Source organism: Lepisosteus platostomus, chromosome 1 (genome assembly GCF_059453375.1).
Source record: "Lepisosteus platostomus isolate fLepPlt1 chromosome 1, fLepPlt1.hap1, whole genome shotgun sequence".
Classification (NCBI taxonomy): Eukaryota; Metazoa; Chordata; class Actinopteri; order Semionotiformes; family Lepisosteidae; genus Lepisosteus; species Lepisosteus platostomus.
The window spans coordinates 70,204,515-70,270,992 of record NC_142611.1 but is presented as its reverse complement, the minus strand read 5'-3'; the positions used below and the strand labels follow the sequence as shown (position 1 = coordinate 70,270,992).

Genomic DNA, 66,478 nt, shown 5'->3' with positions numbered 1-66,478 from the left:
TGGAATGTGTATGCCATTTGTTGGCATAAATAAGGGAACTGCTTAAATGACTGGTGCCCTACAAACCCAAGTGAGGCTGATGATGTTTATCACACTATTTAAGCTGTATCACACTTCAGCTCCCACTAAACATATTAATTGATTCAGCAAGCATGATGTTTGTTAAACACATTTCACAGCTATATCATGATCTATAAGTCCTTTACTATATTTAAATTAATTTATTTATACATTTAAATATACAGTATTTAATATGTAAATACTGTACATATTACACACCTCACACCTGAAGAAGGCTCCACGGCCGAAATGTTGTGTTTTCTTTTTTCTTTTTTTTCAGCATGGAATAAACCTATTACTTATTCCTTTGCAGCCTACGCATGCTGATGCAGCTACCCACCTGAACTACTACAGTATTAATATGCTTTATATGTTTACAGACACATTATTAGAGTACACTACTGATTAACTTAATATTATACACGTCACACCCTCTGCAGCCAGAGGGTGCTCCTTCTCTGTCCTGTCTCTCATTTCCGGTTCTTTGCTGTCCTTCCGGTGTCTCTCTCTCTGGGGCTATATATTTCCGGGTCACTCATTCACCTTCGCTCAACATTGACGTTCGGATGTCCTGAGACCCACCTAGCACCAGGTCGCCCCACGTCCGCTACCTGAGGGCAATGGTTTCTATACGGCATTCCCTGAACAGCTGAGCCCGGGCTAACCCCCGTCTCGCTTCTACGCATAGGCTCTCCTGCCATTCCATAATTATTTAAGAAACTGTTCAAAATCATCATTTGTTCTGATAATTTTTTATGCTTTACCTATTTTCACAGTTTGTTTTATTTCTATTGAATTATTGCACAGACATGCTTCTGAACAATGATAAACCTGTCATGATGAGGACTTCCTTGTTTTCTCCTCATCCATTTATTTAGTTTTTTAATGGAATAATGCATTTTAGAACCTCCAGTCTTTCAAGTGATCTAAAAATCAACCTGTTGTATTTAAGTGATGATTAAAACTTGCAGTTTCAGAATTGTTCGTTATTGTGGGGTCATTAAACTACATGGGTGGGTAGCCTGTTCCAGAAACCATTTCAAGGAGCCTTTTTCAGAGTGACTTGTTTGACAGCATGAAGTCTTGGACTATGAACCAAATATCCAAGTCATTTGAAATCACTTGTGAATTACACTAGATCAGAATCATAAAATAGCAGTCATTTGGAAAGGGAGTATCCGTCAAGATCATTAACTCACCTCAAACCACATCAATGAAGCAAATTGTGAACTTTGTTAAATGATGGACAGGTGGTGAATTACTTCACTCTAATATTCTCATAAAGATTTGCTCTCTCTCATTGTCTGCTTTCACTACAGCTTCACTGTGCCACCTTCTGAAACAACGATATACCTTGGCAAAGAACCACACATTGCCAGTATATACTGAGTTGTACTGCTATCAAACACCAGTTTATATATGCTCTCACCCCTTTGGACTTTCATCTTACTGCACCCACAAATGTTACACCATGGAGTTACTTGCCTCTGTGTGGCGCACTGCCACAATGGCATGGAAAGACTTGTGTCACATGGACTCACAGAGTGCAATAATTCAGTAGGTGACAGAGACGTTTAGGCGTGGGAGCCCTAGCATCCCTACATGGGTGAAGAATTATGTGACTGAGAAATCTTAAGGAGGGGGAATGTTACGTTACAGATTTCCTATGTAGAGTTCAAAATTATAGAAACTGACATGACCCTTCCTGTTGCACCCCATAATGTGAAATTATGAAATAATGGATGCAGTCTTTTAAGTCACAGTAAAAACGTGAAAAAATGAAATTGAAATGTAGTTATACAGTATGTTGATGCGTGATCTTTGAGTTGTTTTGATAGCTTCAAATTCACTACCTCACTGAAGGACCTTACAAACACAGGTGTATTGATTCTGAAATTATACTGATGTAATCATGTGCTGTATATTAAGATGTGTATAGATAACAAATATGAATGGCTGCTTCAAAGTGTAATAACAGAAAGGCTTAAAGCAGCAAAACTGTGAAAACTGTACAAGGATCTGAATACTTCAATTCCCCATGAATGTTTTGAATATTGAACCCTAGGAAAACAGCTTAAGAGATTGAATTAGTAGTTATTACAGGGGCAATGTTTATAAAAAATATAATTTGAGAAAAATAATATTACAATATGTTTACCTTCAGACTGACACCGGCATCTTCAGAAAACCAAGCCTAAATTTACTAATAACCTATAAACCCATTCTCAAAGTCTAATTCAATTTAACTAATATTTATTTTCATGTTTAGCATATATTAAACATTTGATAAACTTTCAAATGAAATCTTATCTATTTTGTATGAATCACATGTAGTTGCATATATTCTGCAATGTCAGCATCACAATATTCTTCTTTGGAAATGAAAGAAAGATCACTGAAGCTAACGATATGATAAACATTCTCATCACTTTGTTATGTTTTAAAGTGTTCTAATTCTTTAGCGCACAGCCCACTCAGGTCTTAGCATGCTAACTAAATAAAATAATTAATATTTGTCTTGATTAAACACTTGACTCTCTTCCTCATATGGGTGTGGAGATGAAACAATAGCTGTTTTATATACTACATACTTTAAAGGCTCTGTGCAATGCAATTCAAATCATTAAGAATAGTATGATATGATCTGCCATGTGGCATAAACCAGACTTTAAAATTGCCAGGAAAACTGCCTTGTGTTCAAGATGACATACAGTAACAGAATGGTATTTTACTTAGGACACATCTTCCTAATTGAGACTACTCCCAGTAGTAAAAAAAACAGGGAATTAATTCATTAGCAAAAGTCTAACTGATACATCCAGTCAGAAGAAACTTAAAAAAAAACAACAACGTTCAGTCCTTTGCTCTGATCTTCAATACTTTAGTGGAAATCAAACAACATCCAAGATATACAAATGAATTACAGGTTTAGATGAGACTTTTTATGTTCCCAAAGAAAAGTAGAGCAGACATATCAGCAATCCAGCAGAAGCCGATCGTTAGTTGTTACATTAAGTCACGCAACAATCGGTAAAATACAATTAATTGGGGAGCAAAATGCAATGAATACAACAAAAAAACTACACAGTGCACGCTACACAGGACAGACCTTATCGTCTATCAGAAACTGACATTTGGCAGCATTGTTCAGGAAATACTGTTGGTGGTTACATTCATGCATTTTGGTGCTGCCCATTAAGCCTGAACTAGTTTTCTGTATCTTTCCATTCTCCCTATCTTTAATTGGTGACCACATGTCATTCACTCTGCCTATTATGGGTGAAATTAAAAACATGAGTTTCAAAGTGGCTGGTATCTCTTTTTTCTTACCTTCACTCCAATGGTCTTTGGTCCCCTCCTTCCTACACTTAAACACTATGTATCTGATACTCCACGTAATAGTTTATGTTTGTGATCAGCTACTCATTGTTCTTTTTATAAAAAAAATATATTCTTATATATTATAGTATTATTCTTATATATTATTATATTCTGTTTTACCTGCTTGATGGGATAAGGCAGTTCCTGCATGCTCCATCTGATATTCTGTTTTATATGACATGTGATATTCTGTGAAAAGGCCTAGGTGAGGGTTGGGCCACAGTGTGTGATGAATCTGATATCTTTTGTTTTGTCTTTGTAAAATTAAAAAACCCCAAGATGAAATAGATGCAATGTGGGTGAAAATTTAAAACATACATATCCAAATAAATTTAGAGTACAGTGGTTTTAAAATAATATAAGGAATTATTACCACCTTTTGAAAATCAACCACTATGCATCAACACTTTCATTTTTCCCTGATGTCTATGACTGTGTTTCTGTTGTAGATGCACACATATGTTGGAGACAACATTTCCTTTAATGGGAATCTTACAGTACAGAATATGGGCATGTCGCTTGTCTGAAGAGAAAGGATCCTTTAAAGCAGACATTATTTTAAAATATGGTGTTAGCCCCCTCTATTGGACATAGATGATTATGAACAAGATATACTGTTATTGTGTTTCAAGAATTGTTCCTTCTAATATGGGAATGATCATATTTTTCATTGTTCTTCCATTGTTCCTTTCTCTTGTTCAATGGCATTTGGTCAGATTCACACATGATTTACACATTTATACAGTAAAATCCTCTTTCTATAATATGTTTTCATTTTCATATCCTGAAATTAGTGGGGCTGTTATGCTGAGACCAGTTTCACACAATTAAAAATAGTATAAAAAGTATTTTACAGCATATTCAACTAGAAATTATTTGATGGTCATGAAAATAACCTTTTCCATATAGATGTTTGACTGTAAAGTTATTTCACACAGGTTTTCTAATGCAGATAACATAACAGATAACTTGGCTTGGATGAGATTTTTACCAGTGCATACTGTACTTTGGAGGTCACATATACTGTACACTATAGTACCAGGTTATCCCATACACTGTTTCAGAGATTTAACAACAACAGTTAAGAAGAGGTACATTGAATTATACCTGACACTACATTTAGTAATATAGAATTTGACTGTCCATTTATGGACTGTGACTAATCACAGATAAGGACATTTTTGCAATTAAATGTGTTCCAACATGTAAGGATCATTTGAAGGCTAACATGATGGCTTTAACATAAATTACTGAAACATTATCATCAGATTTAATAGTCATGTAAACAGAATCTCAATTTGTACATGTCCCATTGACAGTTATTGTTAGTTCTACTGTCCTTTTTGTTTCATACTTGGATCTGTGCATTTTCCTACACAGACCCTCCTCCAGCTCTTAAAGGAAAAGGCAAGGAATCTTTCTGAGACATAGACGCCACCTGAGGCCTTTACAAGAAGAAAAATGACCTAGACTACCTTGCAGAAGTCTGAAATTAGCAAGGGAGAAGAAACAGGAGGACAGTGTGTTTTGGAGCTCATCTGCCATCTGTTTTTATCGGTCTCTCTGAAGTCCTCTTGGCTGTATCAAATAAGCTAGAAACAAGAACATTTGATAGGTATCATCTGACCACTACTCAAATGGTCTTTATTAACTATTAACAATGCAATTAATATGCTTGAAGATGCTTCTAAAATAATTAGTTCACGCAATATTTAACTTCCGGTTATTCTATATTTAAAGCTGTGTAACTAGAAATGTAAATTGTATTTAATAAACGGTAGCCAAGGTAGAGGTTTCAGTGAAGTAAATGAGTTTATCCATAAGATTCTGGTTAGTTTTTATTTCTTTCTTATTTTCATTTATTAGTCTTTAAAAATCTAGAATTAATTTTTATACTTTAAATTGTAAAGGCACACAGTTCTATACTAAATTCACATACCCTTGACTTTAATACAATTTGAGGTGGACATTTCTTTTCTGTGATCTGTTTGGTAAAACACGTAATAACATACTGTAGTTCAGAAATTGGTAAGTAAAAGTATAAGTCATGGAGTCATTGTGGAGCTGATTTTGATGTAAAATCAGGAAGGTAAGCTTAAAGCAACCTGTATCTGTCTAAAATACTATTTTAAATGTGCAATAATCAAATGAAAGGAGTTCCTTAATGTGTTTGTTCATTTCGGTGTTTAATTGATACTAAGATTATAAATAACATAAGATTGATAATAATCATGTGTTTATTTTGGTAACTGCTTTTTGAACACCTCTAAAGCAAACGTCATATAAAACTGCAGCCATTAACAATATTTAGTTTGCAATCCCTCCTCCATCCTGTATGTGGTTATTCTGTAGGTGCTCCAGTTAACTCTCACCTCCAGAAGATATGCTGGTTTGGTCAACTGGCTCTTTATTACAGGCTAATTGATTTCATTTTTCTTTTTGAGGCATATAAGTAAATTTGATTTCAAGTCTTAAAAGGACTAATGGGATTTATAATTGGTATCAACCTTGTACCAATTTCTGAGTTTCAGAACTGCCTTCCTTCAGCTGCGTTGCCTGAAATATAACCAATTGGACCTCTGCACAATAATTAGGGGAGTGTATGATACTATACCAGTTAAGAGCTTTTTAGTCAAAAATAATAGCAAGAAAGTTGAGAAGAGGTCGAACTAAGTTCTGTGTGCTGGAGCTGGACTGTTTGAGTAGAGTATTATTGATACTCAGAACTCACCAAAGAAACAAATTAAATAAAAGTCTCAATAAGCAAGCAGATCAATTAAGTCGTCAAACAGCACTGAAGAATTAGAGCTAGAGAGTGTTCCTCCATAACTGAGACAAGGAACCACAGCTCTTGTGCAGGGTGTTAACTGCACCTTCTTGGACAGACTCTTGGGTGCCATAACCCTTACCAGGATTAAGCAGTTTTAGAGATTATTACAATCGCATAACAAAAATAAATATGAATTTGTTCACACGGTATATTTACATGAAGGTGTTCAAGTGGAGAGTTGCTTCAGCATGCTTTAGCTACAAAGGAACAAGACTTTACAAAGGAAAAACCTTTATTTGTTCTAATGTATTGTTACAGCTGTACAGTAAGTGACAATGGAACTGTCTGAAAAGAATCTAGAAACAATGGGTAATGCTTGTGTCAACATTTCCAGCTTCAAAGCAAAGGGGGTGTTTGCTGAGACTTATGGGGTCCAGATTCGCTGATCAAAACAATATCCTGGTGTACAGTATCTTAATTAATTAAATTCTAGATAAATGATTAAGAGTGTAAAAACAGTATGAAAAAACAGACCATGGAGACAGGAGGAGACAGAACATAAACCAGACGAGAGGTCTTTGTTCTAGATCACCAGGGAAAATACCTTAAGTATTTGAACCTTGTTAAAAGAGCAATTCTGTTTTATGTTTGTGTTGTATGTTTATGTTGTTTTTAGTGTAGTGTGTGTCACTCTTCTTGTTAAATATTTGCTTAACCAAATATGACTGAATTACTACTCTTTTCATCAAAACTGTGGTAGAGGACAGAAAATTCACATGCCTCTAACTATAACAATGGCTCAGGTATATTGTTGGCAAAATCATTTACAAGCTGGGGGTTCTGATAATTTATTTTACTACTTGATTTATCCACTCAGTCATTTTCTGATATTTCTCCAATGTCTTAAACCCCCATTTGTTACAATATATACATAGCATATTATAGCTGTGATCCTAATTCCTGGTCTTGGAGAGCAATAACCCATAAATACCTAAAATTGTAACTGAGACACACTAAGTCAATAACTTAGTTTAATCAAGTCATTAAGCACTGAAGTAAACGAAAACCCAGAGGATGATGTGGTACTGTAGTCTTTTTTTAAAGAAGGCAGTACTTTAAAGGTTTTTAAAATTATGGGATTTTTTTCAACAAACGTATTAAAATATGTTAAGAATAACCCCCATGAACTATTTTGTTATGAAAATATATTACTTTTCTCTAACCTTAGTATTTTGCTTATTTTTAAGCCAATTTTCTCTTATTATAATATCTCCCAAGTCAGCTAAGCAACTGCACATTTTCTTTGTCTCCGAAGTTGTCTTTAACGTCTAATAATGATCTGTTGTTGTAAATCCAGTACAAAGTATCTTTCAGAGCACCATATCTTTTTTACATTTATGTCAAACTCATTCCATTGCACTAAAAGAGGGTGAACATTACATAGAGGAATTTTAATTCCTGTTATTTATCTTTCAGGTTTAAATAGTTTAGGTGAGCTGTCTTGAAGGTTATTGTGTTAGTAGACATACTGTAACATTGACCTACAGGTTGTCTTCCTTGGGGTGCTATATGACAATGAAGAATGGAGTAATTCTCTGCCTTTACAAATTCTTGTCTATTTTAATACTCCTCACATCTACAGTATGTCCTAACAAATAAATTCTTAGACTTTGTTAATATGCGGAACCACAGGCATTACACAGGGGTGCTGGGTAAGTGTGATATGATGTGTATATGAACAAAGAGAAATTATTATACTGTATATGTTTGTATTCGTGCTATCCTTTGCAAAAGTATCTGGCATCTTAATTTCCTTATTTATTTAGACCCTGTGCTAATTTCAATAGATTATGTCTTAATTTAGTTTTAGGGGATTTGTACTTATGAAAATTAGTCTATTCTAATAACATTTCAATTATTCACTTCATACAAAAAATGATAAAATAAGATATGATATGATATTTTACAAGACAGGGATCCGGATTATTGTAATCTAATGATTTGATTCTTGCTGTTTTCTAGTTAAAATTTTTTTTTTACAAAAATTATATTAGTTCTTCCAATATGTATGTGTAAAGAGGCTAGCTATATACAGTAAGTGTTTCTGTGTTGATATACTGGCAATTAATGATTCAATTCAAAAGAATCTGACTACTTTATTATTTGTTACTTACTGAGATTCAGAAAGTTGCTCTCTTCCAGTTTCTTTACAGTTGATTCACTGAGATTTCAAATGTGATTTTTATTAAATTTCAACATAAACAGTTTTAAACAAGTCTAAGTCAGAAAAGTCTAAGTCTCATTATTTCACAAATAAAAATAATTTATGTCAGACCAATACATTTTCCATGTACAAAAATATTTTGGTGTTGCAGGTTGTCCTACGAATGAGAAGAGTGCATTGATGACTACATGTCTGTCACTAGGGGACAAAGAACTGCACCAGTGGACTAGTTTATCAATCATTTGAAATGTTGAATTCTCACATAGGTTTAAACAGCTGGTTTTTGTGTGTAGATGTTGGTTGTCAGGTTGGATTTCAGTTTGTAGTTGTTGTAGTACCAGGTTAGTAGGCAGGCCAGTAGTGGAGGTAGCAGATCTATTGTAGGTCTGTCTTTGTAGTATCTTATCCAGGGAATTCTGTTTTGTTTATTACTGTCAGTCTTTACATAAAGCCAGAAACCTCCAAGACCTTCAATTATTCACCAATATTTGAAGTAGGTCATGTCTGAAGATCTCCTGAGGCAATGATTTTCCACACTAAAAATAAGGATTAGTTCAAATCAAGATGAGATATTGGTTACAGGGACTAAAAAACATATTTCTCTTAAATACAGTATGTGGTAAACTAGTACTCTGAAAAACATACAAATTAATCTTTCCCTTAACTACAGTACTGTATGTGGTATACTACTGTATGGTCATTGGTGAAAAGAATACAAATTAGTAGACTTTATGTCCTTGTCATCTGTAAATCATAATACATCAAATGAATCACAATCACATGTTAAACATTAACATGCTATTTAAAAAAAAGTCCGTTTATATTTTTTATTAATAACCCACTTTTTGGTGTTTCCTGTGGTTAATTAACTTGTCTATCACAATGTTATCCAGTACAGAAGGAAGATGACTGGGGACTTTAACATATTGTTGCTGTCTGCCATTTGTTTTACAATTACAGTCCCTCAGTGCACACAGAAGAGTTAATATTTATTTGATGACTGATCTGAGTATTCTCTACAAACTCGAGGTGCCCATCAAGTCAGAAGTCATTATGGTGCTGCAGAAGAAAGATAACTCAGCAGAGTGGTTCTGTGCCCTGGTCCTGGAGTACCCCTGCTTCTGCTGGTTTTTGATTCAAACTAGGCCTTTAATCATAATGGTGATAATTGGTGACTGCAACTGTTTTGCTTGTTAGTTTAGAGCTTCTGTCTGCACTAAGTTCTCGATTTCAAAAGTACAGTCCCATCTACAGTCCCAGCTTGCACCCTCCTAGATTAAAACTCTGGGAAAACTCCGATCTCCCTGAAACGCTAAGAAAGGAAAAAACATAAACCATTTGTAACGGGAGCCAGTTCAGACTCCTATGTAGTGCGTATTTTGGACCCTTTGCAGACAGTAAAATCCAGAAAAGACTGGAGAAGGGTAACAGGGAAACACAACAGGATCAGAATAGGATGACTGACAGGGGGGAGTGACGGCAGTGTTCTGGTACTCGGGAAGGGGGGGGGGGGGGGGGGGGGGCATAGGCAAACAAAACCAAAACAATCAGAAAGAGGAAACCAGGAAGCAGTCCAAAAGTCCATAACCGGGAGATCCATCCGAACAAAGAGAGGAATAGGGACGAGGAATCAGGAACTAGGAATCAGGAACCAGGAAGTAAAAACATAACGGAACCTGGTGCTCCGAGCCCCGGGCCCAGATGCTCAGGATGCCGGGGAATAAGACCTGCTCTCAGGCTACCCGTGAGCCCAGGGAATAGGCAAGCCTTGTGGCGTCCATCTTCCAATGCTGAGTCCAGAGCTTGGGAGGCACAGGGTTTAAATAATACACATAGAACAAGGGGCAGGTGAATGCAATAATTAAACTAAAATACAAAAGGTGTCGGAGCACCCTCTAGAGGAGGGTTAAGAAAGAGTTTTTTAATCCATTTAAAAATAAAACAATGGAAATGTTTTTTTCTGAAAGGTTATATCACTTACTGCATGAAATGTTCCCTTTTAGTCGGCTTTTAGAAAATGAGACGAGAACCTACTGTAGTGTAAACCTGGTGTGATGAATCTGACAGTTGCCTGGTTCGTTTAAAATGAGGAATCTTAAGGTGGAGGAGAATTTCATAGTGACTGAATAAGAATGACTACAAAGAACATTAGATATAATAAATGTTTATTCACACTCAGCTCTCACAGGTAATACTTCTTTTGTTCCACTAGACAATCATATCTAAATATGAAATATGAATTCTATGATGATGATTTTCATTTCAATTTCATTTTCATTTTTTTTTAATTAAAGCTTAAATTAATTTGTGACAGACCCCAAAAAACAGAATCACATTTTGGCATACAAATATGGATGTATGCATTTCAATACAATAGATAATTCTCTGTTGCTTTCCTGGTCTTCAATAGTCTTCTGCATCCCCAGCCAGAATGGCAAGTAATGCACTTTCATAATGTCCAGAGGCAAAATGCTGAAAAGGTGTAGAACAGTGTTTATAATGCAATAAGAGGAACAGAATGCTTAAAATAGACATAGGCTGAAATGAAATAGTAAATTTGATATACAAATCAAAATTATTAGAAATGAAAAGCACTAGAGAGAATGCCTCTGTCTCCTTCAAAACAGAAGACTGAGATTATTTACTGCGTGGTTTTCAATTATTAGATTGGTCACAATTTTGATTTTTTTATCATTGATTTTGATTTTTCCCACTACTAAAACTGGTCTGCTGTAACTGTAAATTATAAAAGATGTTAAGTATTTTATGCAAAGAAAACTGAAGGGGTTCATTGTGGTCTGTCAAATTAGGTTCAGTCCATGAGAGGAGAAGTGACAGATTAGAGGGACAGGTGCAAATGAAACTCTTGAGAAAATGCTGTCTAAGGTTTGGTTGATAATCCATTGTTTCATTTCTAATGAAGTTATTATACCTGAGAATCAGAAATGAATTTGATCATTTTTACTAAGAAAATATTTGCTTTGTTTACATTATGTAAATACTGTATTTAACAAAGGGGGAAAGCTCTGAATTTTACAATAACAGTAAACATTAAAAGTTAAATCTTACTCTCTAAGGCATATTTGCTATTCTTCATATTTATAACAGAACACATTTTCTGTGCTACAAACTTAGCTAATCTTTCAGTATGGATAACAAACTGATTTAATTTAATGCTTATTCAGCAACATTGATGTTTAATGGGTACTGTTCACTGGTTTAAATCTAGAACTGTACTAATAACTGTACATTAGGAGTGGACCGCAGATCCACCATAAATTAAATTAGTTCCATGTAATGTATTTGACAATTAATGTTTATTACACAAACCTAATAGTGACAGTGCTTTTATTGGCACAATGAAAAGGTCTGGAAGAATATTATAACACTTGTTTTAAAATTTTCATTTGATCCACAAAAGGAATTATATTTATTAAAAGTCATTTGAATGTGTTGTGTGAATCCCAGAAGAAAAAGCACAATGTATTTCTGATAAAATGGATTCAAATGTTTTTAAAATCAAAATCTGTTCATAACAGTTGTACTTTTTCTAACTCATTGTGTGTTATGACACAATTTACATTAGAATTGGGAAAAATATGAACTGATGTAATATCTGATTTTGTAATGCACTAAATAATAAATAATAGATACAATAAATGTTTTTTACCTTAATATCATGGAAAAGTGACTTTCCATATCTTTCCTTGTACTTCCTTCTTATTTCCTTAAGATCCACTTCACTTCTTGACACCAGTATTCTGATAACTGTTTTATTGTGAAAACCATATTCCTAAAAAACAATCCAGGTTTAGAGTAAGAATATCAAAACAGTGTTGTTTAATTTAAACTTAAACTGCAATGTAATCTATTTTAGTTTGTATAGTAGGTTAAACAGTGGTATATTGATAGTTTTTTCTTATGCAACTTGTATGTATATCTGTTAACTTTTTGGGAGATAATTAGTTCAAACTCTTAAAAGATCAAATAAATACATTTTAAGTAGGTAGTCATTTCAGAGGCAGATGTAGGTGTATTTCTAATTATTGAATTGGACATATTAAAGTACAACTTAGATACTGAGGTGAGCAGCAGTAGCTATTGGATCAATTAACTACTGTACAGGGGAGTGAATGGCCTGCTCCTGTTTTTAACTTTTGTTAAGTTCTTAAGTTCATAGAAATCTTAGAAACCACAATATATTTTAAAACAGTGTATTGGGAGTAATGCCTCTTTTTCAAATAGTTTTCTAATAGTTTTCCTCCATCCATCCATATTATAACTGCTTTATCCAATATAGTGACGTGGAAGAGCTGGAGCCTCCCCCAGCAAGCAACGAGACCAAGGCAGGATAGACCCTCCAGTCCATCACATATTTTTATATTTCTTCATTTTAATTCTTATAACTTCAAGTTCCATTCCAGTAAGTTAGCATATGTCTAAGCATATGCAACAGGAAATAGTGTCTCTTACTGACATCCTTTTTTTATTCTTCTTCAATTCTAGTTTATCATTAATTGCAAAGAAAAACTTTTGTATAAACTAAGTGATTGCAGTTTGTATAGTTAACCGCCAGGGGGCAATAGTGTCCATCTATTCCTGTGCTTCAATGTCCTTCATTTTCTCAGTGATGATACAGGGAACAGCCGACTATTTGTCATTATGAGATCAAATCATATTAGTAGATAAGACGTTTGTGCACTTACATGAATGGCATTGTACAGTCTGTAGGTAAAGTATGATGTTCTGTCTCGGACACAGAGAACTTAATCAAGAGAAAACAAAGGAAAACAAACCAAAGAAGCCGTCAATGGAATTGAAATTGCTAAACTATAGCACTTTTTTCATAAAATACTTTATTCTCTGCTTACCAATAGCCACACAAAGCTCCTGGAAGTACCCATCATAACACATACGAAGGGTGTCAATGATGTCTTGCCCAGAGATATTCTGAAATTCTTGAAAAACTTAAATTGTAAAAAAAAAGAAAATAGGTAGGTGCATTTCTTGTGGCACTGATATACAGTAAACAATTAAAAATCTTTCTTTTTCACCTTAACAGACAGTATAAGGTTATTTCCCTCTGGACAGTTGATCCAGTTCCTTATACAATATGGATAAATAAGTGACAGGAGCTATAAATTAGAAAGGTCACTTGTTTTCTTTGCATATTATTATACTTTAACCTTTGTGTAAGTATCTGGAGTCATAAAAGCTCAAGATGAAAGGCAATCTTGTTTTCCCAATTTATACTAGTCATTCCAAAACTCACTTAATCATTCTAAAATCTTAATCTGACCAGGTAATTTTATGCTCTTAAGCCTTATCTTTTCTTGCAGTTTCCTTCTAGCTAATCAAGCACTGATAAACATTTGTTCCCACATTTTTAATGGCCTAGTTTGTCATTACCCATCCACAGCTGCTGATAACTCTTACTGCACAGGATCATTTGCAGCATAGTTTTATGCTCTCCTGTTTTTTGCTGGCATGCTTCCCACAGAACCTGCAATGTAATAAGAAACACTAGTTATACCTCCACTGATGGTATTCTTGAGTGCTAAAAAAGCATAATATTAAGATGGCTCCATTATAAATATTTTATTTACCATAGCATCCTGAGAAGCTGTGCCAGGATCAGCATAAGTTTGATCTCTGACACCCTGTAAAAACAGCATATTTATTAATATTGTTCAAATCAGTATTGCATATGAATGCAGATCATGACATGAATATACTGTATCATACTGTACTAGTGCTTTTTGGGATTTTACTCTTACTGTCTCAAAGATGTAGATGGATTTTTAAAATAAACAGAATTGTAAAGTTCTGCAAAATGCAATATATATATATATCACTCGTAATATAATGGGCTTTCCGTGCAGTTTGGAAAAAACACAGCCCTTTTGTGACCATTCATATTTTAACTGCTTTTTCCAATACAGGTCTATTCCAGGATGGAATGGGAGTAAGGCGAGGTACACTCGGGACAGGATGCCAGCCCATCACAGGGCACAGACACACACACCCTCACACCAGGGCCACTTTTCCCATAAGCCAATTAATCTACACATGTCCTTAGACTGTGGGAGAAAATTGGAGCACACGCCTATCCCCCCTATTTCTAACCACCTTTCAAAAACATTATAGTCACTATGTTTCTTCACTGTGACAAACAGGTTTTTGGAAATGTGCTGTAGTGTGTATGTAATACAAATGTATTGTAACATGAGCAATAAACACACAGAAGAGTGAAAATGGAAGTGCTCTTTCATTAAGCAAAATGGAAGAATTCCACTATCCTTTTTTTTATTTCAAACTAAAAATCTTACAATGAGTGCTGCTGCAACAATCCATGCAATTTCTACTGTATTACAAACATTCTCAAAACAGTGATTGTCTTTTATCAATTCAAACAAGTGGATGCTGGATTTGCATAATAATTTCACCCTTCTTTAAAGGCCTGCTCTCACCAACCCACAGAAGGAAAAAGCTCACCCCCCCACAACATACAGTGAAGGTGGTGAGTCATGACTAACTGAGGCCACAGATTGGGAAAACATGGGACAGTCACACGTGTACACTCAGATACCACGTACAAAAACCCCTGGACTTCCCCAGAGTCAAAGGAGTTAGCAATGTCCCTGATAGTTCCCATCTATCCCAGCATGCTCTCCTGGGGCTGACATTACCGGCCAGCTGCTTGTCTGCTGCTTGTCAGCGTATAGTGCCCCATCACTGCTTGATGAGGGCGCTACAGTCTTTATCTTACACATATTTTAATTGATGTGTCCACCTAATCAATTAGGTTTAATTGGAATAAGTACCTGGGAAAGGTTAATCAGCATATCACGGAAGTGTCCAGATGTTTCACTGTAGATGTCTTCTTGAAGATCAGTGTTGTATTCTATTTGCCCAAAGAAATGCTAGTACAGGTTATTTTCTATTTAACAACTACAGGTAATTTAAGTGTTTTTGATGCAAATTGTGACAGTGAAAAATAAAAACACATAATACCCATGAAGTAAGCTTCTTTGATCCTGAAGATCTCTTCATTTGTTCTGGAAGCAAGAATATCAATGAGGCAGTTTTCCTCTGTTTCTTCACCCTACAAAATCAGTACAATATGAAAGAAAGGCAATCATAACAGTTAAGCAAGAAGAAGCTTAATGCATTTGAAACTCTGTCCAATTAAAACATAAAAGTTGGAACTGTTGGAAAATAGAGTCTACAGTACTTTAATTTCACAGGAAGGACACAGAAATGAGCTTTAACTTTCTTTTCAATACCAGTTCCAATTTATTTTACTCTGTTGGTTACAAGGTTTAAATAATTGTATGAAACTCAGCATTAGCAAACTACTTCCAAAAAAGACATATTAAAATTTTGTACAATTCTTAAAGTGGTTTGTAGGGGGCTGCGCAACATACAGTAGCATATAGATACTGTAGTTGGTACAGTAAATCTTTGGACTTATTAGTGGCAGGTGGCAGGTTCAAGTCCCTGTAGCAGTCACTGCTATTACCCTTAATGTAAGGTACCTTACTTTGGTTTGTCCAGCTCACCCAGTTATATAAGCTGTATTATAACTTTGACATAGCTATAATATAGCGCATATTGCTGTATCCCAGAGTGGGGGGTCAGCTGTTCTCACCAAGTCACTTGTTCTCACTCTGGTATGGACCTTTTTTATCAAGTACTTGTATGTGACAAGGGATAAAGCTCAGAAACAGAAGAAGTGGTTGCAGTTACAGTATAGCTGACCAGCCACTGGAGGTTATTAATGGCTATTTACAAATTAATTACTTTACAAAAGTCACAGGGTGGGTGATTAATTTAATTAATGGTTAACTAGTAAAGTAGAATTTAGAATTTTATTTTCTCACATACGTGTAGGTGCAATTAGGTATTTAAAGATGGGGTGAGGGGGGGTTGCAGATCCTTGGACCACCATCGGTGAGATGGAAGATCTGTCAAATGCCAGTAATAAAAAACTAAAACTAAAATCTTTTCAAAGCTGCAGACCCTCAGCCTCCTAGAAAGGCTAGAGCTTAACAAGGATACAGAGCGTCTTCACATAGCTTTATACTGATAGTCTCCTCTGATTTCCAGATCCAGAGGTACTGTATATTAGATCCTGAGAAAATCACAACCTCATGCAGAGTTCACAGCAAGTACCAATTTTCACAGAAGCATTTTTTTACAATAATACGTTTTTGTTTACAGTATGAAAAAAAATAAAGTTTAACCTTAAACAACAGAGGGTAGTAGTCTCAACTAATAAAAATGCAAACACCGTGCTGGATGAGAACTAGAATCCTTTAAGTCTAAAAGTCTTGATGATTAAAAAGCAGTAGATTTGAATGTTTGGGAGTTGTATATTGTCAAGGATATCAGAAGGGCAAGCCGTGGAATGACAAGGAGAGCAGTAGAGACCCTATGCGTATCGGTAAAAGGGGCAACATGGGGGTTATCCCAGGCTCAGGGGGTCAGACGATGTCGCTAAGAAACCTATGCCTACGGACAGGAGCAACATGGTGCCATGCGGGTCTCAGGACATCCATACCCTCAATGCTGAGCAAGGAGCAGGGCAGACACAGGAAGTAAATAGGCTACACAACCAGACACACCAGAAAGACATGAATAATCACAGGGAACTAGGAACAGGACAGAAGTAGAGCGCCCTCTAGGTGTACAGGGTGTGACATATATCCCATTAAAGCTGAGTATTATCCTATTGTTCCTTGTGTTTATTTTTATTGATTATCGTTGAGCTGTAAAAATCTACCCATATGCCAAAACACTACACCTACAGTAGCTTCAGCAAAGATGGGGAAAATTCACAAGTACCGTCTGGCCAGTTTTGTGAGGTTGGGAAATCTTATTTGTAGTTCTTTATAAAGTAGTCAAAAATACTGTAGGTGTTGCATTGGATTTGCATAAAATCTGAATTATTCCAATTGAGCCTAGCATTTCTTGATAGAGCCTGATATAGCATCCAGCTTGAGGGTATAAAAATGTATACTATATGCAGAGCAGATTCTTAACTATGCCCTTCTTCAAATACCATGTCATATAATTAAAACTGTTTACAATCTTAAACACAATAAATATCTACTGCAAACATTTCTGTTTTGACACACCACATAGCGAATCTTTTTAAAAAATGTATGGAGAACGATACTGGTTAGCAAATTGAGTGCATTTTACATTTTAAAATGTTTTAAGGGGGAGGTGGTAACTAAAGTGCCATTATCTCAGGGGCTTTCAATGTAAATACTTTATATAACAGATGCCCCTGACAACCATACATTCTAGAGGACATGTATACAGCGAGTGTGTCTAATCCTGGTCCCAGAAGGCTTGTGTGTTTGCCATTTTTTTCAAGGTCTCTTTAAAGCAGCAGCACCTGAAGAACTGAGGGAAGCTGTTAAAGTAATCTAGTTATACCACTAATCTGTTAGGAAAGAGACATCATGTTTTGACTGTGGAGCCTTCTTCAGGTGTGACCCACAGGTAATGTCTCTTTCCTCTTCAGCACGGAATAAACTTTTACCTATTCCTTTGAAGCCTATGCATGCTGATGCAGCTCCCTATTTGAACTTCACTATTCAGTTAGTTTAGCTCATTCCAAGCCGGGATGAATTCCTGCTGCCCTCTAGGAGTATACAATGTTGAGTTCACATTGTTGTCTTCTTCTCTTCTGTAAAGGTGAGGTGAGTTGATCAGGGGCTGTTCATCCTGAATTTGTGTCTGTATTAAAAATTAATGTACTGTTTCTTTCAATGACAAGCAAAGATTTGGAGGACAACCAAAATCCAACCAAAAGGGGGCTGGGATGTAGCTGATGTTTGAAAAACCTTTACAATCGTGCAAAAGCTTAAATATGACATCAGTCAAAATGTAACATGTTTTAAAAATATTAGGGAAAAAAGTATGGTTCACTCAGTGGATACAAATCACTTTAAGCTAGCACATGAGATAATGTAACACATTGCAATGACAGGTAAAGTATTCTGGGTCTCACAGACCTTTCATTCATAGTTTTCTGAAGGTCTTAATTTCAGGTTTGCTGTATAGTTTACACCACAGATATGAAAATGATCTGCTTAACATACACTGATCTCGACTATAATGTGGAGAGGACTAATCATCTTCAATAACTGTTAAGTCCAATACAGGGTTGCAGTGAGCCAGAGTCCAACCTTGTAAACATTGGATGAAAAACAGGGTACACACACGTGACAATTTAAAAGTCCCAATTAATCTAGACAGCAAGTCCTTGAAGGATGGAAAGTAACTGGTGAAAACACACAAGGGCAACTGGTATCCAAGCGATGGATTGTACTATCTTGTCATTGCTCAGGTTAACCTTCCAAATGTAGCATCTGAGATAGGAGGGAACTGGCTAGGGATGCCATTGTGAGGTGAAGGACCACTTGGAAACAGAATTTAATGGCTAAGATGGGAGTAAATGAGAAAATTGCCATGAGTGAACAATATCCCAGTCACTCCACGAAGCTGGGCTGAATACCACCAGAGTGGCAGACCTGCCTCAAATCCCGCATGACGTTTGCAAAGCAATGACACTGCAAACATGTGACAAAAGGTTTCGTGAACAGATCAGACAAAAGTGGTCCACATGCAAAGAATTTCATTTGAAATAAACCAAACACAACACATCTCCCTTGTCAATGGTACAGCACGGTGATGGTCACATTATGTTATAGTTCCACTTGTCAAGTAGGAAAATGGATGGAATAAAGTACAGGGAAATTAGAAAGGAACAGCAGCTCCAGTCTGATAAAACTGAAATGAAAATTCACCTTTCAGCAGAACAGTGGTGCAAAGCACAGCGTCATAGATACACTGGAATAGATTAATAAGAAGAAATAGAATATTCCTGTGAGGTCCAGACTTGAATCTGATAGAAAATTTGTAGCAATATTTGTTATCAATGATCTGTAACCAACTTGACAAAGTTGGATGAGTCTGGTAGAAACATATGCAAAAGGATTTGCAGCTGTACTTGTAGTCAAAGATGCTTCCACCAAGTGTTGACTCAGGGTGTGAATACTTATTAACTTAATAAGTATTAACTTATTTCTTTCACTTTATTATTTTCATCCACCCCTCTGGTTTAGCAATCAGGTTTTGATTAAATATAAATCTGGCTTCATTACTCTGTTCTCCTTTCCACTGAGAGCTGGTGTGTAGTGAGCATACTGGTGCACTCTGTCTGCCCTCGCATCATCCCGATGCAGATGGTGGTTGTGGAGGGGAGTCCCCATTACCTGTAAAGCGCTTTGAGTGGAGTGTCCAGAAAAACACTATAAAAGTGTAATGAATTATAAAATGTAAAATCATTGGAAGGGTCTGAATAGTTTTGAAAGGCTCTGTGTGACCATTGTAACAAGTAAGACCTATCTCAGTCTGTGGCATTTATCATCAAGTTTATATACTGTTGTTCCAGGAAATGTAATGATTCTTCTCATTATTTCTTGTAATGAATATTGTTTTCATTTATACTGTCAATAGAATTGTTTCTGTCTACAGAAAACAATTCAGCAAGCTTCCATCACAGGAGAACCGGTACACATGTTTGTATTGTCCATTGCAACTACAGGTCACTTAACAAGATACTGTAGATGAAGTGTGAGCAGTCCTCCAATGAAAATGAAACTTTTATTTGACTGAAATAAGAAGTGTTTTGGCATATTAAAGTAGATTAAATTGGTGATAGGTTTTTGTATTGCACACTTACATAACAACATCTCATCTGTGTGAAATAAATCCTTTTCATCGTGCAGAAAAAATAAACATGGAAAGAATAATTCCCTCCTTTAATCAGACAGAATTTGCATTATATAGGTTTCTGATCTGAAAAATAATAACAGCAGTTAGAATTAACAGTTTCAGACAGCCTTCCTATTCTGTAGTTTTTATATTTACTTTTATTTTTATTATATCATTTTGTTTCATATATTTTTAATTATTTATTGTTTTAATATTTTTAATGTATTAATCATTTGTAAATATCAGTAATCTAATCTTAGCAGCTTGTGATTTTACACCATTAAAAATGTGTCCTGTGGTCTACTCTCCAATTACAGGATGAGAGTGGAGCTGGAAACAGTAATTAGCAGTTTACTTTACACTTTCCAGCTGATTTAATTTCAGAAGCATGGTAGGACTGTAGTCTACTCCAACACAAACAAAAGCAATAAAGTCCCAGAAATGGAGAAGAATATATACTGTTTATATGTTTAAGAGCTCTTAAAAGTGTTTGAATGGTAGCGTATATATATACTGTACTGTTTCCCACATTTCTAAATGTGTGGGTGGCCTGCCCCCCATGCCACAATGCTTATGATTTGATGACTCATTGTCAAAGCACACAATCTTGATATATTTCTCCTTGTATTATTGTTATTCTGGTGGCTCTGCTTTACAACTGAAGAATAAGTAAATAAAAATAGTGGGTTCATAACCTTGTCATTTCACTACTACTATAGCTTAATTCAACAGGCACATTTAGACTATATGCTTAATGAATCGAATGTGTACTGTCATGGCAGTGGTCTAAAAAGTACTGTAATTCAATATATTTAATTCATATTCAGCATTTAATTCCATCATACCCTGTCAACTGGTGACAAAGCTCAGGGGATTAGGTCTGTGCAACTCTGTCTGCAACTGGCTGCTGGACTTTCTTATCGAGAGACCACAGGTGGTGCGGATAGGCAATAAAACATCAACACCACTCACCCTGAGCACTGGAACCCCACAAGGCTGCTGTCTGAGTCCAAGGTTGTACTCCCTATTTACTCACGACTGCACAGCAAGACACAGAAATAACCGCATCATCAAGTTTGCCGATGACACCACTATAATAGGACTGATCAGTGATGATGACGAGTCCACTTACAGGGATGAAGTTGTACAGCTGCTTAGGTGGTGTCATAGCAATAACCTGGACTTGAACATAAAGAAAACGAAAGAGCTAATAGTGGACTTTCGGAGACACAGGCCATACACTCACAGCCCACTCAGTATTGATGGAACGGAAGTGGAAACAGTCACCAGCTTTAGGTTTTTGGGAATTCACATCTCTAAAGATCTAACCTGGACTGTGAACACTGACTCTATCATGAAGAAGGCTCAGCAGCGCCTTTATTTCTTGAGGTGCCTCAAGCGATGGGGGATGCCAATACATGTGTTGGTGAACTTCTACCGCTGCACTATCGAGAGCGTCCTCACCAACGGGATCACCGTGTGGTATGGCAACACCTCTTCGCGAGAAAGAAAGGCACTGCAGAGAATGGTCAATATGGCCCAGAAGATCATCGGCTGCGGTCTCACCGAGATTAAACAGCTCTATGAGGACCGCTGCCGTGGTAGAATTCTGGCCATCACAGAGGACAGTCACCACCCAGGGCATGAGCTCTTCACCCCACTGCCCTCAGGCAAGAGATATAAGAGCATACGGACACTTACCACTAGATTCTTCAATAGCTTCTATCCACAAGCAGTGAGACTGGGGAACACATTTAGCCATCCCCCTCGGACCACATGAGGGAAATCCAGGGCCAGGGTCTAGAGACGAGCAAGCTCCAAAGCCAGAAGGAGGGTCTAGATTCAAGGTCCAGGAACACAATCCAAAAGTCCAAGTCGAGAAACAGGCATAAAATCCAAAAACCAGTTTAGGAGTCCAGGAAGAAAACAAAAGACCAGGGGCTGAGTACAGTGAGGTAAACCAAACCAGGAAGCCACAAGCAGACAAAATACAGGGAAAAGAGATGAGGCAAACGATGAACAGGGAAGAAAACAGGAGTAGGAAACAGATGCAGGAACAAGGGAAGAATGTACTGAAGGCTAGATCTAGAGCTCAGAGTAATGGTAACAATACTGAGCACTGTTTGAATAATGAACAGGGTTTTAGTAGGCTTCAGGAGGGGAGGCGTGGTGAGCTAGGGACAGTAAGCGAGCAGGGATTGACTACTGACGTCTGCATGGTCTGCACTTCTGCTGCGCAGTTAGAGCAGGCACAAGAGGGTGGGGTGCCCTCTGGTGGCGAGATGGTGTAACGCAGAGAGTCATTAGCATTGCAGTGAAAACCAATTCCATAATAGCAATTAATTGCTATTAGGAAGGAAAAAAGAGATGTTAGTCAGAAACCACTGGTACAACTCTTTCAACAATCACAAGACACTCATGGAATTGAAAATTGCCTGTGCAGTGCCCATTCACAAGAAGGCAACAAAACTGAACCATGAAAATATAGACCAATAATCCTGACTTCTGTTACATGTGACATTATGCAAACAATTATTAGACATAATTAGATCCTAGATATGGAAATATGGAGATAGGATCCTAAGGAATAGTCAACACGTATTTAGAAATGCCTAATTTAAAATTATATAATGAATGTATTACAGTTCTTCGAGCAAACAAAAGTATGTAATAAAGTCCCTCATAAAAGACGATTTCTCAAATTACAGTCAGTAGGCATTCAGACAAATGCTTATTTGTTTGGAGAACTGGTTAAAAACTACAAAACAGAGGGTACGGGTAAGGGGTGAATACTCAATTTGGAGTGGTGGGATTTATTGGATCTGTACAGATTCAGGGATCTGTACTAGGACCCCTACCCTAACAATTATCAATTATCTAGATTCTGGTATAGCTAGTCAACTAGTCAGGTGCGTAGACAATACTGATATAGATATTGAAGAAGATTAACATTCATTGTAAAAGCAGAACATACAGTTCAAGACTGGGCAAACACCAGACAGATGATGTAGGCAACATCAAGTTTTTTTAGGTAGGTAGCAAAAACATAAACTATAAATACCGTATAAAATGGGAAACACTGAAATAGAAGATAGAAGATGAGATAGAAGAGGTCGCTTTTGAAAAAAATATACACTATGGAAAAGATATTGCTCCTCTGCAATTTGCCCAGAGAAGAGAAACCAGATGCATTACAGAAAAAAGGCCGACTGTATATTGACAGGCAGAAATAATGTATTTTTAGTCTTTAATAGAAACAAAAAATCTAGTCTCAAAGGCATTAACAATGTCAAAGCATGGGCTTCTTTTGAATAAACAATGAAACATGAAAAAGGAGATTCAAATGGAAAATACAGTATGTGGAAGTGCATTTAAGTGGGAGAATGCAAACCATCTTTCCGCCAAGGGTTGTGGAAGTGAAACAAGCAGGTCAGATTGCTAAGGCTTTTACTCTAGTTTTCTTCAAGAAACAACTGGACCAGCCCCTGGATCATTCATTTCCTTACCTAAATGGTCAATCCAAACAGGCTGGATGTCCTCCTCATCTTGTTTGTAACCATTCATATGTTCTTATGTCATTAAACCTTGACTACAGAGTTTCAAAAAGATCGGTAGATTCTAAACGAGGGCGTAATCAACCTGCCAATACCCATTCAAATTATTTTCAAGAAAAGAGCAAATTGGAAAAAATGCAAAAGGTTATTGAGAACTAAGGCCAGTTTCCTTACCAGGTTTGTTTTAAAGCAGGTGAGACAGCAGCAGACTTTATACTGCTGATAGTATTCTTACCTTTAATTTCACATTAATGGACTATTATGTTTTAGTCAGTGGTAATGTATCCTTGTCCTCACTCTACATATATTATTTCCCAGCATTATTTTATTGGTTCTCCTAAAACATTAAAAAATATCTGACCTAGTAGACCATACAACTAATTTACCACAACATTGCAAGAATGTTATGACAACGGTACGTACGTGTTAGACAGTTAAACAACATGACAAGTGCATGCGGGATGTGTGATATACTGTAACATACTGTATGCATCTCAGCATCTCATAAGTTCTAGACAGAAGTTTGATAGGATTCTCTGTCTTAGTCACAATTAAATAGCCGGATCTGTTTTATAGAGTGTTATGATACAGACTCAAAGTGAGAATAATTCAAGGTGACAGTTTTCACCCAGTATCATGTGGTCTTCCTGCAACATAACACCTTACCAATCCAATTTTCGCCTCTTTGGCTGTTAGAAAGAGGCACTCTGAGCATATAGCTTTGAGAGTGATCATAAAGTCCAACAGGCAGTAGACTTAGGACATACAGTACACAGTAGCAACAAAAGCAAATTAGCAAAATTAGCAGGAATCTGAAATGCTTAGGTTGTAAAACAGGAATAACACATGGAAAAGTTGACTATGTTTTTTTCTGCTGCATCTTCGTTAAGGCAAATATCTGTTTAGTGAATATTTCACAGATGACCACAGTGACTGCCTGAAAATTATGTCAATAATGTAGAATTGCCTTGCTTAATAATTTCAGAAGAAGTAATAAGTAAAAAGAAGTAAAGATATTTGAAAATAAGTTATTTTTGATATTCTTACTCAAAAGTACCAATGAAAATATAGATTTGTTGCAAAAATTAGTATTTTCCTGAGCCACCCACTCCCATGAGAAAAATAACAATTGAGCAAAAGCATAACAAAATAAGTACGTTGTCACGCCCTCTGCAGCCAGAGGGCGCTCCTTCTCTGTCCTGTCCCTAGTTTCCGGTCTGCTGTCCTTCCTGTCCCTCTCTTTCCCTTGGGCTATATATTTCCGGGTCTTGCACTCTGTCCTCGCTCAGCAATGACGTTCGGATGTCCTGAGACCCGCCTAGCACCAGGGCGCCCCACGTCCGCTCCCTGAGGGCATAGGTTTCTATACGGCATTCCTGAACTCTTTGCATTATGAGCCCGGGCCTTTTTCCCGTCTCGCCGCTACGCATATGGGTCTTTTTCCGCTCTCCTGCTCCCCACGGTTAGTCCCTTTGGACGTCCGTGACAGAATGCTGAGCCACCTACTGACCCCGCGAGCGGTGTTTTTTTTTTTGTCTTGCCGCAGTTTTTTTTTTTTCTTGTTCTCTGGGCTGTTTTTTTTTTTTCAGTTCCTCTATTCTAATCACTGGATATCACTCCGATCTTCCGTGCCTGTGAGCGGGTCCTGTACCTGGCTTTCCTCGGGTAGATCACTCCAATATCAGTGATCGAATGTTGAGCTGGCTTGCCTATTCTTATTACTGGATATCACTCCGAGCTTCTGTGTCTGGAGCGGGTTCTCGTGCCTGGCTCTTCCTGGTCTGGCTCTCTCCGATATCGGTAATAGAATGGTAAGCTTCTTGCCGTTCCTCCATGCCTTTCGCTGGATATCACTCCGGGCATCTGTGTCTGTGAGCGGGCTTCGGTCTGGCTTTCCTCAGGTTGTCCACTCCGATATCGGCATTAGAATGTGAACGTGCCATTTGCCCAGTCTGCGGTATTTTTCCCCGGGGTTTTTGTGTTTTTTTTCTTGTTTTTTGCCTTTTGTTTTGATTTTTTTCTTCCTGGTTTCCCCTCCTTTTTGGTCCTCCCTGCTCTCTGTGTCTCTGAACTTTGGTTCCTACCTGTTTTTGGTTCCTATCTGTCTTGTGTGGTTTGTCTCCCTGGTCTTTCCCAGGTTTTTGTCTGTTGGGTTTGTGCTTGTGTACTTTTTTGTTTTAAGTCTCTGGAGCTCTTCTCTACCCCCCCTTCCTCCACCCAATAAAGGTTTATACCCCGGAGGAAGGGGTAGCTCTCAGCCGTGGATTCCCGGAGGTTTCCTTTCAGTTAAATGAGGTTTTTCCTCCCCCCAGTGCTGGGCAGCTCATTTATTTGTATGGGCGTCGGGAGCCGCCCATGAAGGGGGGGGTACTGTCACGCCCTCTGCAGCCAGAGGGCGCTCCTTCTCTGTCCCTAGTTTCCGGTCTGCTGTCCTTCCTGTCCCTCTCTTTCCCTTGGGCTATATATTTCCGGGTCTTGCACTCTGTCCTCGCTCAGCAATGACGTTCGGATGTCCTGAGACCCGCCTAGCACCAGGGCGCCCCACGTCCGCTCCCTGAGGGCATAGGTTTCTATACGGCATTCCTGAACTCTTTGCATTATGAGCCCGGGCCTTTTTCCCGTCTCGCCGCTACGCATATGGGTCTTTTTCCGCTCTCCTGCTCCCCACGGTTAGTCCCTTTGGACGTCCGTGACATACGTTTTATCTTTGGTCACACAATATGTTCTTTTGGATAGGTTAGATATTTATTTAAAACTAGTCGAGAATGGTAGCAAGTGCACTATGTCGATCTCTGACCTGGGAATGTCTTTTATTCCAGAAAAGAATGGTTTACTTTTGATTTTTCTCACCTACCAGTGCCATTCTCTAAATTACTAAAATGACACTTAAATTCCTCTTACCTTTGGTTCAACTGAACTAATATATCATGCTACAACAATCCTTAAAAATCAATAGCTTCTCTATAGGTCAAGAGATATTACTGAAAAAAAACTCCACACTGGATACTTAAGGGAGATTTTAAAATGCTCACGTAATCCTTTCAGTATAATATTAAATAACCACTACTTTGGACCCCAAAATCATTTAATATGATACACTTATTTTAGAGAAAATTGGAATTGGATTTTAAATTGCTTATGAATGTAAAACATGTCCCTGTCTTTTGAAGGTGAATCACTTTTGCTGTTCTTAAAAGGACCAAAATATCACAGGAATGTGACATTGACTTGACTGTACATTCTGAGGTCAAGCAAAACATAATCCTCTATATATGTGCACCGATCACCAACTTTGTATTTGACAATTGTTTTCTTTATTGACCATGTTGATTTATTTAATGTAGAATTTGATGGGGTGCCTTTGTATTAGAGGTCACGGGGCTTTGTTCTGTAATATACTTGGTCCATTCAGGCAGAGCAAGTATCTATAGAATAAAAAATGACAAGCATATATTTATATTTCTGAACTGATTTCTGATTTAAAAATGGCCTTGCAGGAATACAAATCTTTGGAAAACAACCAAATCAGATACAGTTATTTAGTGATCATGACCAGTAAATATTAATATTGAAAATTATATTAAGGTTTATATGAATTGTTAAATTCATAGGTTTATATGAATTAATAAATTAAAGTTAATTCTGTTGGGGGCTTAAGTCACAGGATGATAATGTAATGTATTCTGCTAATTACAAAGAAGTATGTACTAAATCATAAACCATAAATATCATTACATTTTCCAATACTAATTTTGTATATCTCTAAAGACACAGTATGAACTTTATGTAATTATAATCATTTATATAAATCACAAAGAGTAAAAACATCAAACTACTTCTGAGAACTTTGCGCAATTAGCACCCCAAGTAGATACCCATGGTAATGAGCTTGTACATAGCAGGAACAGAATGATTCAGAATTGGGTAAAGTTGTTGCAGAGCAGCAGCTGATGGTGTCAACTAAATTTAAACTGGTGCTAAAAGTGTTTTCAAACAGGGATTAGAAAATTAATGGATTTTGTGAGAGTTGCTTTGGCCCAAGTAAGGATGGCTTCGGAGTAAAGGGAGAGAAGAGAACAGCAGGGATTAGATTTATTTTTAATTAAATACTGTGGATTTTGACAGAAAGAGCAAGTGCCCGGGTAACTGAAAAAGATGGAGTAGAGGAAGAAAAAGGAAAATTCACGAACATGGTAGACTATAGTTTGGGTGAGAACAGAAATACTTAATGTTAAGTAAGGTAAATAAGAGTGTGAATAAGAATCAGTAATTATGTCTGGAAACAAGTAAATCAGTATGTATGTATATACTGAAAGTAAATATGATAAATAAATATGTCTGTTTCTGCTATTTGACTGAGAACCTCCTACTGTCATAAGAGTACTATCACTGCTGGACCTTGAAATATCAGATCTTCAAAAACGGTAAAATACTTAGTAAAATCTTCTAAAAAAAGAAACCCCTCCCAAAGTTTAATAACCGTATTTGCAGATTGATGGTTCTAGTAGATGGGAAACGTACTGTACAACAGTGTGGTTAGATGATAAATAGGCCTCTGTCCCTTCTATATATATATACATGGGTATATCACTCAAAGAAGAACAGCTTGGCCTCACACAACCCATGTTTAAAAAACTTTTCTACATGAACACAACCTTCAAGTATTGAATTGACCTTCAGGATCAATGTAATTGCCATTTGAAATTTCTTCAAATTATCTCAGTCTATTGGTTCTCGGTATAAAAATCACTTTCATTAACTGCTTATCCAATTCAGGGTCACGGTGGCCCAGAGCCTATTGCAGAAAACATTATAGCACAACCCTGGAAGGGATGCTAGTCCATCACTAGGCACACAAAGACAAATACAGTACATGCATACTTACGCCAGAGCCACGTTTTACAGAAGCCATTTAACCTACCAGCATTTCTTTGCAGTTTGGAAGGAAAAAGGAGCAACTGGATGAAATCCACACAGGGAGAGCATGCGAATTCCATACAGATCGAACCCCTGGAATTGAACCTAGATCCCCAGTACCACAAGGTCTCAATGCTAACCACTACACCACTTTGACACTCACTTCATTACATGAACTGGTGCAGTATTAGTTTACCATAATAATGTCACTGAATTGAATTTCATTCTTTTAGGTATCTTGTTTTAACAAATGTACTTTACAATATCAAGATGATTAGTAGTAGATATAATAGGAAGTAAAGGTACCTTCAATGCATGCCATAACTCATGAGCATCATAGAATACAGGCGGATACATTAGCCCAACCATAACTTGCTTAAAGTGATGGGAAAAAGTTTCTCGAAGATCAATGATCAGTTCCTGTGAGAAGAAAAACATAAAATAGGTCTTTAAGTCCATACCAGATGTATTTAAAGAATAATGAATTCAATGATTTTAGCTTCTGAAATGAAGAAAAATATGTAAGCATGGATAAATGTTTACCTTCTTATATATCTTAGATATATTCTATATCTAAAGGAATGGTTTACATCAACAATTTTTTTAGCCTTGTTTTTTGGTTCCTGCCTTTTTTTTTTACTTCTCACTGCTTCAAGCCTACTGCATATGAAACGTCTGACACCTGAGAAGAAAGTATGCAAGTGTGTGATTTTTTTGTGTGCTGTGCCATAGTCCTGCTTCTATGACAAGAGAACATGGAATTTCAAAATTACATGTAATTACCCAGTCAAATGAAACTACAAAATAAAACAGAAATTAGATAGTATTCAGTGATAAAATTATTTTTCACCGAATACCATCACTGAATGTTTGAACCAGGCAAATATGGAAGCCAAGGTGAGATTATTTTTTACAGATTAGTTTAAATATTTACAAATAGGAGAATCAAATGTAGTCTCGGACATCTGTTGACTAATGCAACAAGCCTCTGCTGGCAGTGTTGAGCTGAGATAACCATCAGATAAACATCTGTTAGTGGAAGCTACTGTAGGGGAAGTGAAAAAGGTATCTTAATATTGTTATAATGGCTCTTTACCTGCATATATGTTATATCCCCACATATCTACATCAAAGAAGACTACTTATAATGCTTCACCTGTTTATTAGCCAGACTACATCAATAGAAACATTAAATGGTAAATGTGAGAATGTAAAGTATTACTGACGGTAAATTTAATACCCCCTTCTCCAGCCTCACCCAATATAAAATTTCACAGTATGTTTAAAAATGAGAATCACATTATGTCAGAAAGATGTTCTCATTATTGTACATAGGATGAGAGTTTTCCAAGTTACAGCTGCTCAGCAGATTTTGGGAGGGTAATTATTCAGGAGTTTATACTGGTTCTGTATTCCTCATATGATTGGAAGAATCTACTGTATACTTCTTTCACCTTCCCAAGACATTTAATTGAGAACAGTAGCAATACGGGGAACAATCTGTCAACAAGAAGCATGTGCAAATGAATGGAAATGATTATGTTTCATACATTTTTGTCAATTCTATTAAGTCTAATGAATTAAAAAACACCAGCTCCACAAAAAAGCTCATTTACAGCTTGCTCAAATGTAACAAAAATAATGTGTGTATAATTTGAATTTATATATATGTTCAGCTGCATCCGGAGGCTTTTGCCTCTGCCAGAGAACTGTGCATCCATGTAAATGAAAGTAAAAGAAGGAATGTAATCCTTTCATCAAAAAGGACCAGCCTGCTGGGTGAAAAAAGTGGTAAAACCCTTTCTGCCTCTAAACCATGTGAAGCTACTGTGCTATTGCATATATATATATATTTTATAATAAATATTTATATTTACCCAAACAAAGATTCCTGTTCTCAATGATGTAGAAGACACTCTTAAAGTTACATTCACCCTGACTATTTTGTATAATTTTTCAAGTGCTTCATTTTTTTATTTCTAATCAGTCATTATTTTAACAACGTAAGTAAAATTTGAGGAATCTGAATTGTGCATTGCACGATTTTAATAGCATCCTTTTGATGTTAAATTATTCACTTTTAACTATATATATAGTTTACCATAGAATATGTCCCTACTTATAGTTTTGTTCATGAAAACCGGCAGAGGTTGGAGACAGTAAACCTGACTTTCTTGATGTAATCTGCTGCCCTGGCTGTCAATATAATTGATTTATGATTTAGGACACTGTGGACCAGCTCATACAAAACTTTTTAATTAAAAGACTTTGGAAAATGTTGTAAATAATAATTATAATACTACTAATACTAATAATACAACTAATAATAATAGTAATACATTTTCAACTTAAATCTTCTCTGTTTGGTATTAATTCACATGTATTGTTTCTGAGTTTCACAAAGAAATAAAGTGATTTAATTTCTCAAAGGTAGGAATAAAAGCAGAAAAGAACAACTAAAACAGAAATTATTTACTTTTTCATTATTTATTATTATTTACGTATTTATTTCTATTTCTGCAGTTCCACACATGCAGTTCTGAACAATTGATGGCATTTCATTTCTTTAAGAATCGTTTTTTAAAGAAATGTTTTTTATATACAGAAACAAAATTATACTCTTAATCATTTATGATACTTGTGAATTGTATTATAAAGTTGATCTTATGCACTAGCCTTCCTCCGCCTCTGTATCTTTGTGTACATTTATTTCATATTACCAGTCAAATCAAAATAGTCCTGAATTAAGCAAGTTTTTTGAAGTTTGGAATTTTGAAACCTCACTACTATGATTAATCTTGGAAGATGTCTACACAACTTGTGGTTGGGCTTTCCTCTGAAACATCGGAGCTGTTCATCATTTAACATTACAAGTCTCATAGGGGCTTGCAGAAGACTTAATCATCGCTGGATAATGACATAAAATTGACGAAGTTGGACTGCAGGGCTCAACCTCCCTTCCAAATGAGCACCTCAACTATACCAAAGCAAATCCCCTCAGTAGCTTTCCTTTGTAGTTGAAGTAATAAAGTAAATAAAAAACTTCTTACCCGACCATACATCTCCCTGTAGGCCTCAGCAATTACTTGTCTCTGTGCATTACTGCGTTGAGTCAGAATATCAATCAGCACATCTTTATTGCATCCTGAACATAAAAAAAGAATCCCAGACTAAATAATGCTTAAAATGTAAATATTTTTATTACTGATTTTTAATGTCTATATGATTCCCAGAATCTCCTTAGTTTCAGAATCACATAACAGCAAAATAATGTATTTTAGTCTTTTCAGCTGCTACAATACTCTACAGTGCAAAGCTGAAGCTTGATTGACCTTTGAATTTTCTCCTTTAAGTCAGAAACCACAGAGTTTGCTTGACCTTTGAGCTTTCTATCAACCATATACAGTATCTCATCTATCTTCCTTTTACCACTTGTAAATTACTGCAAAGATTTATTATAAAAAATTATCCCAAGGTATTTTCCAAGGGCATGGGAATGTGCTTTCTTTAAAACGAGATGGCTTAATGGAATTATAACAAAGTTAAAAGAAAGAAGAATGTTAGATCCCAATCTTGCACACTTGCCCACATATACACAGTACACTAAATCTCACAATTGGGACTTCCTGCAGTACAACTCTTTTGTATCCCTCACGCCATCCTATCTAAAACCCTCGCAATACAGAGGGAGTGTCTGGGTAGCCTCACCCTTAAAATGAGGCTGCCAAACTCCCTCGACTAGGCGAGCAATGTCAACTATACTCTGCACATCTCGTCTCTCACATTTATTAGGATTTATCACTTCTTGACATTAAATATGTTTCAGTAGTACATCCAAACCCTCATTTAAAGAACTGCAAAGGCTTGATTTGAATTAATATTTCTTTTTTGGCTTACCTTGCCTGGCTGAATAAAACAGTCACATGTCCAAAAGGACAGACTGTCAAATCTCCCATCTTTAAGAGGGACCAGCAGTGAATTTGTTATAGGTTGGAAGGAGAGTTGTGAAATGAAACTCATTAAAAACATATATTTCAGGTCAGCTACTTGAGTAGGCACAAGTGGGTGAGATTAGGGTTTGACCCTAATTTTTGAACTTTTGATCAAAACAATTTTATTCACTAAGTTGATTACACATACCTTGAATAGCTCCAAACAGCTCTTCTGTATCCCTGCAAGGGTTAAAATCTTGAGCTGGGTAAATTGTCCCTTGCATCTGTGATAAAAATAATACAGTTTGACCAAACTTTTCTAAACATGAATTACAGTATAGTGAAAATAGATTCCAATTTCTTAAGTACTCAGGACTATGTATGTCAGATTTTCGGGGTTTGGGAACTTAATACCTGTGTCCTCAGGACACCAAAGTCTTTTCCACCAAAGTGCAAATTAACAGTAGTACAGTATGTGATGTTTTTATACTGTAGGTCCCTCTTCACACAAAATAATTATGTATGCAGTGTCCCTTCTGTTGCTTATTGTTTGTACTGCTGTGTGTTCAGATGATCATTTTTAAATTACCCTATTTAGATGATTCTTACTTATATTATTTTTCAGACATTGATATTGACCCTTACCTTGGGGAGGTACTTTTCCAAGTAATGCAGCCAGTGACTCCACTTCCCTAAATTGAAACAAATCCAAGCCATTGCAGACTCTGGGACTACAATCTACCTTGGAAAACTCTCTGGTAGACCCTACTCAATTTGACACTGAGGAAAAAAGTGAGGTGACTTGTGTGCATAGTAATTGTAAAGAATGCCCAACTGTAAAGCTTCAGTTCCATGAAGAGCAAAACATACTGTAGAAATCCAGGATGAGGTCCAGTGCTAGCTCTTTTTGTGACACATAATTCTTTTTTATGATAGTGAGTTGAGACTTTCCCATATTCTAGAAGATCCTGCAGGCCAAGATTGGAACCTGATGCCCTAGAGCAGTGGTTCTCAAACTGTGGTACGCGTACCGGCAGTGGAACGTGGAGTGCCGCCAAGTGGTACGCCAAATGACCCTGGAACTGTCTCGTGTGCGCTGAAAAATCGGGACGGGTTTTCATATTTTGTATTTTAATACGTGTCGAATATGCAGCCTACGTACTACGATACAGTGCGCGCTAATACTTCAGTGGACACAAGAGATACTCTGTAATTCTATACCACTCTATAGGAATGCGTGCTACGGATGCAAGTGACCAATTGTATTTAAAAAAAGCTACTGTATCTCCAGCAAATAGGGAGAAAGGAGAATGTGCGTGATTTTGGAACTATGCCAACGTTCTAAACACAAGAATGCATATGCTGCTACGAAATACGTGCTATGAACGCAGGTAATCTTGTGAGCACACGAAAGCGTGATAACAGAAAAATATTTAAGAACTGTTCTTATTTGAGAAAAATACACCGAGCGTCTCTGTGTTTCGCTCCCATGCGCATGAAATAAAAACTTTAAATAAATACGGAAATAAAAACGGAAACGTGGAAAAATGCAAGCTTGCATATTGCTAAAGCAGGTAAGCTACACTATTTTTGAAGAACCTTATTTACCGTTGGCAAAAGAGCTGACACGTATTATGTGTAGAGAAAAAAATGCTAAACAGCTCGAATTGCTGCCCCCCTCCCCCTGAAAGACACAGACATTCATAGAAGTGTTGAAATGAAGGATTATATCAAAAGTACACTGATAGAGCGCGTTAAGATGAGCAGATGTTTTTCACTGCAATTAGATGAGTCTGTAGTCGATTTGGCCAATTTGCTCGTTTACGTTAGATACGAGTTTGAGGGCATGTCCCATGAAGACTTTCTGTTCTGTAAATCGCTACCAACAGGAACTACAGGAGAGCACATATTTCAGCTTCTGAATGAATTTATCGAAGGGAATGGCCTCGACTGGATAAAATGCGTCTGAGTTTGTACAGACGGTGCTAGAGCAATGACAAGCCGACATAACGGTGTAGTTGCACGAATTAGAGAGGTTGCTCCAGAAATTAATGTACGCATTACAACATCCACCGCGAGACCTTTGCCGTCAAGAAAATGCCTGACGATTTAATATCTTTTAGACTCCGTTGTGAATTGTATCAAGGCTCGAAAAATTAATTCACATCTGCTTTGCTCAACTAAACAGGCTCACCCCTCTCACTGAAATGGTGTTTTTATTAGTTATTGTTAATGTTTTTTTTTCTGTAAAACACTTTGAGAAGCCACCTTTAAAGGCGCTATATCAAATAAAGTTTATTATTATAATATTTATTATATGTATGTGTGAGTGTGTGTGCATGCACGCTCATGTTGGTCATTGAGAATTTCTGGGGTTCCTATGAGATGATGACTTGTAGGTGGTACTTGGATGCTTTGGTTGGATTAGGGGTGGTACTTGGTCCAAAAAGTTTGAGAACCACTGCCCTAGAGCACTTTTAATCCTTGTCTCTTTGTTTAGCCAAACCCCCCCAAAAAAGACAAAGAAAGGCAGGGAAAGGAAAGAAGCTGAAAAAAGGAGACTACTGTATTAGGGGTTAAAGGCAGGGCAGGGTGTCACTACTCAGACTGATGTATGCACCTCAGCCCTTTTCCACCTGGTGCTCCTCTTGATAAATAGGACGTAGGCATCATCACGGGGAACTTCCTTTGCAATCAAATGGAAGCACAGGTACAGATGGCTAAAATTCCTGAATCTGTCCACTATTTTTTTAAATATATTTTCATTCTAGATCTTAATAAAGTTTACATGCAGATTCCCCTGAGATTACACATAATGTCACCAACTGCTTCTGTAACTCCTTCTGGTTTATACAATCCATGCACATTACAGATTGTCTGTTGTGACCACACTTTCAATATGCCACAGCTTGCTGTGATGATGTAGACATATTAGTGAAACTTGGGACTTGCATCTGTCCCACTTTCCAGCTGTCCTAAGTAGCTAAGAGAGGTCGGTGTAATATGATCATCACAGGAAAAGTTGACTTGACTTCACCTAGATCCAATATCTGGGACAGTGGGTAAAGAACCGTTAGGTTAGGCTTGAGTTTGAGATTTGAAACATTTTTTAAGTTTTGTCCCTTGCCAAAGGCCAAAATCAATTATGGGCCTTTCTGGGACTGATTGGGTACCATTACCATTTCATAGCTGAGTTTATGGACCTAATTCAAACAAAACATCTCAACATAATCTGGTTGAGTCTCACATGACCACATAGACTTTGCAGACAAGAAACATGCTTTAAGTGAGAATCCCCTCTTTTTCATGCCTGGTTTTAGAGGTTTCTCCTCTAGAATGACACATCCAAAAGGGGATCAAAGTAGAATTATCTGAAATGAGAAACGGGGCAGACCATCCAATCCCATATCTCAGCTGCAAGGACCTCCCAAAGAAACAATGTCAATTTTAGAGAATGACTGCTACACCAGAAAATGGGCCAAGTCCACATTTGAACCCAGGGCCCCAACACTGTGAGGTAGCAATGCTAACTACTGCACCACAGCCCCACCCAGATGTGTAGTATAGTTCCCTCTTCTTATGAGGTAAGTGTCACGGTTGTCATCCCTCCCTTAGAGGGTGCTCCTACTTTTTTCGTTGTGTTTCAGTTTTTTTGTCCCAGCTGTGTCTTATCCCGTTTTCTCTATTGAAACCCGGTGTCTCCGTAGTTCTGGGCTCAGCTTTGGAAGACGGACGCCCGGAAGCCCACCTACCACGGGGCATAGGCTTCATCACGGTGTCCTGACCTACCGAGTCCGGGGCTCGGAGTGCCTTGTCCCGTCAAGGTTTTAACTATATGTATTCCTAGTTTCCTGTTCCCTGTTTTCTTCTTGGATGGATCTCCCAGCACCGGACCTTGGACTTCCTTTTGGACTCGTTTACCTGTGCTCCCCCCATGCACCAGATCACTGCCGTCACTACCCCCTGTGTTTCTACCCAGCCTGATCCTACTACGTCTTCCCTGATGACACCTCCCTACTCCAGTCACTTCAGGATTATACCGTCGTCTCGTATAGTGTCTTTAACTACGCGTTTCACAGGAGTCAGAACCGACGACCATGACAGTAAGATAATATTAGATAGGAACAACATACAATAATAATTATAAATAATAATTTATAAAATGACAATAAGGTAATTTAATGGCAATAAGTCTTGCACAAGCAAGAAATGCAATGTACATGCTTCTCTAGACAGACCAAACTGCTCAGAATTAAAATATCTTACAGATTTCATGGATACACGACAGTGATGACAAAAAATGAAGATATATATTGGTATACTGTACATGTATAACCAATCACTTTGTTGTATTGAGAGTTAAGCACATTGATGCAACAGGGTGTACATGTGACTGAGGAATATAATTAAAATGAGAAGTTACAGATAAACAGATTGGTCTTGAGCTGGGTAAAAAAAGCAGTCCAGATATAAAAATGTTGATTTATGTGTTTGGATGTGTGAGACATTGAAAAATAATATAACATTTTGAGCACTTGGTATTTGGTTCATTTTTTTCAAGTTTAAAGTTGTAACTTTTATGGCAGATATAGTACAAAATACAGCTGAAAATGTTTTCATGCAGTATCTATAACGTGTGCGGTAATGTATCTTTCTTCACCTGTATTTTTTAAAAACTAATTATTATTTCAGTTTAGTTGTAATGAGAATAGGGATAGTTTTAAAACATACAGTCTATTTTAGAAAATGAATGTGCAGGAAATAAGCACGATAAATGTATCCAATGAAAAGAAAAGAGAAAAAAGCAACTTACATATCCAGCCGAAAACATCCTTTTTTAGCTTCCCTTAAAAAGACAGAAAGACGATGCTCAGTGAAATATTTAATGTTCTCAGCTTTTTTACTGTATTTTACAACCACACACCTTATTCCTCATACCATAAAATAAAATATCAGTGTTAAACTCGTGAAGACGGAAAATATGCTATCAGACTACTGATTGTGAATCTTGGTCCAAATATTTATTCAGTCTACACCTGTTCTGTAACTTAACAAGAGACCTATTCATTATTCTCGAAGCATTCAACGTCATAAGTCTATTCTAAAAGCACAAGGGCATGTTCTTAGAAAAAACAGTAAGACCTTTTTGGTATACTGTATACAGTATTAACATGCAATATGAAAGTGGTTTGTGTTTAAAATTTAAATGGTTAAGAAATTATTTTTTTAAATAGAAAACCCAGACTAATGATGGGTAAGTGACGGATAAATTTATGCAAGACTTTTAAATACATGGCTCTATAGTTTTTGTTAAAGAATAAGGCCTTAATGTCTAATAATAATAATAATAATAATAATAATAATAATTGAAGCACACTGGTAAAGGTATTTCTTTCTTTTAAAAATGCTCAAATAATCAGTCAGTTTTTGTACACATCAAAATATAAAGTTAAATCTTTCTAAGTTTAACATGAAGATGAATGTATTTCTCAGGATATTGTATTGAGCATCCAAAGACATACTGTTTGTCCTGTATCTTAAAAACACATTTGCACACAAAACTTATACTTAACAAAAATGACCTATTCCATTGTATAAATATCTGTAGTATGATTTTAGATTTTTTTTATCTACTGTACTACTCTTTTATAAACGTTGTACAGGGATCAAGTGAAAATGAGCAGTGTGACTGATAATGACAAATGCAACACAATACTTTCACGAGGAATGACAGCAGCCGAAAGGTTGAGAGAAATTAGAATCATTTATTGGGATATGAAGACTTGTCTTAACCCACTTGGCTGACGGCCGTTGGACAGGGAGGATAGGACCCCCATGTGACCAATTGGGCAGCTGCAAAGGTGGAGGAGGGATGCAGAAAACGAACGAGGGAGAAGAGAGGGTGACGTTTGGTATATATGGAGACCGGTTGCTCACGTCAGAAGTACTGAATTGAGTACTTTTTTTTTAAATCTTGAGACAAAAATATAGTTTTTTGTTTTTTACATTAATAGATGTCTTACTCTTTATCTTTATATCTATTATATATCTTATTATATATGAAAAAATATTTTCAATAAAGATAATCATACAGTATGTCTGAGACATAGCTTTATGCTTCTCAAATCTATAATATTTTCATTAACAATATAATTTTGTAACAGTTTGAAAATTTTATTCAAAAGAATTTTGGTGTGCTTTCTTGGAAGTTGCTACATCAGTAATAGAGCTCCATTTACTAGATAAGTACAGCTACAAAGTCTTACAAAGGTGTTTCCAGAGAACACATCAGAACCAAACAAGGAAGATGAGTAAATATTCAGCACTCTAAAGAGCACCTGAAGCATAGAATTCTTGGCTCTTTCTGAACTACAGGTCAGATATAGGAGCACTTTCATCTCTGTGTAAGTACACGTGTTATTATGTAACCCATTACTTTCTTTAAATGGCAGAATTGTGAAAATAAAGGACAAGATGTGAACTTACCACACATCCCATGCATACTTAGCAGGGGGTTCAAGTGTTTAGATTTTCTGTCTGTAATCTGCTTCTCCATACAACCAATTGTATCATATCTGAAAGTGGAACAGTTTCTATTTTTGCTTCCCATTTCAGAGAGTCACATCTTCAAGGTCGGCTGAAACAAGACTGTAAAAAGAACACTACAGTATATACAGTATAAGTCCAGAAACATATAATAACATGTGCAATATCATAATTTTAACACACTGAAATTCTAATGCAGCAGGGATACATCTCTTTAACCGAGTGATATTTTAAATAATGATGTATTTTCCTTGAGTTGAATGTGTGATTATTGAGATTTCAGATAAACAATCAAAAGCAGTATATTCAGTCAGTTACATAAAATAAATAAATTTGGGATGTGGAGCACTAAGTTTTATAACATACTGTACTGTATGTGAGATTTTCATAGGAAATATAATTTATGAAGATCAAGTTTATCACATTTCATATTTAATATACTGTATATAGTGCATAGTACCCACCTGTATATAGTGCATTACATTCAAAAGCATAAGAACAAAAATAAGAAAATAATAAAAGAAATCTTTGATACAAAACATTTTTCTTTTTGATTTTTAAAGGTAACTCCACAGTGCAAGGCTGCTTCGTGATGCTCTGACAGGTCTTACAGTATATAGGGAAATGCCAGGCCCTCCCACTCAGATGGAAAATCACAACGTCACGCCTCCTCTCGCTCAGGTTTGAATCTGTAACATTTATAAATCAGAGAGAAAAGGATCATAACAAGAAAAAAAGCACACAAAAGACACAACACTGGGCATAATGTAAGTACTGTAATACTGGGGTGGATAACAATTAGGTTTGGCATTATTACTTGTGTCAAATTAAGGTTTTGTGCTTTGTAGCGGAGCTAGTTCGGATACGGTGACGTCATCACCCTCCCTGCGCGTAGCAGGAACCCCAGCTGCCTGGGCTGAGGGAGGTCTCCTTTAGCTCATGCGGCTGGTTCCCTGCTGCGTTATGTTTGAGACCTGGGTTCGAGCCCCAGGTGCTGCGGGATGTAACAGGTGGTGGAGGGCACGAGCCCGCGCGGAACTGTGACGGGCACACATTAAATGTAGTGCAGTGCAGTAATTAGCATTTTCACAACGTATAAAAAACGTATAAAATATTTCACTTTAAAAGACTGTAAAAAAATCATTAGGTTATCTTACCTTATTTTAGATCACATACTGTACTGTAGAGTTATTTTTAGAAGTTAAGGTTATTGTTAGACTTGAGTGTTGCAAATAAAGCTGTTTCCTGGAACAGAATTTAAGATATTGTCTAAAAATTCTCCAAATGTTTCCACAAATACTAACCATTAGAAAGCTCCCTTAACGCCACTTAAATATTCTGTACCATGAACAGAAAAACAATATTACATGAAGTAGCTCCCTGTCCTTATTTAAGGCTGTGGGCTCTGGGAGAGCTATGGGCTTTTTTTGCACATTTCTGCACATTGTGGAGTTACACAGAGATGACCAAGTCCTAGAAATAGATTTCAGGGATAGGGATATTATCTAGTATAATAAACAAGGTATTCTTGCTGGATGATGACTACAATTTGGAATTCTCACAGCAACAGAGGTCACAGACTTGGGTAGCTTTACAACGGCAGTGAAAAAGAAGCCAGAACCAACAAATATCTACTGATATCAATTGATCCTGGCCCATCTTAGTAACACTTACAAGTAACCCTCTACTGCTTTGTTCCATGTAGTCAGTGGGTGGACATTAGAGACTGGGAGTGATGCAGCTTGTGCAGTCAAGATTTTGCTGCATGGGGTTTCTGGGGCAGCTGTTTTACTTTATTTTTGGCATCTCTAAGGAGGAGGGGATTTGGAGGAGGATACCACCAAACACGACTGAAAATAGTGGAGAGGTTATATTATTTATTTATTTCTCTGTGTTATTTTGTTACAAAATGCTTGAAAATTAAAATGTACTCCCCAAACATTTTTTTTGTATTTTTTTAATTTCATAACTGTCCAGTTAGGATTCATATTTGTTTCTTTACCATGCTGCCCAAAGCAGTTACACTTGTACTGTACATGGGGGAATGAGGATCAGGAGGACAGGCTCCACAGCTCCACCCTTCAGAGCCATTCGTCTTTTGATATTTTTCACGGAGTTGCACATTTTTCATGTATGTCACTGCAAAACCACAAGTGCCTGGAAAGATGATTTTTCACTAGGTCAAGAGAGCTATCCCATCTCCTCCCCCAGTGTGCTCTGACAATTTGTATGCTTTCAAGTGAGGAATCTGAGGAATTGCTCCCAATGAGAATGAGAATGCCTTTACTGAGCCACAATGTAAAAAATTATACAATGTACAATTTTAGCTTTCTTACAGTTAAATAATTCATGGTGTTTCATGCAACTGTGTAATATCTACTGGTGCAGTACTTGTGCAGTACTGATACATTAAGAGACAAGATATGTCTTATCAAGACAGACATACTGTACTGTAGTTGAATGAAAAAAAAAACATTAATTGCTAAATTGAGAACTTATCTGTGAATACAGTTTATATCATGGGTTTATTGCAGTACTGTATTACTGTATGCATTATTTGCCTTATGTGGTCTTCAGTCATTTACATGGACTATATATATAGATTACATACATTTTAATAAAACATTATTAAATCTTATTGTTTGCATTACAAAATTTTGTGATAACTTTTTCCATCACACACCATATAATTCTGTACTTTGTATGAGAATAGTATTCTCAATAATAATAATAATAATAATAATAATAATAATAATAAATAGAACATCATATTTTACTTGATGGGTTTTATATGTAAAATCAGTGAGCACACTTTGTGTATAAAAACACAAGATACTATAACGTAATCTATAATAACATTTTTAGAAATAAAGATTGAAGGAGAATAATCAAATGCTGTTTTAAGGAATAAACATGTGATGACTTTCTTTTAGTGCTAAAACAGCTTGAAAAAAAATTATTATATAACTCATGAGTTAATGGTGTGTAAAATAGGGTTAGTTGTTTTCATATCAGTGGTTTTGCAGCAGTTACTGGAGCTTAACAATACTCTTTTTCCAAGAGAAAGGGAACTCAATTTTTTCAAATATTTATCCTGCCCTGCTCTCCTAAAGTAGTTATGTATGAAATTGCCAAGCTAGATTAATTTATTACCGAATGTATTTTTAATTTTCATTTGAAAATTATTTTGTAATGGGCAATGCAGGCTTGGGAAGTGAATGTCATAGTGGACAGTGACACATAGTGCTTAAATTTCCCTTCGTAAACCTCCAAATCCAAATTTCACCTTTTTCACAGTAAAGGATACATATCAGTATACTAGAACAGCAGGAAATACAATTACAGTATGTATGACAATCATAGCGGACATTTTTAAAAAGAGATTGTTTGTTGCATTCACTACGCATCTGATGGATGTAGCAACATTGGCAGGTTACAGATAGCTGTAGTGACTTTGTTTAGGATCATTAATGATCTACAGTATCATGTCAGGAATATTCACACAATCACCACCATTCTCACAACATATCTGGTGTGTCTATACCCTTAGCTTTTTTGGCTTATACAAAATATCTGCCTGCTATCTAAATTAGAAATGGCACTTCAAATGATCTGAAGGTTAAAAGTGTTTCCAGCAAGTAATATGTGTGATGTAAAAGAAATGTATAAGCTGCTTAGGTGGGTGTTTGGAAGCTTTGAAACCAGAGCAGATATCACAATATCCGCTACATCAAAAAGGCTACAGTATATGCACAGATTGTATACAGTAGTCGTGGGCTTGCTCTGGATGAGTGTGGGAAACTTTCCAATTTTTCAAACATGCCTATTCCACTATCTCTTTTTAATTTATTATACATATTGTAGATTATTTTACTGAGACCAGATTTATATAATTATCACTGCTAGACCAGTGAAGACTCCTTTAGAGAATGCAAGGATAGTAAAATAATTATAATAGAATAGATTAACTCGTAAAAAATATATGAATTATTCATTAAAATAAAATGGAAAGTATTAACTGTATATTCTAGTATTATTATGTAGAAGAATGTTTTAAGCATATAAATAAAAAACACATTATTTTCCTCCAAAAACTGTTCAAAAATCATTTTTGTGATGTCGATAAGACAACAATTACACTGGGGTAACATAATTTGGCAATTTTCAAAACAAACTCAATTGAATTAAATTACAAGACAAGGGTTTATTTATGACATTTCATTTTTCTAGTTACATTAAGTCCAATGGCACAGGCTGTCTCTCAGGGTGTTGATTATTTTTAAGGCTTTCTTTTGTGATAGGAACTTTAAAGTACTGCCCAATTTGCTTGGTGGTATTATGTGTCTTCTTTTCAAGCTCGTGACTTCATCCAGCTCTACAACCATGGTAAGATTAATGTGCCTTTAATACTCTAAGGCTTAGTTATACATCAATTTTATAATACAAATCATCTGGGAGTGTGCACTTCTTCTTGTAATGACCTTGGCCGTGCTGGTAAAAACAATTAATTTATACCTGTTCTCCCTGTCAACATACTAGTTAAAACTGAAAGTAACAATTAATGGCATCTGCCCTATTGACTTGAACAATTTATTATAATAAAATACAGGTCATTCTGCTTTACTTTGGCCTTCAGTCTAAAAATAGTTGAGGAAAGTCAAAACACTTGGACACTGTATATAACTTTATAGTAGTTTGTATACATTTACTGTATGTGCTTCTCCTACACATTGTATTTTAACACTTATTGCTAAGAATGACATATATTATGTCTCATTAAACTTATGTTTAATAACTACATTATGTGGCTGATTTACCATTGTTCTATTACATCCACCTGCATCAAATATATCATAGTATGATAAAACGTTTAATCAGGTTTTGAAAGTAAGACCACTCATTTCAATTATATAAATTACATAGTTCATACAGCTGAACCAGCATTTATAAAAGAGTACATAGTTCCTAATTAGTGAAAAATATATAGACTCATCTTTTCTCAGAGTAGCTTATCATTCATATTGTTTGTGATAGTCCACAATTCAGTACAAAACTATTAATACGTAAATATGATTACTATTGTTTCTATAATACTGTATAGCCTTTGCTTCTGTGTTGCATGTTTATCCTGCTAAAATAGCACTAAATGAATTTGATTTTTGTCTTGTTACATGTATTTATGTGCCGCAGCAGAATACTGTGACTCTAGGCTGAGATGAAGTTGTAAATCAAGAGATTTTGAAAGTGCTGGAAGAATGATTATTTTATTGATTTCAACATCCAATTGTACAACAATAGTGCATGAATAACAAATCTGTTAAAAAAGTTACAAAAAATAGAAAAGACATGAAGAAGGTGAAATCACTTGACATTTTTTAAAAATATATCCGTAATCAATTGTTTTTTCTTGAAAACTTTATCACTGTATGGTGCATACACTTTGTCCTCAACTGAGATTCGATCACTGTCCGTCACACATCTCTCAGCCCCAAGCCACACAGCCTTACAGACCCCACGAACAATGGTGTATTTAGCTGTGCCAGAAGGCTGACCTCATGATGCAGGGAGCTTCAACACTACTGGGAGTCTTAGTAAGCAACATCTCCATAACTGTCTCATCTTACACACCATGAGACTTGTTATAAAATGGTAAATTCAATGGTGAGGCATCACTCCAACACAGAAACATAGAAAAGGGGATGGTGGACAGCTTTGACCATTTTTTTTAACAAATCTAGACTTGGAGAAAGGGAAAACTCTTAGGATTGACCCCCCCCCCCCCCCCCACATTATAAATTACTACAGTATACAGCTTCAATTTGCAGTGTGAAAAAACTAAAGACTTCAAATCATATTCTAAGAATGATGGTCACAAATGAAAGGAATCTTGTCTTGTGGAATCTGCAAAAACTGTTGTATTTGTAGATACATGTTCAAGTTGTATTTTAAGATTGATCAGTAGCAAGGTAATGTGATGGAATACAGTCATTTAAGATATATCATTCCCATTTTATTTCAAATTAAACATACTTCCTTTGCTGTCTGCAAACAGGCACAGAAGCACAGAATTTCAATATAGGGTACTGTACAGTAGGTCCACCCCTTGCAGCAATGACCTTATGGACCTCAACAGTTTTCAGTGAAGAGCATTAATTTCAATTTCACACAGATGTCTTAGAAGAATAGTGGAAATGGTTCCATGACAGCCTAGGGCTGTTTGCTGAGCACATTAGAGATAATTGCAAAGCTTAGTCATCTTGCTGAAACAATCCTCTGCAGGTGCCACCACTCTAAGCAATGTATACTTCATGGATACACAACGTCCCAGGTGTTAGCAACGTCTCTTATTTTTTCGAAAAGTCATTCTATAAACTTTGAAACAGTATTACATTGACAAAAATAATTCTATGACTTAAAACTAGACTATATACTATTTGCCACGAGGTGGAAAAATGGGAGTGGGGCACCAGGTTTCTGGGGCTTTAATGACTTTAGGTTGCATTGAATGGCTGATTTAGCAGAAAGTGTGGATGTATTTTGCGCCTTCTTCTCTGAGTTTCCACCTACTGGTTAGTGGCTCTCCTAGCAAAGACTCTGACTCTGAGCAATTACCACACAGTTTTGAGGTGAGGAGGGTTGCAACACAGGCGTGTGTCACACAGGGTGTGAATACACAAATTATCATTCATTACACGTGGCCATCTGTATGCAGCACGTTCCTCAAGGAGCCCTGAGTAATAGCTTTGCCCTCACCCCAGACATGAAAGGGACATTTTCTCTCTCCTGAGAAGGAGTCATGAGCCCTTGTTAAGGGGGCTTCAGATAGTCCCAGTGAAGAGAACTTAGTGCTTTGGAGAAGGAAGGATTGTGAGAGAGATTGCAACCAGTGGAGGAAAGCCCCAGCACCATCTTTCTTTCCTCTCTACCTCTACTCAAAACTGGGCTCTGAGACAAACAGGTATAGGGAGGAACGCCAGGGCTGCATTGTTCATGACCGAAAAAGATGCCCAAGAACCATCAACAGAACTACACGAAGGAAAAACCACTGGACTGCATTTTTTTGGGACATTTGCTCTGGTAATTAGGATCCATGGGGTACTAGTACTTGAGCTGGTCTGGACTGTGTGTCCCTTGGAGAGTTTTGTGTCGTGGGTTCTTGATGTTGTAGTTGCTGAATAAAATGGGCTCTTAAGCAATACTAATTGTCTTGTCTGGTCTGTGGGTGTATTGGTGGTTTTCAGGTATAAGAAGAACCTGTGGAAAGTGAAAAATTGTCCTGGCACCATTTATAATGTACGAGTTGGTGTAATTGTCTACAATAGCAAAAACAAGTCCTGGATTTAGGGATAAGAAATAACCATCAGGAACATGTGCAGTCCCTTGTCATTTAATGTTCTATTGATAATAATAGGTGATTTGTCTTGGTAAAACATAGAGCCATAGAGAACCTTTGTCATTTTCTGTCTTTTTTTATGCCAATAATATATCTTGGATGTATGAAAATATTGGAGATTAAATCTGCCAAAAAACTTAAAAGCACACCTTGAGTCATGCAATTTATCATGTATTTTTTTTTTATTTCAGAAGCCCTACATCAAATTTTATCATCAAATGTGTATCTGTGGAAATAATAAAATTAACTTGGTATGTGATGAAGCTCAAATTAATATTATTATTAACAATAGACAAAGCCAATTTCACCCAGCTGTTTTAAATCATAATTATCAACTTTTGTCTATATACATCTCAGGGAAACACCTCTTCTGACATTCTTCATCAAAGCTTGGACCATGCTTCAATAAAAAAAGAGAAAATGAGAGAGAAAACAATACAGAACAAAAAAGGAAAATATACTCCTTGTCTTTTGTTTTGGTTCATGTATTATTTGTATATAGGCAGACCATGCTGCAAACAACAAAGAAGGAATGAGAAGACAAGATGGAGCAAAAGAGAAATATTTTATGTCTCACATTTGCTTCATGCATTATTCTTCTATACATGTAACAGGGGAGGCAGAATGGGCGTGTCAAAACAGGGTTGAACTGCCAGAGGGCGATGTTGAGACACTCCAAAAACAGGGAAATGTGACATTCTCACAAGGCTGTTAGGTAATTGGCTGTACCTATATTTTAAGAGAGCAGACAGACATTGAGATAGCGAGCAGTGAGATGCTTGATCTCAGGTTGTGATTGTTCATGGTGATTGAAAGGCTTAAGAAAATTGGTTTAAAAATTTGGTTTAAAATGAGACAGAGACTTCAGAACAATGTAGCTAAAGTTAGACCAGGACTTACCCAAAGTAGCAACCTCGATTATTGCCATGCCAGCCCACTGGAAAAAAGAAGGTGGATAAAGCAAACTGGCCCAAAAGGGATTGGCTGAGAGACGTTCATTCTACTGATACATCAGTCTGAATTTTTATCTTCTTGTGCTCCTGCATAGTTCCCCTTCATCTCCCGTTACTACAATCTCTGACATCAAAGACTGGACTCTAGCTAGGTTGCAAAGAACAATCAATCACTGTATTCCCATTAGAAAGGAATGCCATATCAACCCAGAGTCAGTCCAATGTCCAACCTCAGACCCAGTCAGCAGTGGTCCGTCCTGTCTGCCTTGCCTCCTGCCACTATCACTGGTGTCCAACACCGCATCAGTCCCTGGGTTCCGTGCTCTCGGCTCCTGCTGCTCCTAACGGCACCTTCTGGGTTTCAGGTGTCCTACCCCTGGTAAGTCAGCAGGCGTCCTACCATTTCCTTTGATTTATATTCAAATTTTCAAATGTAAATTTCAAATGAAAACAAAAGCCTTTTTTCAAATGGTTTTCTGTTACTAATCATTATTTAATTGTTTCAATTCATATCCTTAGCTATTTAAAAAAAAATGGTTAACTCCTCTCCAAATGCAGGTCCAAGCATTCTCATACTATGGCCAGGAGGCTTCCCTTTAACCAAGCGGGTTAAGACAAACCCTTTTATACTCACAATATTTAATACACATTCACAAAGCATCTGATTTTGGGGGTTTGTTATTCTTTATGATTAGTAAACAGATTACAATTTGAGGTAAAAATGCTATATAAATTATTACATCTATTTCCAACTCTTTTGCCGCCTGTAGACCGTACTAGAAAAATAGGGCACAATATGGAATATATCTTGGATGATGTAAGCTTGCCAACATGTCTTTGAGGCTGAAAGGCAACCAGAACACCCTGCAACAACCCACCTGACCGCAGGGAAATCCTGCAGACTCCAACATTGCCAACCACCAGACCACCAGAAAAACGTGAAAAAATAAGTTTTTATAATTTATTCATATTTCAGATCAAAACATTTCAGAGCACTGGTGTATCTTCATTTTTGATATTCAAATCATCTGGACCTTATGCAAAGCAGTTCAATGAAAAGTTGTCTTTGATATTGCGAACATAGAAACAGCAGGTTTGATGACAAGCATATCAGAGCTAGTGAAAAAGATATAACATAATACTATATTTAAAATTCAGTAGGGTCTAGACAACTGCAAATTTAACATTCTTGAATTTGCTTATTCACAATTCGCTCTGGCCGACGAGGTCTTGTATGGAAGAAGATCAGAGCAGTATAAAACAGAGCCCATTAAGCCTTCTTAAGTGGTTTTGTTTTTACTCTATATTGTTCCTTTTCGTCTGTGTATGGATTGACAGGCTCGAGACGACTTTATACTGTAGACTCACTCACAGTGTTTTGCCTTTTTTATTACAGCGGGGTGTGCTAATCACAGGGGCAGAGAGAGAAAAAGTGCAGACATCCACTGGTCACAGAGGAGGGATTCAAGCTGTTTATTTTAGAAGATTATGCGTTTGTGATTACTGTTGTTTTATTTAGTTCATCAATGTTATGTAACTTAAAGCCAATGCATTAATAGTTTAATTATCATATAAGGGAGGGTTGCTTATGTCTGTTAACCATAAATACTATAGACTGTATTACATTATATAATGGTACTGTATAGGGGAGGACTTCATTGGAAATTTGGCTGTTTGCAACAGTTCTCTACACCGAACCTTCGCACATATCAAGATCTGAATGTGATATAAAAACATTCAGTGGTTATGCTTGCATTAAAACTGTTTTTAATTACAGTAAATGTAAAAGGACAGACATGACAAACCGAGGTAGAATTAATTTGCACAAATTGTCTTATTATGCAAATAAAAAATACACTGCACTCAAGTTCTACATTAATTTGGAAATTTTGTTGAAGTAATGCAAATGAAGACATTGGTTCATAGCAAAAAAAATCTGCCATCTGATCCTGAACATAAACTAATTTTTGGACCGAAAATAGATTTATTATATACAATGTGATGTGTTATAGTTACAATATTAATTATTAATATTATAATATGAGTCAATCTAAACACATCTAATAAAACATAAACTAGTATATGTAGAATACATTTATGTGAAAACAGGATTTTCACATCCATTGAAATACCTTTTATGTTGCTTAGATGTGATTTTCAACATTTAACAGAATTAAGAGCAACCTTTTAGAGCAATTAATATGGCTTTTATCTGCCCCTAAATACTATTAGATTCAAAAAGAAACAAAGGCACAATTGTAAACTTGGAGTTCTGTTTTCACTCCCTGATACTAAAATGTTCCTCCTGCTGCTCATATCTGAAATAAGTTAATGTTTCTTACATTGAAGTTATCATAACTGCATAAAACGGGTTTCAACGTGGACTTTTGTTTTTTTATCATAATAGGAATCATCTGGCAATTTGTTTCATTCGTAATGTCACAATACTAATGATAATTTTAAAGAAAGCAAACATTATTTGTGATACCTAGATTACAATAAACAATGGGAAGGCAACACTAGGCAGGAAAAGTAATTTCAGTGACACGCAGATTGCTTTAACATTTCCTGATTTAGGCATTGGGCTAAAAAACAAGAGACAGTATTTCATTGTAATTCAAAGAGACTGCAGGTGGCTCGTTAAAGAGAGGGCGAAGTGCAATTCGAAACATTGCAAGAGCAGCTCTGCAGTAGGATACAGCTAATCAGACCTGACAGGTAAAGGAAGAATAAAATCAGGGAGCTCTGCAGGGCATGGCAGCCGATTTAAAATGGTAATAAAATCAGCTAGCCTCCTGTTTTTTATCTCTCTTCAGCAATTGTATACATTAATCATTTAAAACAAATCACTGTGTTTTAGTGAGCATGATCAATGCATTAATAGGGAATTTCAAATCAAAGCTTGCCACGTGAGGCAGGCCAACAAACTACAAGGGTCAGGTAGATATTGTTGATCAAACTTGTCTCTGAATTTCATTGATGTCATATAAACAGTGAAAACGTGAATTGGCTTGTTTAGAATATAAAGGCATAATACAGGGGCCCCCAATGCCCATTCCTGGCATGTCAGCTCCAGCAGTTTTTTATGTCTTCTTAAATTGTATACAGCTCTTCAGCTGGGAGAAGTGTTAAATTGATCCAATTAAGGTTCAACTGGAGACAGTTTTCTCCACTACCTTAAGATGCTGATGATTTAAAGAGTTTAGAAAACCTGCTGGATTCTGGACAACAACATTTTAAATTAGGATCCCCTAGTATAGTCAGTTTATCTTAGAATATGTTTGAAAACTGTAGTTTTGATTTGGTTGTGGAAAAATTCACCTTCACCTTGTGTGGAAAATTTCTATTGCTTCCACTTCAGTTGTAAAGGTTCTGGAAGCATTAATTTAAAAATAGATTACATTTTTTTAATTTGAACTTGAGGTGATCCTCAAAGTTAGGCTGAGGTGGGTCATGTGTTGATTGCCTATGTCACACAGCTACTGTACACTATGTCACTAACACACAACTATTCTTACTGAAAAGACACACTAGATAAACCTCAATGGAAATACTCATGACTTAGTTCCCTCCTCCAGGGTTTTATATATTTCTTGTTAAATTTCATGGATGAACTGCTAGCTGAAAGGAGAATCTGGTAAAGTTATGAAATGGCAATCCTTTACCTGCCTTCATTTTCACTCACTTGTTCTGGAAATTTAATAAAAAGTAACATCCAATGCAAATTAGACGAAACTGAAGTTCAGAACAACATCCTACTCTTGAGTACTGTATCGTTACCAGTGAACTGTATTCTGTTAATCAAGCCCATCCTTGGACAACTAAAACGTCTGCTGGAAAAAAACAAATCTTAAGGGCTGTAAGATGGAAGTAATATTCCACATTCCCCTATAAATAATTGCAGTATAAGGGGCGGAGTGGTGGCTCTGCGCCTGTGGCTGGAAGGTTACTGGTTCAAATCCTGCAGCCGGCAGAGGAATCCTACTCTATTGGGCCCCTAAGCAAGGCCCTTAACCCCAGCTGCTCCAGGGGCCCTGTACAATGGCTGACCCTGCGCTCTGACCACAAGCTTCTCTCCCTGTCTGTGTGTCTCATGGATGGCAAGCTGGGGTATGTGAAAAGACACATTCCTCATACAAGAAATTGTATATGGCCAATAAAGTGATCATATCTTATCTTATAATTTACCCAAGAATTTAAAACTCCAAGACTTATTTATTTACTTTGATTTGTAATGTATTTCTTTTTTTTTTGGACTGCTAAAAAATTCTAACAGTAAACTTGGTTTAATAACTAGGTCCTTTTTAACATAACTACTAGTATTTTACAATAATTATGCACCTGTAAAATGTAAGTTAGCACTGACTGGTAACCTAAAGAATACAAGTAGACATGCCTTTACTAAAATAATAATAAAGACATAATTCTAATCTAATATACCCCCGTATGTCAAGAAAACTGATTTTAGCTTACATAATTAAATTCCTCATGGATTTCACATTTTATGACGAAAGCCCTGAAGCAGATAAATAATTTAGTTCAGTCTCTTAAATGAAGATGCTCAGCAGCAGACCAAAGGAAATATAATCAATAGCCTGTGAAACAAAACAGATTTTGTGATATTTTCACTTACTGTATGTCTAGGTATTGCCTTCCAGTTTTTTTAAGTAACTTCTAAGAGCCAAAATCTTCTTTAATATGTTTCTCTTCAGCTTCGCTTTTCCCTTAATTATCAACAAAAATGTGAAGTGTTAACCATACAGTAGACTCTCAGGAAGGCTTCTAAAATTTGAAAAGAGTGAACATTTCACTAATTGAAATGTTGGTCCATACTCCACCTCATTTCCCATACATCATATCACTGCCAGTGAAACACCTTATTTTTCCCATTTTAAGAGATCTGTCTAGTACTTTTAGACCCTTTCTGGGACTCTAGTTCGTACATCGTGGTCCCCTTTTTGGGGAAGATTCCTCAGTCCTCTTCCTTCTGCTGGTTTTCCTTAGTCTACACACCCCTCTTATTTCCCAATATCTTTCTATCATTCACTAAGCACAATTTGTCTCCCACTAATCACCAGTCACTGGAGTATTCAACTTAAGTAACTACATGTCATCCACTTCTCTCCATGAATCAATCAGCAAAAGAGGCATTTATTAATTCCAATTTGCTCCTTGGAGCCCTACTTTTCTCTAACTCTTCACTCTTAACCATCCTTAATTTCTTTAAGACATACTGTACACCTTTTTGGGCAGTGATATTTCTCCATAAGCGCCACTTGTGTACCTGATCCAGCAACAGCCGTTTTGCCGTTTTCTCTCTCACTATTCAGAAACCACACATCCGTCTGCTGATTGTACAGCACGGGGAGTAGTCAGAAAAATACAGGATGCTGCTACCCAGTCAACCAGTTCCTCGCTCCTCCAGGTGCTAATCCCTCCAGTCAGCTGTGGTCCAACAGGCTCTACAGCAATTTTTCATCCCCATTGGGCCTAGTTGCCATGCTCCTCTCCAACCCCTAGAGGGCGCTCCCCTTCTCTCCTGTTCCTAGTTCCCTGTGATTATTCATGTCTTTCCGGTGTGTCTTCTTGTGTAGCCTATTTTCTTCCTCTGTGTGTCTCCTCTGCTCCTCGCTCAGCATTGAGGGTACAGATGTCGTGAGACCCACCTCTTTTCCAGGTCGCCCCACATCCGTGGCCTGAGGACATTGGCTTCTACCTCGACATCGACCGACCTCCCTGAGCCGGGGCTAACCTCCGCTTTGCCCCTTTTTGCTGCTATGCATAAGGTCTTGACCACTCTCCTGTCCATTCCACAGCGTGCCCCTCCGACATCTGTGACACTTGTAAGCAAATTATCAAGCAAGCTGTCTGTCCAGAACCTCTGATGCCTAAGCCTAAGATTTATTTTCCAAAGCCTCTTTTGCTTGCCAAGTCCCACATGCCTATAAACCACCTAATCCATGACTAGCAAAAGCTCTTCCCTGGACCTCTCACATTCTTGGTGGGAGCCAAGACATTAGGGCTGGGCGATATGACCTCAAATCAATATAGAGATAATTTCACACATTTACCTCAATAACGTTACTATTAAAGCTGCACACATCTCATCTTATCTCAATGTCTTACAAATAATTTAAGGACATAAACAGAATTATTTTTAATGAACATTTATTGAGCATTTTTACATATTGCACAATGAACATTTATGAAAAATATAGAACTTGGAATATTTATCAAATGCAAACTAAATCTAAATGCCTCACATCTTATCCAGTACATTTTCAATATAAATTATGCTAGAAATCAAAATATACATCTTATGAAAAAAGATCAGTTTTAAATTGTTTTACAGTAAAAGGCAAGTTAAAGTTGCCTGAATTACTAACAAAAATAGAAAATAATGTTTCACATCCATTGTGAACTTTCAAAATGAATAATGTAAATAAATAAAATCCTCCCTTATGTTACTGTTTCGGTGTTCATGCAGCACATGTAGGCATGTTTACTTCTGACTGCTCTTTGTTCAGTATCCTGTTTGCTGAAGCCAAAATATGACCAAACGATCGACATTGCATCTTTTTTAGATACCAGCTCGTCTTCATTTGTACTTAAGTCATCCCTGCCTGACTGGGGTTCAGCATGAGCGCTCGTGTTGTCTCATGCTTGGCATGCTTCTTTCTGTTTGGAATGAAGAATGAAGGTTGGATGAGGCAGAAGCATGTGACAGGATATGAATTTTTTAAGGGAACTGCTCATGAAAGCACACAGTGGGGAAAGCTTTTACTGAACATACTGAACAAAATTAGGTTGGTGAGAGATTCTTAACATCGGTATCGGTAAAGTTTTGGTATATCGCCCAGCCCTACAAGGCATAGATAGAAACCCCTTTCCTCTCAAATTGCCTTATAAGCCTTTTTATCCAGCAGCCCTATCACCCTGCAACTCACAACCGGCAGCCCACTGAAGCTCAGCAGGTGTGAGCCTGGTCAGTACCTGGATGGGAGACCTCCTGGGAAAAACTAAGGTTGCTGCTGGAAGAGGTGTTAGTGGGGCCAGCAGAGGGCGCTCACCCTGTTGTCCATGTGGGTCCTAATGCCCCGGTATAGTGATGGGGACACTATACTGTAAACAGGCGCCGTCCTTTGGATGATACGTAAAACCGAGGTCCTGACTCTCTGTGGTCATTAAAAATCCCAGGGTGTTTCTTGAAAAGAGTAGGGGTGTGACCCCAGCGTCCTGGCCAAATTTCCCATTGGCCCTTATCAATCATGGCCTCCTAATAATCCCCCTCTATGAATTGGCTACATTACTCTGCTCTCCTCCTCACTGATAGCTGATGTGTGGCTGCCGTTGCATCATGCATCATTATCATCAATTTCCAGGTGGGGCTGCATATTGGTGGTGGTGGAGGAGAGCCCCCATTACCTGTAAAGCGCTTTGAGTGGAGTGTCCAGAAAAGCGCTATTTAAGTGTAAGCAATTATCATTATTATAATTATTATTATTTTTTATCAGCCAAGAAAGCGGCATATTCCATGTAGAAGTTCAGGTGGGTAGCTGCGTCAGCATGCGTAGGCTGCAAAGGAACAAGTAATAGGTTTATTCCATGCTGAAAAAAAGAAGAAAGAGAACACAACGTTTCGGCCGTGGAGCCTTCTTCAGGTGTTAGAGAGACAGGGCAGTAGGCAAAGGTAAAGTAGCGGGAGAACAAAGGTTGGGAGGGAGGAGGAGTGAGAGGCGGGAGCAGGGGACAGAAAGAGAGGCCAATCAAGAGGTGAAGGTTCCTATTACTTGTTCCATATTCCATGTAGAGCCTATCCTGACAGCTCCTTTGTTTCACATGGAATCTTACTCCTTCTGAGTAAGAAAGACTCATTCAGATCAGCTGTGTAACATTCTGCAGGTTTTCCCAATTAACAGGCAGCCATCTTGGCAAAAGGCCACACTCCCAGATCTGTGGTTTGAGTCAAGATGGTAGCTTTCGAACAAACTCGCTTCTCACTCCATTACATTGGCACACATATGGCTTCTAATTTTAAATATCATGGTGTTTTAAATCATTGCATTTTAAAAAAGATACAAGAGTGAACACTGACTCGCTCTTCCATATCACTATGGCACCCAGCTGCATCTTCACACAGATTGAATCATCCGCTGAGGGCGTCTGTACCCAGTACGGGCATTTATCAGTCCCCGCTACTGCTCATTAACGAGGTAATCACTTGTTAACTGTGTTCATCTGCTGCAGTATTTAAGTCCTGACACAGTCCTTGTTCAGTCCTCTGTCACTGGGTTTCGCATTGTCTCAGCCACGCTCTGCTAGGGAGTTCTTTCACTTGCTTGGTGTTTACCGTACTTGCCTACTAAGTACTGCCTTACTTGTGTACTAACTTCTGCTACATTTTCCCAACAGTGATTTCCCTGGCTTGTTTTCTTGTATTTCCCCAGCTTCTATGCCTGCTCCTCCAACTAATTCTGTAACTTCCCTGCTGTGGACTGTGTTTTCTGTAGCATCCGTGCCTGTTTTTTCCTCACTGAGCTCAGTGCATGGATTCAGCCCAGGCCTCAGGCCTTTGAACCCTCCATATTGTACCATGTCATTAAATATTGTTCAGCTCCCTCTACACCACTTTTTATTATTTATAAGCCAACATACCTAAACAAATGAATGTTTCTTCCTAAGTACTTCATTGGATGTTTTACATTGTAGAGCACATTTAATTCCAAAATCTTCTTTTGCCACTGTAAGATTACATACAATATTGTATATGTTTAAAATGAGGGATGCTTATGTTTCTAAAATAGCCACAAAAGCAGTGGACAAGGGCATTGATCTTGATTTATTTTCATTCTTGTTTGGGGAAATCTAGTGTACTGTACTTCATTGTGCTTTAGGTGAGTCTTATTGGAAGAAATTAATTTTGCTCACTGAATCAACACAGCTGTATGGAATAAAAAAGAGATGACAAGTCTTCACACAATTACAAACAGTGGTGTGCAAAAGTCTTAGACATTCTGCACTGTTCTGTTCTTTGTATACAATGTATTCCTTTTTATGATAAAATGTGATTTAAAGACAACTTTATACTCTAGTTCAGTCCATATGTATGTATCATTTTTCTTTATGGATGTGTGGAGAAGAACTAATTATTATTATTATTATTATTATTATTATTATTATTATTATTATTATTATTATTATTAGTAGTAGTAGTAGTAGTAGTAGTAGTAGTAGTAGTAGTAGTAGTAGTATTACTGCTACTAAGGAACCCCTGACAATGGTTCAATTAAATATTTTGGTAAATATTTAATGTGTCATGCTACATTTGATGTATTTCTCACAAACAGGTGAAAAACTGTTTGCTCTCACCCTAATTAAACCTACTGTAATTAGTAGTTGATGGTATTATTATAAGATGAAACACATGAGTAGTAAATTGTGGAGCCATGAGTAAATTGTTGATGACTTTTGCTGGAAGTATACATACAGATGCTGGTTCTGTAATAATAAATACCTTTCTAAAATATTATTGAACCATTGGTAAAGCAGTCCATGTCTTTTAAATCTTAGTTCCAGTCAGTATTTATACAGTATATACAGTATTGTTGCATTCACATACCACAGGTATTTTAAATCATTTAATGTATATTACTGTACATTCCAACCAGTAACAGTGCAATTATAATAATACAATGCAATACAATACAATTTCCTTTTGAAAGAAACAAAGGGTATTCTGAAGTGATACTAAGTCCTCAGAAAGCAGTAGGTCATAAAATTCAGACAGTGGAAGAGATTTGGAGGCTTTCCATAGAACTGCCAGTGGAAAGCTGCTACCCCTAATGATCACAGACATCCATGTTCAATTGACTGTGACTAGATAAAATGGAAATTCAAACCAAGCTTCCCTAGGGAATTGTCTGAGTGATTGAGATATAGCAGCAAAAGTGAGAAAGAGTGGAAAAGAGTTTAAAAACAGAGAAGAAAAGATATGGTCCCAGGAGGTTGAAATCCAGAACAAATACAGTGAGTGACAAAGAAAAGCATTCCTCACACATGCCATTACAAATACACTTGAAAGATTTACAGTAAAAAAAATAACATCTGTAAAATCTTTATTAGTCTACAATATATTAAAAATACTGTATATACAGTATAGACACACAAGCATAAGGTAACTGTCTATTTCCTCCATTTCTAGTTTTTTTTTCCCAATTTCCAGAACCTTTAATGATCTATTCCAATACACTTAACTTTGTGCCCTGTACACTGGCAGGAAAGATCCAAACTGGCACCAGGTTATGTTATTGTCTGTCTGGTGAGAAGCCTTAATGCTTCATTCATCTTTCAATAATTAAAATGCACTAAAACCATTTGGAACAAACAGAATGTTTCAGAGCATACAGTATATAAAATCCAGCAATATGACTATACAGCTGACACTACAAAAACATTTCAGCGGCTGAATATTAATTCTGTGTTTTGGTTTCAAATTCTGTATTATTCAACCTGTATTTGAACACATAAAAAATCCCTTTGTATAGCAAGTGTTTTAAGGTGAATAGGCTTTTGTCCATTTAATCTGTATGTTCAACCTTTTCAGACTGTACACAGCATATTAACTGGTATGGCCTTGGCCTTTATTGCTGGAAAGTACCACAATATCTGAAATAATATTTCATATTGCTGAAGTGCAAAAGTGCATGACAAAAACCCTAAAATCATTTAGTGGCACATCTTTCCTTTATTTGATGAGAAAGCCTTTTTAAATCAACAATTTATATGTGTATTTCCTGTGATGTAAGTGATGTCTTTGAATTGTGTTTGATACTGTACTGTACAATATATCACTTCCCCACAGCAATGGGGGATGAATCACAACTTTATAAACTGCATGCAAATCCAGATTATGTTTTGCATAAAGAAAGATCATCCAAGAATTACCAAAGAAAAATGAGACAAACAAAGATACAATAAAAGTGATTTGTTTGAAATCCAACACTAACTTTGTTAATCATTTCAGCTTCTAATCAGTTTTCACCACTTCAAAGTAAAAGGTAAACCAATGTGTTTGAGAACACTTCATAATGAGGAGAGCTGCAGCTCAAAAAGTTCTGATATCAAACTTAAGGTTTGATTGAAAAACATCTTAACACCTAAGCTCCAAAAACAAGACAAAGATGTCACACAAAGAACAATCAAGAACCTGTCTAGATGTCATATACTGGAAACCCTTGCTCCTAGTCAAAACATACTGTACAGTAAAAAACAAAAAATCACAAAAAAAAAATCACAGCTCATGTGTGGTTGTTTTGGAAACTCTGTTTATTTGGTTACACTCTGATCCAAGTTTTCTCCCTCATGAGGGGTATGACATTTCCACTGATGAGTTGTCAGAAAGCAAAAGTTTAAAGAAAATTCTAGCTTGCATGAACATGGTTTGAGCAATCTGTTGAATTTCAAATGATGTACACATATTATTAGATTGAATATTTTAGTCAAAACCTAAATCCTCAAACTGAACTTATGGGTGAAAGAAAATAAATGGCATATAGTACTATACAGGAACAAGCAATAGGTGTATTCCATGCTAAAAAGAGAAGAGAGAAAACACAACATTTCGGCTGTGAAGCCTTCTTCAGGTGTGTTTTCACCCCCTAAGTCCTTATTTAGTGGAAACACCTTTGACAGCCACTACAGCTGAAGTCTTTTTGGATAACAGTATCTCTAGCAATATTACACATTGGGGTGGTGTAATCTTTGGCCATTCATCTTTGAGAACTTGCTTAAGTTGGCTCGCACAATGTTTCGGCTTTGGAGCCTTCTTCGCTTGAGAGAAGAAGAGCCCGAAGAAGGTTCCACAGCAGAAATGGTGTGTTTTCAATCTTCTCTTTTCACCATGGAATAAACCTATTACTTGTTCCTTTGCAGCCTATGCATACTGATGCTGCTACCCACCCGAACTACTTCAGCCTATATTAAAAACATCTCTTTTCCCCTTTTGCTGTCCCTTGTCAACATTTTCCTTCACGATTTCATGAATTCTTTTATCAATAAAATCTTAACATCATTGTTAATTTGATCCTTTATTAAAATTCAAAATAACTGCCTACAGTATATACAGTAATAATAATAATAATTGCTTACACTTACTGTACAGTATATAGCGGTTTTCTGGACACTCCACTCAAAGCGCTTTACAGGTAATGGGGACTCCCACCAATGTGCAGCATCCACCTGGATGATGCGATGGCAGCCATAGTGCACCAGAACGCTCACCACACATCAGCTATCAGTGGGGGAGTAGAGCAGAGTAATGAAGCCAATTCATAGTGGGGGATTATTAGGAGGCCATGATTGGTAAGGGCCAATGGGAAATTTGTCCAGGACACCGGGGTTACACCCTACTCTTTACTCGAGAAACGCCCTGGGATTTTTAATGACCACAGAGAGTCAGGACCTCGGTTTTACGTCTCATCTGAAGGACGGCGCCTTTTTACAGTATAGTGTCCCCGTCACTATACTGGGGCATTAGGACCCACATGGACTGCAGGGTGAGCACCCTCTGCTGGCCCCACTAACACCTCTTCCAGCAGCAACCTTAGTTTTTCCCAGGAGGTCTCCCATCCAGGTACTGACCAGGCTCACACCTGCTTAGCTTCAGTGGGTTGCCTGTTGTTGAGTTGCAGGGTGATATGGCTGCTGGCTATATATATATTGCTGTTCGTCATTCATCCATTTCCACAGAGTACAACTGTTTCTTCCTGAGTTCCCAGTAAATGTTAACTTACTGAGGCATAAAATCTAAATCACTAAGCAATAAGGGGTGTTAAATGTAATTCCCTCTTCTCATAATTAATTTGTCAACTGTACACCTCAAATAAGACTTTAACTACTCACAGCAAGTACATCACACTCCCTGTGCTTTCCCTGTCTGCCTAGCGCATGCTCCACCCTACCTGTCTTTGGAGCATGCGATTGGAAACTTTAGCTTTCCTCACAGTCACAGCGTTCCACATGTCAGCACCATGCCATGACATGCACTATATTACTATGGAACAAGTAATAGGTTTATTCCATGCTGAAAAAAAGAAGAGAGAAGAAGAAGAGGTGTGTCACACCTGAAAAAGGCTCCACGGCCAAAACGTTGTGTTTTCTCTCTTCTTTTTTTCAGCATGGAATAAAACTATTACTTGTTCCTTTGCAGCCTACGCATGCTGACGCAGCTACCCACCTGAACTACTATATTACTATACTGTATATTACTGTATTTAGCAGTATGCACTGAACTGGAGAAGATTTTTAACCAAGGCTGTTTAAAATGATTTTGTGAGTGGGGAAATATTCCTTATCAGCTAAACTTTTTTCTTTCACCTTTAACTTTGTGCTCACTCACAAGGCCTGTTAACATTAACATTTTAGGGCATGTGTTACATTTATTTATGGACCCTGGGTATTTTGAAGAGGATAATGTCTGTGTTTACTCATAAATCCGAACGTCTTATTTTCTAAACAGCTTTATTCACAAACAGGTTTGTTTCGATATCACCAATATCTTGAAAGCAGAATTACTTCAATATGTTTTTGAAGGTTTGGAATTAAAAACCCATGAAAAACATTTATCAACCATTGCTTCAAGATAGCCTGAGACGCAGGTGTTTTCTTGTAGGATATGAAGGCAGCTGAGACCAGGGATTACGATTTTTAGCATCACTCCAGTGAGTATTGGAATAGCATGTCATAGATGTATTAATTCATGCAAGAGTAAATAAACAAACTTGAAAGCAGAACATAAACCAAGCATTCTTAGAAATGGCATGCAGGGATTTCATGTTCATAACTTTTTTGAAGTATTTTAGGCACTGTAGGGTTATCTGCAGTTTTAAATTATAACTGTTTCTCCTCATTTGTGTAAATATTTGCTTTTCCACTACAATTTTTCAAATGCTTTTAACAGCAACATTTTTTTTATTTTTGAAGAATTTGTGAACATGTGTTCAGTTTTATTCAGTTATTGTAAGATATAATAATAATGAATTTTAAATATGGACCTTTGCTGATCTCTCTGTACCACTACAAAATCTAAATTTACAAATGCATCTGTACTACTGTGTATGTGCTGAAAGGTATTGATCTATAGCTTAGTCCTTTATTATTTAATTTGATTAATTGACAGCAAATATCTAACACACCAATTATATTTTTCTAAAACAGTCTTCTGAAGTGATCAAAATGACTATAAGGCTTAACAATGACAAGGAATGAGTGGACTTTCTTATCGATTAATTGAAGAACAAGTCTTATCTCTTTTCGCTGATAACAGTAGGAAAGAGAATTATTCCTTTGCTTTTTCAAAAACATACAGTGGAATGACCTATTGATTAAACATGTGAAGTCCACAGTGTCTTGTATGAAAAAGGAGATTGTAGTTGAAAGCTGCTTAATAGTATTTGGTGTGTTCTATGGGGAATTATGACTTTTTTTTGTACCTGAGAGTGTGTCACTGCGGTGCTTTTGTACTTCTCTGAGCTGAAGTGCAACTACTGTATATTGTTTAAAGAATTGTTTAAAACTTTCTTTTGAGGTGAAATGTTATTGGAATTATATAGTCTTATAAGATGGGCCAATAATACAAACATTTTTACTGGATGTTTTATTTATAAACTTCAGCATCTGATAAAATGTATTATCTTAAGTGAGGCTTAATATTTTTTTTTACTAAACTGTTCTTTGCCTTGGTCTACAGTATCTCTGTTTAATAGTCTTCATTTAAATGTGACATTGTTAAATAACTATAATGATTGCTTCCTCACCCACAAAAGACAAATCAAAAGCAGAAATGATTGGAAGTGTTGAATACAGTTGCACTGAACATGTTTCTAGTGTCTTTGTAAAGTTATAGATCTTATTTTGTTAGTGAATGTAATGCAGTTTGACCTATCAACGTGTGGTTCACCTGCAAAGGTTAAAGCTGATAAATTGCTCCACAAAGGTTTTGAGGACAATGTCTAAGTCACATTTAGCTTCATCCATGGTATAATAGAAGCACCTGAAAATGATATATTCCTTTATATACTGTATACCTGAGATACACCTTTACATCACTCAATAAGAAGCAACATTTTGAGTGTTACTGCAACTGAGGAATCCTGACCATTCACACACTGTATCAGTTCTACCACATGCTAGTGAACAGAGCTACGAGGCTGTCTTCTGTGTGGTATTTGCATATTTTTCCTATTATTGGTATGTATTTGTTTTTATACGCAAAGCATTTAAAAAGCAAAAAAAATCATTGAGGATATTTTGATTTCTCACCTCAGTCTGGCCATCATGTTTTGGGTTTATGGTTCTGAAAGCCTGTATGCTTATTCAATGCATTATTTTTTATTCCTATTTTTTTTAACATTTATCCTCTTTTTTTACATTGGTTCTCATGGCTTGTATCTGGTGCTGCTGCCAGGCTTGGATGGTGGCTGTGGGCAGTTTAAAGAACTGCGGACAAGGAGACTGCATATATTAGGTGATCAGAGATATGATATACTGTATGATTGGTACAGTAGGTCTGGAAAACTTCTAGTTGAAGTGTCATGCTGTAAAATTGAGATTTTTTTCTGATAATCATAGGAATTGAAAGGATTTTAGGATTAAAGGGTCATATCAGTAGAATGCTGTTATTGTTTATCTTTTATAAACTGCTTATACTCAGTTCTGAACTCAACACTACTCAACACTATTTTTAATTTAGAATCCCCAATTTTTTCTTTGCACTTCTTTGTTCCCAGGATGCTTAGGATATTACTGTGTTACTGAGAGCTGAGAGAGCCCTGGCTCCCTACTCCCACCCTGCCCTCAGCTGCACTGAGTTTAAACCATTTCTGGAGAATCCTGGTCAGATAGTGGCATGATCCAGGATTGAACCTACAACCTCATATGGACCTCAAACTGTGCTGGCAATCACCTTTATTATTTGAGCCAATCAAAAGGCCCCAGGACTGATTATTATAACGGATATTAACTAACCTCTTCTTTTGTGTTTGACACCCTCCCATTCTGTGACAATATCATCTGGATTTTTTGCATCAGAGGTTCAGTGCTTGACATGGGGCTGTAAAAGAATTGAATAGTAGTGTACGAAAATGAACATCAATGGACTAGAGAAATGTGTTAGCGTAGAACAGGCTAGGGTAAGTTACTGGCCATGATTAATACAATTGATTTAGCAAATGGCCAGTGCCAGTAATAAAAATGCTGCTCCTGCTTATAATTACAATAAATAAACAGGCATTTAAACCTTTATTGGCAATGTAGGGCTTCCTTATTGCTTTTGATTGAGATATCCTTCTCCTGAGTACTTAACCTCATGCAAAATTAAATGGAATTGAGTATTAAAGAAGGTGATGTTTGACACAGCTTTAATAGTAACCATGGATGATGCCAAGAAAGAAATGCTAGGCATGAAACAAGGTGACAGCATCTAATTTAAATGTTTTTCTTTTACTGGTATAGAATAAGCTCATTGTATGTTTAATTAATTCAATTCTGCATGTTCTGGTTTCCAAAGTATGAAGTGCAGTTTGAGTGATTTTCAAATATTCAAATAAGTATGTGTGCATAGACCCTTGGAATATATTTGGAGAACTTTGGATATTAAGCCTCACTTCTGCTCTTAAAAGTGCACTCCCTACATTACTCAGATGTACTGTAGCACTAGAGGGGAAGTAGCATGTAATTATCTTAGTCTTGTCACAAGCAGATTACAGTAATTGAGGATCTTTGGACATTTCTGAAGAGGCCAAAAACAAGTACAGGCAACACAGAGGACTACTTCAGGGTCAACAGCAAAACAAGGACCTGAGAACACAAGTGGATATTAAGAGGACTAGGAATGCATTTATGCAAGAAAAGAGTAGGCACTTCTTTTCACAAAAGAGTTGCGGATGTTTAGAATAAAACACATGACAGATAGCAAGACAAATATAACTCCCTGATATTCCTCAAGAAATAGCTGTAAAAAAATCCTCAAAATTGGGTATGTGCACAAATAAGGAAACTAAAACAAGTAAACGTTTTAAAGGAAAATGGGGTAGACAGAGGCTTAATAACAGAAACACAACTACTGTAGATACTGTAGTATAGATGCATATAAAACTAGTATAAAAAGCCTTATCAAATGTCCTTTTCTTATTTGTCTCTATATGAATGAGATATATCACACAACAGTTTTACAGAAGGTTTATTGACTATTTGAAGCCTAACATTATTTGAATGTATTTTGTGAAGAAAAAGCACTGTTGCTGCCAAAGGTCAGAATGTTTAGAAGAATATAGTTCTTATTTACTGCTATCCCTTTATACCATATTTTAAAAGGGTTGGAGAAATTATTAATTTATGTATTGCTGACCCAAAGTCTCAATTTGTAATGACACAGGCCTCTTGAAGACTTGCTCTCTGCCACAAAAATAAACAGGTAACATCAATAAAATTTTCCACAATTAAGGCTCACTCACCACTACCAACAAAAAAACAATGAGAATTTTATAGAACAAAAGACACAACAAATAAACTAAAATTAAAGAATATTCACATTATAGAGTATGCACAGAAGTGGATGTGCTAATAGATATTAAAATAATTAATTAATGTAATTGATCCTCCTACCACCCACATTCAGAATGTCAAACATAATTTTATCAGAACATCCAGATGAGGCATTGAGGGGAAAATAACATATCACTAATCTTGTCAAGGATCTACTAAATCACAAAGTTTAAATTATTTAGAATCAATATAATTATTTCACTTAAAGATGGAAGGCATGCCTAGAGACATCCACAGTTATATAAAATAACTGGAAAAAGAAATTGTTAACGCTACAAGCTTCAACTGAAATACTAACTGTTCTTGATTTGTTAAAGCACTGCATGTCTTTGCTGTAAGTTATTTACACAGATTGAATTAATTTATACTTGTTGTTGCTCACTGCAGTCTCTTAAGAGACATGGCTTCCAGTGGTATCTTGAGGGTGTTATGATAGCATTCCCACTTCTTTACACAAAAGGGTTGTGGAAGTTTATAATAAGACACTATACTGTTGAAGCAGATTCCCTTATAAGATAAGATAAGACCACTTTATTGACCATATACAATTTTTTTGTATGAGGAATTTGTCTTTTCACATACCCCAGCTTGCCCTCCATGAGACACACAGAGAGGGAGAGAAGCATGGGTTCAGAGCGCAGGACCAACCATTTATAAGGCGCCCCTGGAGCAGTTGAGGTCAAGGGCCTTGCTCAGGGGCCAAGTGGAGTAGGATTCCTCTACCTGCCGCGGGATACGAACCAGCAACCTTCTAGCCACAGGCGGAGATTCTTAGCCACAGAGCCTATCCTTATACTACAGTACATGGGCCCTAGATTAAATACTTTAAATGCTCAAGGGCAATGTAATCGCCAGTAGTACAGTGCCACGATAATTTGTATGCATATGGGTTGATGAATTGTCAATAACATTGAAAACCAGATGCAAGAAAAAGGGAGGAAGCTTGATTTAATTGATAACTAAATCAAATATAAACATGTGTAACTTAAGGATCTATTACTGTACGTTGAGCCAAAAGATAACACAAATTTTCCAGTGGTCACTCAACACAGGGATAATACCCGTTGGCTGGAAACTGATTAATGTAGTACCCATTAATTAAAAGGCCAACAAAACCAAAATGAAGTCAGACACAATATTACAAATTGGCTCAGTTTCTTGTATAATTTGTAAACTAGTCAGTTTTGCAGATGATGTCATAAAAGGAAGATGAGCAATATTGCAGAACTTGTAAAAGAAGTTCAGAAATATTTTGACAATATTCAAAAGTGGTCACAAACCTGGTAATGGCATGTGATGTAGACAAATATTACATACAGCATTACATACAAGGAGCAAACACAAACTGCAGATA

At 36.7% G+C, this 66,478-nt stretch overlaps 1 protein-coding gene across 5 annotated transcripts; it reads right to left on the bottom strand.

Moving 5' to 3' along the window:
- Nucleotides 1-10,583: 10,583 nt before the first annotated feature.
- On the bottom strand, nucleotides 10,584-37,655 carry LOC148678668 (annexin A10-like). Of its 5 annotated transcripts, none has more exons than XM_088636226.1 (12): nucleotides 37,445-37,654; nucleotides 32,840-32,915; nucleotides 31,750-31,844; nucleotides 29,006-29,119; nucleotides 15,450-15,540; nucleotides 15,260-15,339; nucleotides 14,042-14,095; nucleotides 13,845-13,938; nucleotides 13,307-13,402; nucleotides 13,142-13,200; nucleotides 12,106-12,228; nucleotides 10,584-10,907 (listed from the first exon to the last, which is right to left on the bottom strand). In XM_088636226.1, the coding sequence occupies exons 1-12, from the start codon at nucleotides 37,460-37,462 to the stop codon at nucleotides 10,839-10,841; spliced, it is 969 nt and encodes a 322-aa protein (XP_088492352.1). In that variant the 5' UTR covers nucleotides 37,463-37,654; the 3' UTR covers nucleotides 10,584-10,838. The 5 variants fall into 5 exon arrangements, with proteins under 5 accessions (XP_088492352.1, XP_088492368.1, XP_088492359.1 ...); XM_088636242.1 differs by having other exon boundaries at nucleotides 32,840-32,871; XM_088636233.1 differs by lacking the exon at nucleotides 14,042-14,095 and having other exon boundaries at nucleotides 37,445-37,655.
- Between the last annotated feature and the right edge of the window lie 28,823 nt (nucleotides 37,656-66,478).

Bases quoted from the DNA above. Each gene is read 5' to 3' on its own strand.
- LOC148678668 (XM_088636226.1), bottom strand. The intron at 13,403-13,844 runs GTAATGACAAAC...TTACAATTTAAG, and splicing joins TTATCAGCAGCTGTGGATGG to TTTTTCAAGAATTTCAGAAT. The intron at 13,201-13,306 runs GTAAGCAGAGAA...CTCTTGATTAAG, and splicing joins GGAGCTTTGTGTGGCTATTG to TTCTCTGTGTCCGAGACAGA.